This window comes from Rutidosis leptorrhynchoides, chromosome 5 (genome assembly GCF_046630445.1).
Source record: "Rutidosis leptorrhynchoides isolate AG116_Rl617_1_P2 chromosome 5, CSIRO_AGI_Rlap_v1, whole genome shotgun sequence".
NCBI lineage: Eukaryota > Viridiplantae > Streptophyta > Magnoliopsida > Asterales > Asteraceae > Rutidosis > Rutidosis leptorrhynchoides.
The window spans coordinates 307,638,403-307,710,491 of record NC_092337.1 but is presented as its reverse complement, the minus strand read 5'-3'; the positions used below and the strand labels follow the sequence as shown (position 1 = coordinate 307,710,491).

The following is a 72,089-nucleotide window of genomic DNA, read 5'->3' as shown; positions in this document are numbered from 1 at the left end:
AAAATCACTAATTCTTGTGTTCTTGAGATTTTTAAGTTATAAGGTTGTTAATTAGTGTCTATGGCTCGAGTCTAGTTTGTTTATGTGATTTATATGCTCGATCTCGTTGTTTTAGTGTAACTAGCATGAACTTGAATTTTGGTGTGTTGATCTTGAAATTTGAGTGTTCATATGTTGTTTGATGCTAAGAGATCATGTTTTAATGGTGTTTCTAGTGTTACTAGCTTCATTATGATGTATAGTTTGATTAATGAAACCTCCTAAACTTGATTATGAAATTGGTGAATTTAGATTAAGGTTTCATGAACTTAAAATGGACTTTTAATGATTTGAATGACATGGAATGTTAGTTGTAAGTGTTAGGTTGTGTTGTATGCTTAATTACCTTCAAAACGGCATATCATATGTATAAATTGGATTCCCGAAACTTAAATTAAAATTGATAAACTTGAAACTTGAAAATAAACCTCTATTGATCGCTTGACGGGATTTCGGTTATAGTATATGATGTTTTTGCTTGATGAAAAGTGCTTAGTTGCGTTCCTTGTCGAAAGAGCTTTCCGATGATATAAAATACATGTTCTAATTGTTCGCGGTTTGTAAAATGTGTTGGTTTGTGTTTTGGTTCGTGCAATTGAGAAATTCAGCAAACAGGGCCTGTAAGGCATTTGGGACGCCGTCCAGATACTTGGGACGCCGTCCCATCATTTGAACCTAGACGCCGTCTAGGATGGCAGGACGCCGTCCCACCCTTCATTGTGGGACGCCGTCTAGCTCTTTGGGACGCCGTCCCGTTGTGCTAAAACTGACTGTTCGCCTTGGTCATTTGACATGAAAATGTTTGCTATGCTACGGACCTCCGATTAACATGAAACTTGGCCAACATGCTCATATATGATTATATAACTTAGAAAAATTGTCGGATATCCAACCCGACCCCGTTGACTTTTCTGTTGACTTTGACCCGACCAAGTTGACTTTTAATCAAACTTAACCAAATACTTGTGCAATCGTTCTAACATGTTTTTATACTTGTACCTTGCATGAAACATGACAACTTGACTCACATGCTACATTATTGAGTCGTAACGAGCCATAGGACTAATTGAACATCTTTGACCTATCGTGTTTACCGTTATTGATACGACCTATTGTTTAGGTCAAGACTAGCATTGTTCTTTGCACACATTTACTTGTCGAAGTACTTTACCACTCGTACACTCAAGGTGAGATCATAGTCCCACTTTTACTCTTTTTGAACTTACATTTGGGATGAGAAAACATAAACATTTCTTTTACTAAGTGAACACAAGTACAGGAAAACAAACATTCTACATACGAGTTTAGAACAAAATCCTCAATTCGATTATCATTAGTTACACTTGCCGGGTGTAAGCGAGAACTTATGTTGTATGGATCCATATGGGTTTGACAAACCCTCATTCAAACGGTTCGCTACCGTTTACGAATGAAATATATTTTCGAGAAACAGTGTATGTTCTAGCACTAAGTGATGGGGTTCAATGGAAGGAAACGTTAAGCATTGATAATTGGGTGCTCGTGAAACAAACTTTTGGAATGTATTACTATTATTTGATTGATGCAAATCTTGTGGTTCACTTGTACTTACTTACTTAAACCTATGATTTCACCAACGTTTTCGTTGACAGATTTCTATGTTTTTCTCAGGTCCTTGAACGATACATGATACATGCTTCCGCTCATTATTTGATACTTGCATTGGATGTCGAGTATATGTGCATTTCATGGAGCGTCTTTTGACTTTACTTTAAACCGTGTCGCCTAGTTTTCATTCGTATTATAACGTTGTAACTTAACTATTGGTTGAACAATTCTTGTAAACTTTGGGAACAATCTTTATTTTGAAATGAAGGCGACATATTTTGGTCAAACTTTGTCTTAAAGACTTATGACCACGTAACGGGACCTAAGTAGACGGCGCCGTCAAACATGGTTTGGTCGGGTCGCTACAGATGGTATCAGAGCGTTGGTTGTAGGGATTTAGAGTTCATTGGTGTCGACCCCGAGTCATAGGGTACATTGGTGAGTCTAGACTACAGCCGGCATATAGACTTGAAGTAGGAATTACTTGACTACTTGTGCATTTATACTCGAACGCTTCTACTCATATCTACTCTTAGTTCATCTTAATCTCACGTTGTTTAATTTGATTGACACGCCACCTTGACTATATGAAATGATGTCGAATGCACATATGAATCAGGGTAATATAATTTCCGGGATTATATTACGGTGACTCATATGAACGTTCCGACATGATGACATAAAGAATTTAAGGCGAGTCGAGGAAAAACTTCTCTTTATCTTTATTCTATATCACGGTTAGTATTATTGAGAATACTAATCAATGATATTCTTGTGTCTTGAAGGAACAATGGCTCCTCGTCGTGTACGCCGCAATGAAACTCCCGAACAAGCTCTCGAACGGATGATAGCAACCGCCGTAGATGCGGCCATGGCCGGTCACTCATCCAACAACAATAATAATAACAACCACAACAACAACAACAACAATAACAACAACAATGGAGCCGGAAACTCAAACGAGGGATGCTCCTATAAAGCTTTCATGGGGTGCAAACCTCACACTTTTGATGGAACCGGGGGACCGGTCGTGCTCACCCGATGGTTTGAGCAAACGGAAGCCGTCTTTAGCATAAGCGGTTGTCGGGACCAAGACAGGGTCAAATACTCCACTCACACTTTCTCCGGAATTGCTCTAACATGGTGGAACACCTATGTTCAATCGGTGGGTACCGATGAAGCTCATGCCCTCTCTTGGGCCGATCTAAAGGAAAAGATGATTGTAGAATATTTTCCGCGCGAAGAAACTCGAAAGCTTGAGGAAGAACTAAGAGCTTTGAAAGCGGTCGGAAACGATCTTAAAGCTTATAATCAACGTTTCGCCGAACTATCCTTGATGTGTCCTAACCTTGTTAACCCCGAATCTCAAAGGATTGAGCTCTACATGCTCGGTCTTCCAAAAAGCATCAAACAAGGGGTGATGTCATCCAAACCCACTACTCATCAAGCCGCTATGAACATGGCTCGCCAACTAATTGAAACGGTTGACGAAATCGTAGTTCCGGCACCTAAAGCCGAGGATAAATCGGGCGGCAACAAAAGAAAGTGGGAACCCTCCCAACCAAGCAACAACAACTTTGCCAAGAAATCCTTCACTTTCGACGGCAAGAAGGGTTATGCCGGGAACCTACCTCTTTGCAACAAATGCAACAAACATCACTTTGGTGAATGTGGCAAGTTAATTTGCCACCGGTGCCAAGGAGTTGGTCATAAGGCCAACGATTGTAAAAGTGCCACTCCCGTTGCTCGAAAGTGGCCCAATGTACCAAAGACGGGCACTTGTTACGAATGTGGTCAAACGGGTCATTATAGAAATGCATGCCCGAAAAGGAAAGATAATACCAATACGCGCGGCCGAGCTTTCAACATCAACACCGAGGAAGCCCGGGATGACACTGAACTAGTCACGGGTACGTTTCTTCTCAACAATTCTTATGTCTCTTGCTTATTCGATTCGGGTGCCGATAAATGCTTTGTATCCAAGACTTTGACTCATTCTTTTAGCACTCCACCTCTTTCATTAGATACCACTTATACCATTGAAGTGGCTAACGGGAAACTATTAAGTGCCGACACATATTACCGGGGGTGTACGTTAAACATTTTGGGTAAGGAATTTGAAATTGACTTGATACCCATGGAACTAGGAAGCTTTGATGTAATAATCGGTATGAATTGGTTAGTCAAAACGAAATCTCACATTCTTTGTGATCTTAACGCAATCCGAATTCCTATCGAGAATGGTGAACCTTTGATCGTCTATGGCGATAAGAGTTGCACCGGACTCAACCTCGTTGCGTGTGTTAAAGTTAGAAAACTACTCCGTAAGGGTTGTTTTGCGATCCTTGCTCACGTTAAGAAAGTCGAGCCCGATGAGAAGCATATCGATGATGTGCCAATTGTTAGTGACTTTTCCGATGTATTTCCCGACGAATTGCCGGGTCTTCCGCCTCATCGACCGGTTGAATTCCAAATCGATCTTATTCCGGGAGCCGCACCCGTAGCACGTGCACCATATAGACTCGCTCCATCCGAAATGCAAGAATTGCAGAGTCAAATCCAAGAACTACTTGATCGTGGTTTTATCCAACCTAGCCATTCACCTTGGGGCGCTCCGATTTTGTTTGTTAAAAAGAAAGACGGATCCCTACGAATGTGCATTGATTATCGCGAACTAAATAAATTGACGGTTAAGAACCGATATCCTCTTCCTCGCATCGATGACCTCTTTGATCAACTACAAGGGTCTTGTGTATATTCGAAAATCGATCTCCGCTCGGGTTATCATCAATTAAGGGTGAAGGGGGAAGATGTCTCCAAAACCGCTTTCCGAACTCGTTATGGTAGTTATGAATTCCTTGTCATGCCATTTGGTCTCACTAACGCACCGGCGGTGTTCATGGATCTTATGAACCGCGTGTGCAAACCGTATCTTGACAAGTTCGTTATCGTGTTCATCGATGATATTTTAGTCTATTCAAAAAGCGAAGAAGAACACGAGGAACACCTCCGACTTGTGCTTGAACTTTTAAGACGAGAACAACTATATGCCAAATTCTCCAAGTGTGAATTTTGGTTAAAGGAAGTTCAATTTCTTGGTCATGTTGTAAGTGATCAAGGCATTAAAGTCGATCCCACAAAAATCGAAGCCATTAGTAAATGGGAGACTCCTACTACTCCTACTCACATTCGTCAATTTTTGGGTCTCGCCGGGTACTATCGTAGATTCATCGAAAATTTCTCTTTGGTTGCACGTCCTCTAACCGCATTGACTCACAAGGGAAAGAAATTCATTTGGGCGACCGAACATGAATCCGCATTCCAAATCTTGAAAACGAAGCTAACCACCGCTCCTATCTTGTCACTTCCCGAAGGCAATGATGACTTTGTTGTATATTGCGATGCCTCAAAACATGGTTTTGGGTGTGTATTAATGCAACGAACGAAAGTCATTGCTTATGCTTCTCGACAACTCAAAATTCATGAACGAAACTATACGACACATGATCTCGAACTCGGAGCCGTTGTCTTTGCACTTAAAATGTGGAGACACTATCTTTATGGAACCAAGAGTACTATCTTTACCGACCACAAAAGTCTCCAACACATTTTCGATCAAAAGCAACTAAACATGAGACAACGAAGGTGGATTGAAACCTTAAACGATTACGATTGCGAGCTTCGTTACCATCCCGGGAAGGCAAATGTAGTAGCCGATGCCTTAAGTCGAAAAGAAAGAGTGGTGCCTCTCCGTGTCCGAGCTTTAAACATCACCATTCACACCAACCTTAATAGCCAAATTCGGGTAGCCCAAGATGAGGCTCTTAAGGATGAAAACATCTCTCTCGAGCACTTGAACGTCCTCACCTCTCGATTCGAAGTTAAAGAAACCGGACTCCGATATTTCGCCGGAAGAATTTGGGTGCCTAGTTATGGGGACCTACGAAGCCTTATTTTAGATGAAGCCCATAAGTCACGATACTCGATTCACCCCGGTGCCAATAAGATGTACCACGACCTTAAACAGCTATATTGGTGGCCGAATATCAAAAGGGAAGTAGCTACTTATGTTTCCAAGTGTTTGACATGTTCCAAAGTCAAAGCCGAACACCAAAGACCGTCCGGACTACTTCAACAACCCGAGATCCCGCAATGGAAGTGGGAAAGGATAACGATGGATTTTATCACCAAGCTACCAAAAACGACGGGCGGTTATGATACCATTTGGGTTATCGTTGACCGTCTCACCAAATCCGCACACTTCCTTGCCATGAAAGAAACGGACAAAATGGAGAAACTTGCACAACTTTACATTAAGGAGATCGTAGCCCGACACGGTGTACCTTTATCGATTATCTCCGACCGAGATGGCCGTTTCGTTTCTAGATTTTGGCATACATTGCAAGAAGCGTTGGGAACGCGTTTAGATATGAGCACCGCATATCATCCTCAAACCGATGGACAAAGCGAACGTACAATTCAAACCTTAGAGGACATGTTACGAGCTTGCGTGGTTGATTTCGGAAAAGCTTGGGACAAGCACTTACCTCTCGCCGAGTTCTCTTACAACAATAGTTATCACGCGAGTATTAAAGCCGCACCTTTTGAAGCGCTATATGGCCGCAAATGTCGTTCACCTCTTTGTTGGGCCGAGGTAGGCGACGTGCAAATCACCGGACCCGAACTCATTCACGAAACCACCGAGAAAATCGTTCAAATCCGAGATAGGCTTAGGACGGCCCGAAGTCGTCAAAAGAGCTATACCGACAAACGACGCAACGATCTTGAATTTCAAGTCGGTGACCGAGTAATGTTAAAAGTCGCACCTTGGAAGGGTGTAATCCGTTTTGGGAAACGCGGGAAGTTAAATCCGCGGTATATTGGTCCTTTCGAAATCTTGGAGCGTATTGGAACCGTTGCTTATCGTTTAGATCTTCCGCCTCAATTGAACTCCGTTCATCCTACCTTCCATGTATCTAACTTGAAAAAGTGTCTTGCCGAACCCGATATCGTCATCCCTCTCGAAGAACTTACTATTGATGACAAACTTCATTTTGTGGAGGAACCGGTTGAAATTGTGGACACCTCCGTCAAGACTTTGAAACAAAGCCGGATCCCGATTGTTAAGGTCCGATGGAACGCCAAAAGGGGACCCGAGTTTACTTGGGAAAGACAAGATCAAATGCAAAGGAAGTATCCTCATCTATTCGTGAATTCGGAAACGCAAGATCCCGAGGAAGAAACAACGACTACTGCGCCTACTTAAATTTCGGGACGAAATTTCTTTTAAGGTGTAGGTAATGTAACATCCCGCCTTTTTCCATTCACTTTTCCGTTTAACTATTTAAGTTCCGTTATATGTTTATAACACATCTCGTTAATACGCGTTTGAATTATCTTGTTAGGTAATTCCCGCACCCGATTTAAGTTGAGGGACCAATCTTGCCAAATGTTGAAACTTGTGACTAGGTCAAAGAGTCAAACTCTCATTCTATCCATTCATTCATCTCTTCCAATTTCTTAATACTTCAACTTTTCCTCTCAACTTCAAGAACAAAGATTCATCATCCAAAACCGAGCTAGTGATCTTCTTGCCAAACAAATTGCATATTTGAACTCCTCGTGATCTCCTCTTCGTTTCCATACCGATTTCATCAATTTTGGGTAACTTTCTAAAATCACTAATTCTTGTGTTCTTGAGATTTTTAAGTTATAAGGTTGTTAATTAGTGTCTATGGCTCGAGTCTAGTTTGTTTATGTGATTTATATGCTCGATCTCGTTGTTTTAGTGTAACTAGCATGAACTTGAATTTTGGTGTGTTGATCTTGAAATTTGAGTGTTCATATGTTGTTTGATGCTAAGAGATCATGTTTTAATGGTGTTTCTAGTGTTACTAGCTTCATTATGATGTATAGTTTGATTAATGAAACCTCCTAAACTTGATTATGAAATTGGTGAATTTAGATTAAGGTTTCATGAACTTAAAATGGACTTTTAATGATTTGAATGACATGGAATGTTAGTTGTAAGTGTTAGGTTGTGTTGTATGCTTAATTACCTTCAAAACGGCATATCATATGTATAAATTGGATTCCCGAAACTTAAATTAAAATTGATAAACTTGAAACTTGAAAATAAACCTCTATTGATCGCTTGACGGGATTTCGGTTATAGTATATGATGTTTTTGCTTGATGAAAAGTGCTTAGTTGCGTTCCTTGTCGAAAGAGCTTTCCGATGATATAAAATACATGTTCTAATTGTTCGCGGTTTGTAAAATGTGTTGGTTTGTGTTTTGGTTCGTGCAATTGAGAAATTCAGCAAACAGGGCCTGTAAGGCATTTGGGACGCCGTCCAGATACTTGGGACGCCGTCCCATCATTTGAACCTAGACGCCGTCTAGGATGGCAGGACGCCGTCCCACCCTTCATTGTGGGACGCCGTCTAGCTCTTTGGGACGCCGTCCCGTTGTGCTAAAACTGACTGTTCGCCTTGGTCATTTGACATGAAAATGTTTGCTATGCTACGGACCTCCGATTAACATGAAACTTGGCCAACATGCTCATATATGATTATATAACTTAGAAAAATTGTCGGATATCCAACCCGACCCCGTTGACTTTTCTGTTGACTTTGACCCGACCAAGTTGACTTTTAATCAAACTTAACCAAATACTTGTGCAATCGTTCTAACATGTTTTTATACTTGTACCTTGCATGAAACATGACAACTTGACTCACATGCTACATTATTGAGTCGTAACGAGCCATAGGACTAATTGAACATCTTTGACCTATCGTGTTTACCGTTATTGATACGACCTATTGTTTAGGTCAAGACTAGCATTGTTCTTTGCACACATTTACTTGTCGAAGTACTTTACCACTCGTACACTCAAGGTGAGATCATAGTCCCACTTTTACTCTTTTTGAACTTACATTTGGGATGAGAAAACATAAACATTTCTTTTACTAAGTGAACACAAGTACAGGAAAACAAACATTCTACATACGAGTTTAGAACAAAATCCTCAATTCGATTATCATTAGTTACACTTGCCGGGTGTAAGCGAGAACTTATGTTGTATGGATCCATATGGGTTTGACAAACCCTCATTCAAACGGTTCGCTACCGTTTACGAATGAAATATATTTTCGAGAAACAGTGTATGTTCTAGCACTAAGTGATGGGGTTCAATGGAAGGAAACGTTAAGCATTGATAATTGGGTGCTCGTGAAACAAACTTTTGGAATGTATTACTATTATTTGATTGATGCAAATCTTGTGGTTCACTTGTACTTACTTACTTAAACCTATGATTTCACCAACGTTTTCGTTGACAGATTTCTATGTTTTTCTCAGGTCCTTGAACGATACATGATACATGCTTCCGCTCATTATTTGATACTTGCATTGGATGTCGAGTATATGTGCATTTCATGGAGCGTCTTTTGACTTTACTTTAAACCGTGTCGCCTAGTTTTCATTCGTATTATAACGTTGTAACTTAACTATTGGTTGAACAATTCTTGTAAACTTTGGGAACAATCTTTATTTTGAAATGAAGGCGACATATTTTGGTCAAACTTTGTCTTAAAGACTTATGACCACGTAACGGGACCTAAGTAGACGGCGCCGTCAAACATGGTTTGGTCGGGTCGCTACAGCAATATACATCAAAGTCATCATTGCCTTCGGGAAGAGACAAAATAGGAGCGGTGGTTAGCTTTGTCTTCAAGATTTGAAATGCGGAGTCTTGTTCGGTTGCCCAAGCGAATTTTCTTCCCTTATGAGTTAACGCGGTTAGAGGACGAGCAACCAAAGAGAAATCTTTGATGAACCTACGATAGTATCCGGCGAGACCCAAGAATTGACGAATGTGAGTAGGAGTAGTAGGAGTCTCCCATTTACTAATGGCTTCAATTTTTGATGGATCGACTTTAATACCTTGATCACTTACAACATGACCAAGAAATTGAACTTCGTTCAACCAAAATTCACACTTGGAGAATTTGGCATAGAGTCGTTCTTGTCTTAAAAGTTCAAGCACAAGTCAGAGATGTTGTTCGTGTTCTTCTTCACTTTTAGAATAGACCAAAATATCATCGATGAACACGATAACGAATTTGTCGAGGTATGGTTTGCATACGCGGTTCATGAGATCCATGAACACCGCCGGTGCGTTAGTGAGACTAAATGGCATTACAAGAAATTCATAACTACCATAACGAGTCCGGAAAGCGGTTTTGGAGACATCTTCCCCCTTAACCCTTAGTTGATGATAACCCGAGCGGAGATCGATTTTACAATATACACAAGACCCTTGTAGTTGATCAAAGAGGTCATCGATGCGAGGAAGAGGATATCGGTTCTTAACCGTCAATTTGTTTAGTTCATGATAATCAATGCACATTCGTAGGGATCCATCTTTCTTCTTAACGAACAAAATCGGAGCGCCCCATGGTGAATGGCTAGGTTGGATAAAACCACGGTCAAGTAGTTCTTGGATTTGACTTTGCAATTCTTGCATCTCGGATGGAGCAAGTCTATACGGTGCACGTGCTATGAATGCGGCTCCCGGAATAAGATTGATTTGAAATTCAACCGGTTAATGTGGTGGAAGACCCGGCAATTCATCCGGAAATACATCGAAAAAGTCACTAACAATTGGCACATCATCGATATGCTTCTCATCGTACTCGACTTTCCTAACGTGGGCAAGGATTGCGAAACAACCTTTACGAAGTAGTTTTCTAACTTTAAGGCACGAAACAAGGTTGTGTCCGGCGCAACTCTTATCACCATAGACAATCAAGGGTTCACCATTCTCGATAGGAATTCGGATTGCGTTAAGATCACAAAGGATGTGAGATTTTGTTTTTGCTAACCAATTCATACCAATTATTACATCGAAGCTCCCTAGTTCCATGGGAATCAAGTCTATTTCAAATTCCTTACCCAATAAGTTTAACGTACACCCCCGATAATATTTGTTGGCACTAAATAGTTTCCCGTTGGCCACTTCAATGGTATAAGTGGTATCTAGTGGAAGTGGTGTAGTGCTAAAAGAATGAGTCAAAGTCTTGAATACAAAACTCTTATCGGCACCCGAATCGAATAAGCAAGAAACATAAGAATTGTTGAGAAGAAACGTACCCGTGACTAGTTCATTGTCATCTCGGGCTTCCTCGGTGTTAATGTTGAAAGCTCGGCCGCGCGTGTTGGGGTTATCTTTCTTTTTTGGGCATGCATTTCTATAATGACCCATTTGCCTACATTCGTAACAAATGACCGTCTTTGGTGCATTGGGCCCCTTTCGAGCGACGGGGGCGGAACTTTTACATTCGTTGGCCTTATGACCAACTCCTTGGCACCGATGGCCAATTAGCTTGCACATTCACCAAAGTGATGCTTGTTGCATTTGTTGTAAAGATGTAGGTTTCCGACATAACCCTTATTGCCATTGGAGGTGAAAGGCTTCTTGGTAAAGTTGTTGTTACTTGATTGGGGGGCTTCCAATTTTCTTTTGTTGTTACCCGACTTATCCTCGGCTTTAGTGCAGGCACTACAATTTCGTCCACCATTTCTATCAATTTACGGGCCATGTTCAAAGCTACTTGATGATTAGTGGGTTTGGATGACATTACTCCGTGTTTGATGCTCTTTGGAAGACCATCCATGTAAAGTTCAACCCTTAGAGATTCGGGGTTCACAAGGTTTGGGCACATCAAGGCTAGTTCGAAAAATCGTTGATTATAGGCCTTGAGATCGTTTCCGACCGCTTTCAAAGTTCTTAGCTCTTGTTCGAGCCTTCGGGTTTCTTCACGAGGGAAATATTCGACGATCATCTTTTCCCTTAAGTTGGCCCAAGAGAGGGCGTGAGCTTCATCGGTACCCACCGATTGTACATAGGTTTTCCACCATGTGAGGGGGACACCGGCGAAAGTGTGAGTGGAGTATTTGACCTTATCTTGGTCCCGACAACCGCTTATGCTAAAAACGGCTTCCGTTTGTTCGAACCATCGAGTGAGAGTAACCGGTCCCCCGGTCCCATCAAAAGTATAAGGTTTGCACCCCATGAAGTTCTTGTAGGAGCACCCTTCGCTTGAGTTACCGGCTCCTTGATTGTTGTTGTTGTGGTTGTTGTTATTGTTGTTGTTGGAGGAGTGACCAGCCATGGCCGCATCCACGGCGGTGGCTATCATTCGTTGTAGAGCTTGTTCGGGTGTTTCGTGGCCTGGTACACGGCGAGGAGGCATTGTTCCTTCAAAACACAAGAATACCATTGATTAGTATTTTCAATAATACTAATCATGATATGGAATAAGGATAGAGAGAAAATTTTCCTTGACTCGCCTTAAATTCTTTATGTCATAATGTCGTAACGTTCATATGAGTCACCGTAATATAATCCCGAAAATTATAGTACCCTAATTCATATGTGCATTCGACATTATTTTACTAAGTCAAGGTGGCGTGTCAATCAAATTAAACAGCGTGAGATTAAGATGAAATAAGAGTAGATATGAGTAGAAACGTTCGAGTATAAATGCACAAGTAGTCAAGTAATTCCTACTTCAAGTCTATATGCCAGTTGTAGTCTAGACCCACTAATGTACCCTATGACTCGGGGTTGACACCAATGAACTCTAAAACCCTACAACCAACGCTCTGATACCATCTGTAGCGACCCGACAAAATCGTCATTTACGGCGCCATCTACTTAGGTCCCGTTACGTGGTCATAAGTCTTTAAAACAATGTTTGACCAAAATATGTCGCATTCATTTCAATTATAAAGATGTTTTAAGGTTTATAAAGTAGGTTCGACGACCAAACATGTTACAACGTTTTAAATACAATTGAAACCTATGCGACACAAATCAAGTTAGGTCAAGGACGCTCCACGTATGCATGTATACTCGACATCCAAGCAAGTATCAAAAGTAATGAGCGGAAGCATGTATCACAAAAAGTTAAAGGACCTGAGAAAAACATAGAAATCTGTCAACGAAAACATTGGTGAAATCATAGGTTTAAGTAAGTAAGTACAAATGAACCACAAGATTTATATTATTGAAATAATAGTAAACCATTCTAAAATTTGTTATCACGAGCACCCAATTATCAAGGCTTAACTTTCCATCCATAGAACCCCATCACAATAGTGTTAGAACATACACTGTTTCTCGAAAATATATTTCATCCGAATAACGGTAGCGAACCATCCGAATGAGGGTTTGTCAAACCCATATAGCCATACAACATAAGTTCTCGCTTACACCCGGCAAGTGTAACTAATGATAATCGAATTGAGGATTTTTGTTCTAACTCATATGTAGAATGTTTGTTTTCGTACTTGTGTTCACTTTGTAAAATGAAACGTTTATGTTTTCTCATCCCAAATATAAGTTTAAAAGAGTAAAAGTGGGACTATGATCTCACCTTGAGTGCACGTATGAATAAGCACTTCATAAAGTAACGTGTGCAAGAAAGAATGCTAGTCTCGACCTAAACAAGTAGGTTGTATCAATAATGGGAACCACGATTGGTCAAAGATGTTCAATTAGTCCTATGGCTCGTTATGACTCGATTGTATAGCATGTGAATCAAGTTGTCAAGTTTCATGCATGATATAAGTATGAAAGCATGTCAGAACGTTTGCACAAACATTTGGTTAATTTTGATTAAAAGTCAACTTTGGTCGGGTCAAAGTCAACGAAAAAGTCAACACGTTCGTGTTGGGTCCCGACCTATTTTTTGAGGTTTTTAATCATATATAAACATGTTAGAACAGGTTACATGGTGATCAGAGGTGCGTAGCATAGTTAGAATTTTCATGAAATTGTAAAATTTGAACAGCCATCTGTCCACGCTATAAGCCGCGTCGCGGCAATATCACCCGCGCCGCGGGTTAAAGCAGGTTTTGAGGGTCGATACTTTTGATGGTCCTGGACCATCTGAGTCTTTGTTAAGCCGTGCCGCGGCCTGAAGGCCCGCGCCGCGGTTGGTATCTAATGAAAATTCCTGGGCAGTTTTGAGTGTCAAAACGAGCAAATCTTCAAACAAACGCAACTTATGAACCGTAAACACTTAAATTGCGTGCCATACATCGTTGGAAAGGTAATTTAACGAACACAACTAAACACATATCATCAATCAAAAACACCATTTAAAATAATCAAAACCAAGTTGAAAGCTCATTAAATGTCCACCATTAATACCTTCAAGTTCATAAATGCATTTTTATGATTCGTGAATTAAATGCATACATATCAAACGCCATTTCGTAGGTAATTAAGCATACAATCCAATTAACCACTTACCAACAACAATTTATGGCATTAAATACATCAAATTTTCACATTTAGGTCTATCAAACCCTAACCAACATCACCAAAATCAATAATCAAGTTTATGAAGTTTTCTAAAGCAACCTTACTAGTAACACAATTAAAACATGAACTTATAACATTTAACAACATTCAAGCAACCAAATCACCAAATCAAACACACCAAAATTCAAGTTCATGCTAGTTGCTTCCAATAACAAGATCGAGCATACAAATCACATAATCATACTAGACCTGAGCCATAGACACTAATTAACACTTTTTATAAGTCAAATACATCAAGAACACAAAATCTAGTGTTTTTAGAAAGTTACCCAAATGAGATGTAATCGGTATGGATTTGAAGAGGAAGATGCAAGGATCCCGAATATGTAATTTGTTTGGATTGATGCTTGCTCGATTTGAAATAGATGATGATTCTTTGTTTTGGGTTTTGAGAGAAAAATGTGAAAGTATTAAAGAAAATGGAAATGAAATGGATAATGAAAGGAGGTGGGTGTTGACTAGTCCATCTAGTCACATCTTTGATCAACTGGCGAAACTAGTCCCTCGAGTTCGGTTGCAGGTGCGTGAATTACATAAACGAGATAATTTAGAAATGCGTATTAACGGAAGGTGTTATAATTATATAACGGACTTTAGAATAATTAAACGGAAAAAGGCGGGATGTTACAGTCGGTTATGATGAGACGTGTTCCATTACACATGCCTGCACTTGGGGATAGGTTTCATAATAGCATAATTGGCTGTCCTACTTTTAGCTTTAGCTTGTGAGGAGGGACTCCTGGGAAATTTAATTTATTTAAGAATTCTATTGGGTATGCGTGGTGTTGCTCGATGTTGTCTGTTGAACCCTTGCAAATCTCGTCAAAGCTTTTAAACGTCATTGTTGCACCATTGAGTTTCTTGAACATGTGTTTGTTAATTTGGTCAGCATCATCATTCCGGGGTGTCAAGATCGCATGTTTGAAATGTCCCGTTCATATTGATTATAAACGTTCCATATTAATTGATTTCGTTGCGTGGTTTTGACCTCTATATGAGATGTTTTTAAAAGACTGCATTAGTTTTTAAAACAAACCATAACCTTTATTTTATCGACAAGGTTAAAAGGACACCACTTAGATTATCAGAAATGATAATCTAAAAATATCACACTTACACACTACCAATACAAATTGGTTTACAATATTAATATGTTACAACAAAGTAAATCTCGAATGCAGTTTTAAACAATATTATACAAGCATGCTGACACCAAGTCTTGTCCATATATTAGCATGCAACAGCGGAAGCTCTTAATAATCACCTGAGAATAAACATGCTTTAAACGTCAACAAAAATGTTGGTGAGTTATAGGTTTAACCTATATATTATCAAATTAATATAATAGACCACAAGATTTCATTTATTCAATAATCCTACACTCGCAAGTGTATAAAAATCATTCTATGATGAACACCTGGTAACCGACATTAACATAATGCATATAGAATATTCCCCGCATACTCGCAGGTATGTCATAAATTGGCAATCGCAATCACCATATAAATCGAAGTATTAAAGCATTCCAAATTCCAGAATGGGGTTTGTTAGGCCCATAGATCTATCTTTAGGATTCGCGTCAATTATGGGTCATTTCCCTAATTCTTAGGCTACCAGACTTGAAGGGGCAATATTCGGTTTAATAATCCAACCATAGAATGTAGTTTCGCGTACTTGTGTCTATTTTGTAAAACATTTAGAAAGCTGCATGTATTCTCATCCCAAATATATTAGATTTTAAAAGTGGGACTATAACTCACTTTCACATATTTTTACTTCGTCGGGAAGTAAGACTTGGCCACTGGTCGATTCACGAACCTATAACAAATATGTACATATATATATCAAAGTATGTTCAAAATATAATTACAATATTTTTAATACGTTTTAATGTTTTAAGTTTATTAAGTCAGCTGTCCTCGTTAGTAACCTATAACTAGTTGTCCACAGTTAGATGTACAGAAATAAATCGATACATATATATATATTATCTTGAATCAATCCACGACCCAGTGTATACACGTCTCAGGCTAGATCACAACTCAAAGTATATATATTTTTGGAATCAACCTCAACCCTGTATAGCTAACTCCAACATTACTGCATATAGAGTGTCTATGGTTGTTGCAAATAATATATATACATGGGTCGATATGATATGTCAAAACATTTGCATACGTGTCTATGGTATCCCAAGATTACATAATATATTAGAATACATGTATAATACAATATGAGTTAGCTAAGATGTGATTAATATAGATTTGTTACCAATTTTCACGTAGTTACAACAAGTAAAAATATCCAATCTTGTTTTACCCATAACTTCTTCGTTTTAAATCCGTTTTGAGTGATTCAAGTTGCTATGGTTTCATATTGAACTTAAGTTTATGAATCTAAATAGAAAAAGTATAAGTTTTGTAACGACCCAAACCAATAACCAACCAAATACGCGAAACAATTTTTTTTTTATAACAGTGGAGTGCGCGGCGCCACGCGCACAGGTCAGTTTTCAGTTCTGTCCGGTTTTGCAATTTTTCAAATAAAGATCGTGATAATGCTAAAAACGAACATATATTTCATAGCATTATTCCTCAAGAAAGACAAGCTTTTAGTTGCAATTGTTCTATTTACAAGAGATATTCGTTTAAATAATAAAAGGCGAAGACAAAAGACAGATTCGACGAATTGAAGACGCAAACGACCAAAAAGCTCAAAAGAACAAAAGACAATCAAAAAGGTTCCAATTATTGATAAGAAACGTCTCGAAATTACAGAAGTACAAGATTCAAAACGCAAAGTACAAGATATTAAATTGTACGCGAGGACGTTCGAAAATCCGGAACCGGGACTAGAGTCAACTCTTAACGCTCGACGCAACGGACTAAAAATTACAAGTTAACTATGTATATAAATATAATATAATATATAATTAATTATATTAATTATATATATATTATATATATATATTAAAAACCGTCGGCAGCAGGAAACTCCAAGGGTGTGAGCTGTAAATATCTCTCCGCGACTCGCGGAGTTTTAAGGCCATTTTGCCGCGAGTCGCGGAGCCCCAAATTTCAACCCTGGCTATAAAGCAACCCGAATTCTGATCAAAAAAACACATCTTTTTCTCTTCCTCTTCATACGTAAATATATTTATATTTATAATTTATATTTTAATTTTAATTATAATTCTAATAATAAGGGTATGTTAGCGAATGTTGTAAGGGTGTAAGTCGAAATTCTGTCCGTGTAACGCTACGCTATTTTTAATCATTGTAAGTTATGTTCAACCTTTTTACATTAATGTCTCGTAGCTAAGTTATTATTATGCTTATTTAAAACGAAGTAATCATGATGTTGGGCTAATTACTAAAATTGGGTAATTGGGCTTTGTACCATAATTGGGGTTTGGATAAAAGAACGACACTTGTGGAAACTAGACTATGGGCTATTAATGGGCTTTATATTTGTTTAACTAAATGAAAGTTTGTTAATGTTAATATAAAGATTTACAATTGGGCGTCCCTATAAATTACCATATAAACTCGATCGGACACGATGGGCGGGGTATTTATTTGTACGAATAATCGTTCATTTAACCGGACACGGGAATGGATTAATAGCCACTAGAATAATTAAAACAGGGGTGAAATTACATTCAAGGGTAATTGGTGTAATTGTTAACAAAGTAGTAAAACCTTGGTTTACACGCAGTCGATAACCTGGTGTATTCATTAAACAAAGTATTAAAACCTTGTTACAATTCGAATCCCCAATTAGTTGGAATATTTATCTTCGGGTATAATAATAATTTGACAAGGACACTTGCACTTTATATTTATGACTGATGGACTGTTATGGACAAAAACCAGACGGACATATTGAATAATCCAGGACAAAGGACAATTAACCCATGGGCATAAAACTAAAATCAACACGTCAAACATCATGATTACGGAAGTTTAAATAAGCATAATTCTTTTATTTCATATTTAATTTCCTTTATTTTATATTTAATTGCACTTCTAATTATCATTTTTATTGTTATTGTATTTAATTGCACTTTTAATTATCGTACTTTTTAATTATCGCAATTTTATTTTATCGCAATTTTATTATTCGCAATTTCATTATCGTTATTTACTTTATGCTTTAATTTAAGTCTTGTATTTATTTTATATTTTACATTAGGTTTTAACTGCGACTAAAGTTTTAAAATCGACAAACCGGTCATTAAACGGTAAAAACCCCCCTTTATAATAATAATATTACTTATATATATATTTGTATTTTTATAAAAGTAAACTAATATAGCGTTGAGCTTTGTTTAAAGATTTCCCTGTGGAACGAACCGGACTTACTAAAAACTACACTACTGTACGATTAGGTACACTGCCTATAAGTGTTGTAGCAAGGTTTAAGTATATCCATTCTATAAATAAATAAATATCATGTGTAAAATTGTATCGTATTTAATAGTGTTTTCCTAGTAAAATAATAACTATTTTATATACACCTCGTTCGACATCAAGTATTTTTGGCGCCGCTGCCGGGGAATCACTCTTAAACGCCGGAAGCGCAACGCTAATATAATAAAAAAAAAAAAAAAAAATTTTAGTTACTTTTATTAAAAATTCGCTTTTGTAAAAATACGTTTTAAATATTTAAAAATATAAAAAGAAAAACAAAAAATATAAGTATTTTTAGGATTTTGTTAAATATTTAAGTTTTATAAGTTTCTTTATTTTTATTTTAGTTTATAAAAATATAAGTTTTAATTTTAATATCTTTTATTTAATTAAAAAAAAAAAACAGAAAACATAAAATAAAAAAAAAAAAAAAAAAATAAAGAAAAACGCGTAAAAAGTGAAACCTGTCAACTGAATTCCTGAACCCCGCGACTCGCGGGGATTTCTTCTTTATTTGCCGCGACTCGCGGAGATCTTCTGACACACGGACAAAAACCCTAAAACCGCATTAATTACGGGTTATTATTTATTATTATTATTTAAACCTTATTATTATTATTATTATTATTATTATTATTAGTTTTAAGTTTTATTTTTATTTAATTTATGTATTTAGTTTAAATAAGTTTAATTAAATTATAAAATTAGTAGTTTTATAAAATAATTAATATAAAAATAATATTTTTATAAAAATTGTACTTTTTATAACTTTTTATATATTTTGTTATTTTGTACCTTTTTAATCGTTGTAGCGTAATATTTGTATTTTTAGATCATAATTAATTTTAAAATTAGTTTTTGCTATATTTATTTTTACTCCTAGATTTTTAGGCTTTGCCGTAGAATTCCTTAAGTGCTTTTTCTTTAGACTAAGATTTAGGTGCTTTAGAATTTTGCGACGCCCTTTTTAGGTTTTAGTTTCTTTTTTAAGTTATTTCCATTTGGGATTTAGTTTTTCCTGTAAGCTTTAATATTTTTAGACTTTTACTATGTATCAATTATCATTCCAATTAGTAATTTCAATTTGCGATTATAATTTTAAGTTAGTTGTAGTAATAAGGTTAAATTAGTTAAGTATTTTTAAGTTTTTATAAGTTTCTTTTATTTTTCCGCCACCTTTTGTTTTTCAACCATATTTTTTTTTTTTCTTTTTCGACCTTTTGCGACGAACTCTTTTTCTCTCTTATTTCTCGCTATTCTAGTTTTTAGGACTTAAAATTTTTCTACTTCTTATCTAAATTTCTTAAAATTACGAAAATTTATTTTAAGTAGTTAAATTGATAGACATCAAAATTTTCTGGTTCGTAGTAATAGTTGGATTTGTACGTGGACCGGGTTATTGGAGCCAAACAGTCCTCAATTATATTGAGACCAAACGAATCCTGCCCCTCTGCTGCATCTTTTGGCTATTCGAAACGTGGGCAAAATCAGAAAAGTCTATTGATTGGATAACTTATTATAATTTTTCTTTCTTTTTTAAAAACTAATAGGATATTCTGTGAATGCACCGAGCAAGACGTTCATCACCTTTTGTACGTTCACCACCTGTAACTAGATCAAGACATCGTTTAACAAATATAACCGCCGTTGATTTTTCTTTAGAATCGTCATCCAGTCGACCAAGTACTTCAACTCAAATTTCCGATAATCCATTTTTTGAACCCAACCTCACAATTGAGAATCCAGAAAATATTCAGGAACGGTTCGTAGATCCTGAACCATTAAACTTTCCTCCGGAACCACCAATCATTCAAACAGAGATTGTTGAGGAACGAACTATTAAATCAGAATCATCTAGTGATACCGAGTCAACAAATTCAATTATGGAGAATCTGGAACCTTTAAGTATGGAAGACCGAATGAGAGCTAAACGCACTGGCCAAGGTCACGCAATTACTCATCCAGACATTAATGCGCCAGATTATGAAATCAAAGGACAAATTCTACACATGGTAACTAATCAATGCCAATTTAGTGGTGCGCCGAAGGAAGATCCAAATGAACATCTACGTACCTTTAATAGGATCTGCACACTATTTAAAATCCGAGAAGTGGAGGATGAACAGATATATCTCATGTTATTTCCCTGGACTTTAAAGGGAGAAGCCAAAGATTGGTTGGAATCGTTACCTGAAGGAGCGATTGATACATGGGACGTTTTAATTGACAAATTTCTTAAACAATTCTTTCCTGCATCTAAAGCCGTAAGACTTCAAGCAGAAATTGTTACGTTCACACAGAAGCCAAATGAAACTCTATATGAGGCGTGGACAAGATATGGAAAGTTGTTAAGAGGATGTCCGCAACATGGTTTAGACACCTGTCAAATAGTACAAATATTCTACCAAGGATGCGACATCACTACAAGAAAAGACATAGATATAGCAGCTGGTGGTTCGATTATGAAGAAAACCGAAACTGATGCTTACAAAATTATTGATAATACTGCTTCCCACTCACATGAGTGGCATCAAGAAAAAGATATCATTAGATCATCTAAAGCAGCTAGAGCCGATTCTAGCCATGACTTAGATTCCATTTCGGCAAAGATAGATGCTTTCGAGAGACGAATGGAAAAGATGACTAAGGATATTCACTCAATACGAATTAGTTGTGAGCAGTGTGGAGGACCACATTTGACAAAAGATTGTCTCAGTATTGAATTAACAATGGAACAAAGAGAGAATATTTCATACATAAACCAAAGGCCTGGAAATAATTATCAGAATAATTATCAACCGCCAAGACCGATTTACAATCAAAACCAGAATTATAACCGAAATATTCCATACAATAACCAACAAGGTCCTAGCAATCAACAAGTATCCAATAATACTTACAATCAGCAAAGACCGAATTTTCAAAACAAACCACCACAACAAACCGATGATAAAAAGCCGAATTTAGAAGATATGATGACGAAGCTAGTTGAAACTCAAACGCAGTTTTTCACATCTCAAAAACAAACCAATGAACAAAATGCTCAAGCATTTAGAAATCAACAAGCTTCTATTCAAAATCTAGAACAAGAAGTAAGTAACCTAGCAAGGTTAATAGGTGAAAGAAAACCGGGAAGTTTACCTAGTGATACAAATGCTAACCCCCGGAATGAAACAGCTAAAGCTATTACCACAAGAAGTGGTACAACACTTAACCCACCTGAAATACCTGTAACTTCTGATGAAACTATTCCTACTCCACAAGAACCACAACCTGATCAAGATAAGGAAAAAGAACCGGTAGTTGAAAAGGTTAATGAAGATAACACAGTTAAGGCTAAACCTTATGTTAAACCATACCAACCACCACTTCCTTACCCGAGTAAAATGAAGAAAGAAAAACTTGAAGCCGAGCAATCCAAATTCTTGGATATGTTTAAACAGATAAATGTAAATCTTCCTTTCATTGATGTGATTTCAGGAATGCCAAGATATGCTAAATTCTTGAAAGATCTAATCACGAATAGAAAGAAAATGGAAGAACTCTCGGCTGTCACTATGAATGCTAATTGTTCAGCAGTGCTGTTGAATAAGATACCAGAAAAACTATCTGATCCAGGAAGTTTCACAATTCCATGTTTTCTGGGTAGTCTTAGTTCAATAGAAGCATTGGCAGACTTAGGTGCTAGTATAAATCTAATGCCGTATTCACTATACGCTAAACTAGACCTTGGAGAATTGAAACCAACAAGAATAAGCATACAACTAGCCGATAGATCAATAAAATATCCTAGAGGGATAATGGAGAACATGCTAGTTAAAGTTGGTACTTTAGTATTTCCAGTAGATTTTGTTGTTCTGGACATGGAAGAAGATCCTCAAGTTCCTCTCATATTAGGAAGACCATTCTTAAACACGGCTAAAGCAATGATAGACGTGTTCGGTAAGAAACTGACCATAAGTATAGAGGATGAGAGTGTTACCTTTTCAGTTGATAGAGCAATGCAACAACCACAATCTGCAGATGATACATGTTATTATATTCAAACTATAGATGCACATGCAGAATTATTAGAAGAATTTCCAGAATTACAAGGAACAGGAGAATGTTCTTTAGGAGAAAGTAATGAACCAATTGATGAAGCTGAAATGTTAGCTACACTTATAGCTAATGGATATGAACCAACAACAGAAGAAATTCAAATGCTAAAAGAAGAAGACAGATATCGATATAAATCATCGATAGAAGAACCTCCGAAATTAGAGTTAAAGCCACTTCCAAACCATTTGGAATACGCTTATTTACATGGTGAATCTGAATTACCTGTAATAATATCGTCTTCTCTTACTAAAAATGAGAAATCACAACTCATTTCTGTGTTGAAAGCTCATAAACCAGCCATTGCATGGAAGATTCATGATATTAAAGGAATAAGTCCTTCGTATTGCACACATAAAATCCTTATGGAAGAAGGTCATAAAACGTATGTGCAACGCCAACGAAGACTAAATCCTAATATGCAAGATGTAGTTAAGAAAGAGATTATTAAACTGCTAGATGCAGGTTTGATATATCCAATTTCTGATAGTCCATGGGTAAGCCCAGTTCAATGCGTGCCTAAGAAGGGTGGTATGACTGTCATTACAAATGAGAAAAATGAGCTTATTCCTACTAGGACTGTAACAGGATGGCGTGTATGTATTGATTATAGAAAATTAAATGACGCCACCAGAAAAGATCACTTTCCCTTACCTTTCATAGATCAAATGTTGGAAAGATTAGCCGGAAATAGTTACTATTGTTTCCTAGATGGATTTTCCGGATATTTTCAAATTCCAATAGCACCCGAAGATCAAGAGAAAACCACATTCACGTGCCCTTATGGTACTTTTGCTTACAAACGCATGCCATTTGGACTTTGTAACGCCCCTGCAACCTTTCAAAGGTGTATGATGGCGATTTTTCACGACATGATAGAAGAATGCATGGAAGTATTCATGGATGACTTTTCAGTCTTCGGTGATACATTTAAATCATGTCTAGTTAATCTGGAACGAATGCTAATTAGATGCGAAAAATCAAATCTAGTACTTAATTGGGAGAAATGCCATTTCATGGTTAAAGAAGGCATCGTTCTTGGACATAAAATTTCAAAAGAAGGAATTGAAGTAGATAGAGCTAAAGTAGATGTAATTGCTAAACTTCCACATCCCACCAATGTTAGAGGAGTTAGGAGTTTTCTAGGGCATGCCGGTTTTTACCGACGTTTCATAAGAGATTTTTCTAAAATTGCCACTCCTATGAATAAACTCCTAGAAAAGGATGCGCCATTCATCTTTTCAGATGAATGTATCAAATCTTTTAATATTCTTAAAGAAAAACTCACTAATGCACCAATCATGATAACACCAAATTGGAATCTACCATTTGAACTAATGTGCGATGCAAGTGATTTTGCAATGGGAGCCGTTTTAGGACAAAGGATTGAAAAACGATTTCAACCTATATATTATGCTAGTAAGACGTTACAAGGAGCACAAACGAACTATACAACTACTGAAAAAGAACTCCTTGCTATTGTCTTTGCTTTTGACAAATTTCGATCATATCTAGTTCTAGCAAAAACGGTGGTCTATACCGACCATTCTGCTCTTAGATACCTATTTTCAAAACAAGATGCTAAACCAAGATTAATCCGTTGGATCTTACTCTTACAAGAGTTTGATATTGAAATCCGAGATAAAAGAGGAGCAGAAAATCTCGCCGCTGATCACCTTTCTCGTCTTGAAAATCCCGAATTAGAAGTTCTGAATGAATCGGCCATACAAGACAACTTTCCTGATGAATATCTATTGAAGATAGATTATAAAGAAATCCCATGGTTTGCAGACTATGCAAACTACTTAGTTTGTGGATTCCTTGAAAAAGGATTATCGTACCAAAGACGAAAGAAATTCTTCAGTGATATAAAACACTATTTCTGGGAAGATCCACATCTGTTTAAAAGTTGTCCCGATGGAATAATACGCCGATGTGTATTTGGAGATGAAGCTAGTAAAATTTTAAACCATTGTCACACAGGACCAACAGGAGGGCATTATGGGCCTCAACTAACAGCAAGAAAAGTTTATGAAGCTGGATTCTATTGGCCTACAATTTACAAAGACTCACACCTTCTTTGCAAATCCTGTGATGCATGTCAAAGGGCCGGAAAAATAAGTCAACGTGATGAAATGCCACAAAATGTCATCCAAGTATGTGAAGTATTTGACATTTGGGGTATTGACTTTATGGGTCCATTTCCAAAATCTCATAATAATCTATATATACTCGTAGCCATTGATTATGTATCTAAATGGGCGGAAGCACAAGCTCTCCCAACTAACGATGCACGAGTTGTAGTCAACTTTTTAAAACGTCTTTTTGCAAGGTTTGGAACACCGAAAGCTTTAATAAGTGATCGGGGTACTCATTTCTGTAATAATCAACTTGAGAAAGTTCTTAAAAGATATGGAGTAACTCATAAAATCTCCACCGCATATCATCCACAAACAAGTGGACAAGTTGAAAATACCAACCGAGCCTTAAAACGTATTCTAGAGAAAACCGTAGGATCAAATCCGAAGGAATGGTCCATTAAATTGGAGGATGCACTCTGGGCTTTTAGAACAGCCTACAAAACTCCAATTGGAACCACACCTTTTAGACTTGTTTATGGAAAAGCATGTCATCTTCCAGTAGAAATTGAACACAAAGCATTTTGGGCTTTGAAGACATGTAATCTTGATTTACATGAAGCCGGACGTCTACGATTAAGTCAACTAAACGAATTAGAAGAATTAAGACATGAAGCATACGAAAATTCGTTAATCTATAAAGAAAGAACGAAGAAATGGCATGATAAAAGAATCAGAAGTTCAAAAGAATTCAAAGAAGGAGACAGAGTTCTTCTTTTCAATTCACGATTCAAGCTATTTCCTGGAAAATTGAAATCAAGATGGTCTGGACCATTTATAGTCAAAAGAGTTTTCCCATACGGAACGATAGAATTGATAAATTCAAATGGGATTGAATTTAAAGTTAATGGTCACAGAGTTAAACATTACATACAGGGTCCGATGGAAGTCGACAACGAAGTTAATCACAATTTCGACACCACAGCTAACTAAGTGTGGGGAGAATCAAATCTTTAAAGGATAATATGTATTTCTGTTAGAGTTAGATTGTCTGTTTTCGTGTAGTTCTCGAAAATGGAACACGTATGGTCTTTCCCTAGCAGACCCTAAAGAACTAGTCTTCTCCCCCCATTCTGAATTTTTATTTTTTTAGGTTTTTACGAAATGAAGACTGCCTGTGAATTAAACCATGGTCTAATGCTACACGCTTTGATCACTAAAAGAAATAATGACATACTACCGAGTGAATTAGTATCAGTAATCAGAGAAAGAATGGACGGAGTTAGAAAAGGATCCAGATGCGAAGATAATAAGTTACAATTTGGTAAAGGAAAATCAAAATCCGCAGCGAAAAGAAGAGCACGACACCTAGAAAAATGTCACAAATGCGGAAAATGGTCACATGGAGGTAAATGTTCAAATAATCAAACCTATTCAAATACCGAATTTGTTACTTTATGCAGAGACGGACCGTTCATATGTTTAGAAGAAAAGACAATGAATGCTCGAGGTTACGCCTATGCAGCCATGGAAAATCAATTAAACCGACTATCTTATGAATATAATAGATCATATAACTAAGAAATCTATTTCACAGGTATGTCTGTACAGTTTTTATTTTTATTTTTATTTTTAACCTTTTGATAATAAACGCTAATTTGTTCGCTAAAAAGTATTAAATTGGTATTAAATAAAATTAGGTTTGGCGACCGAAATTATTGATATCCTTCAAAAATTTATTACATCACTGCGAAATTTAACGTTTATTCTTAAGGTATAAATATCTTTAATCAATCAACCCAAAATATTTCAAAAATTCGTCATGAGTTAAATTAGGTCTTGGAACCGAAATTACTTTACCGAAAAGAGGGGCGCATATTTTTGATAATATTTGATTGATTAAAGTGGGATAAAAAGACAAAAAGATTTTTAATTTTATTATGTTTTTAATCTTAATATTTAAATCTTAAATTAATATTGTAAACTTTGTAAAAACAATATTTTTAAAATTGTAAATATTTGAAAAATTAATATAAGTTTGGTGTGAATTTTTAATTTTTAAAATATTAATTTTTAATTTTATGCATTAAAAATTTTGAGTTTAGTGTGAATTTTTAATATTAATTTTGAATTTTATATTTAAGTTGTGTGAATTTAAAAACAAAAATTTACTTTATCTCATTAAGTTAAAAATATGATTTTTAAAATTCGTCGTAAGTTGAAGACTAGGTCTTTGAACCGAAATTGCTTTACCCGAGGGAGGGACGAGAACTTTTATTATCATTATTTTTAATCTTATTGATTTAAAGTATACCAAAAACATTGAAAAAACCCAAAAATCTTAGCTTTTAAAACAATCGCTACAAAAAGACAAATTTTAAAATTTTGTCGAGGGACGGACTAGGACATCGATCCGAAACGACCTCGTCCTAAATAACAAGGGAAACAAAATTTTAAAATTAATTTCTTAATTGTGTTATAAGTTAAAGATTATAAAAAAAAAAAAAAAAAAAAAAAAAAAAAAAAGGGGTAAACTCCGCGACTCGCGGAGTTTGCAGGGCAAAACCTCCGCGACTCGCGGAGGGACAAAATTACAGAAAAAAAAATATAACAAGCTGCACGATCAGTTTACCTCCCCCACACAAAAACACTGCGAACAAACTGCGAAAAAGAACCCGAAAATACACCCAAAAACACCCCAAAAATCTCAATTTTTAACCGTTAATCACCAAATTTTTTGCTAAAATCATGTTGAGAAGGATGATATCTAAGAACTACTCAAGAAAAACGGTAAATTTCTACACCTAAACACCATTTAATTCGAATTTTAGTGTTCTTGAGCTATTTTTCCCCAATTTGATTTTGATGCTTTTTAGTGTAATTAGACTTAAATTGTTTATGTATTATGCTTGTATAACCTAGATTGATGTTGTTTAACATGATTAGAAGCCTTAAACTTCAAATTTTGAATAATCTAGGGTTTGTGTTCTTGAGCAATTTGGGGCTTTTTGATATAAACAGGTTATGGCCGATTTTTGTCATGAATTGTTGCTAAATTGAGTAGTGTAACATGTCTAGGTAGTTAAATGATCCAAACTTTGAGCCTAAACATGATTTTGAGAATTAAAGTGGACTTTTTCAAGTCCAAAATTCATGAACTTGATTTTTGAAAGATAATGCCATTTGAGACTTGTTTATTTGCTAGTAATGATTATTTTGACATGTTATTTGAGTTGAATGCTTATGAACTTGGCGAAAATTTTCGTATATGCTTATTTGAAAAAGTGTAGATTTGATAAAAATGTGAAAATAAGCTTAAGTTTGATATAAATTGATAATGTCATTGTAATTATTTTGATTGATGATTTTGCTGACACTAATGCATATTTGGATGCACAAAATTTGTGTTTGATGTGTTTTGCAGAATGAAAGGGGTGAATCTTCATCCCAAGCCCGCCATGCTCCTGCTGAGAACTTGGAACAACAGGAGATAGATAACTACTACAAGCAGGATGTACCTCATCCAGTCATGACCTTTTCAGATATGCACTTGGAACAGTTGCACCCGAACCTGAGATTTGACAGACTTTGGATAGATTATCCAAAATATCAACGGGGTTTGCATACTCTTCATTCCAAGGTTGTTGAGGTACCGAGGGTCATAGAATGGGGACCCTTGGAAGCTGTAGAATTGGCCGGGCCAATTAGGGAATTACTGGTACAGAGGTATGGTAATTCTTCTTTTAATGACTGGATATGTTTATTCACCATACGCAGACCTGTATATAAAGTATGGTGTGAAGAGTTGTTATGTAGTATAGAGTTGAATGATCGGGTAGCTAGTTTAACCGATCGTTCTTTTATTAGATTTTTGTTAGGCGGTTCGATGCGCCACATGTCTTTACTGGACATGGCTCAGGCTTTACGTATATATACGCCTGAGGAGTTAGCGTCTGCCGATTGTAGAGGATTGATACTAAACGGTAGAAAGATAGATGAGAATTTTGATACACACGGTGTGTGGAGTCAAATGACAAGCCATCACCGTTTCAAAGGGGGAAACTACTCTTATTTGGATATAGATAGAGCCAAATTAAGAGTAATACATAGGTTTTTAGCTAATTCGATTACACAAAGGAGTAAAAACAAAGAAAAGGTAAATGAACAAGATTTGTTTTACCATATGTGTATTCGAGACCCACACAGCGCTGTAAGTATACCATATTGTGTGGGTTATTATTTATCAGCTATGGTTCGAGGGATGCGTCCACATAGCATAATAGGAGGTGGTATTTTTATTACTTTGATTGGTGAATATCTCGGTGTGGATATAAGTCGGGGGGGATTATTAGTAGAAGAGCCGGAACCCCGCGACACTATAGGTTTAAATGTATACCATGGTGCAAAAGTTTTGAAGCGGCGAAATAACGCCGCAGTACGATACAATGGTAGACATCCACAGGTAGAGAGAAACCAGGAACAAGGTAATGTAGGAGGGGGGAATGAGATGCAAGAAATGCATAGGTTTATAGCTTCTCAGGAATACGAAAATGCTAGACAGAGAGCATTTGAAGATTGGCAAGTTCATCAGAACCAGATCATAGCGCATTGCCAACATATAGGTAGAAACTATATTCCTACACCGAAACCCGTCTTCCCTCCTTGGTCGATAGAGATGCAGCTACCATATCCTACGTATGATCCTGCCGAAGCATTCTATAGCACGTATGGGTATGCCTGGAACCCCTATTGGTACCAATATCATCCTTAGTTTACTTATTATTTTTTTTTTTTTATTATTTTGTAATTTGTAATTATTGATACATTTAATATTTTTGTTAATATTGTAATCATTTTTATAATTATCTAACTTTTATTCATAGATTTTAATAATTTTTGAATGTGGGGTAATAAACCAAACTTCAAAAATATGTATATATGTTTGCAGTTTATCTTATGTACACAACAGGGTAAAACAACGCATTTTCAAAGACTGGCATTAAGTTCAGCAAAAGCAACTAATTTTGACGACAAGATGCAAAATATATGTGAAATAACAACAAGACGGAATGAACAAATGATGTGCACCATTTATCATTCAGCAAACAAACGCCAATATATTTGGAAACTTTGGTAAAAATTTAATCATTTTCACACAAATCACCCTCAATAATTTAAATTGTTACTGATTTCTTGCAAATGAGGGCATTGCAAGATCTTAAGTGTGGGAAGGGATTAAATTCTTAAATTCTTTCGGATTTTAAAAATTTTTACTTTATACACTTGGTTACCATTAAAAATACTAGTAAAGCAGTAGTTGTATTAGAATCTAGTGCTCTCTGATAAAAAAAGAACAGCCCTAGTCTTATATACTGACTACCCAATTCTAGTAAAATTTTTCAAAATTTTCAATTAAATGAATTAAAATCATGTTTATACATATTTATGAACGATAAAACTAGGTTTTAACACCGAAATTATTGTTACCTCGGAAAGGACATAAATTGAGAAACAAACTAAAATGTTAAAATTCATTTAAAATGGAATAGAGGACGATAAAAAGAAAAATAAAAAGCCAAGTGTGGGAAAATTTACCAAGTTATTTTAAACATATGTCACATATATCTGTAACAAATAACTAAAAATACTTTTGCTTTGGACTAAACTAAACTGTTTTACCCGATGAAAGAAAAGAAGAGATGGATCTACACGATGAATCAATTCCATCATTAAAAGGAAGTAAAGTCTTCCGAAAAAGAAACGCGCTTCTTGATTTAGGTCATGAAGTTGTCGTCCAGACCAGCTGTAGGTTGACGAAAAATCTAGAAAAGTCATCTCTAAAATCGGCTGGAAATCCACGGACCTCAGCATTAAACAGGGTCGCCAAGTGGTCAGATTTATCCTAACCATGAGAAGGATTTATCTCGTACAATGGGGAGGCACCGTGCAAATTAGCTGGATAAGACTAATGAATCAGATCTCCAGAAAGGATAATCTCCTTAAAGATTAAAAATCAGCTTTTAAGCCTGATATTACTCAATCCTTGAGATTGACCTTAAAGATTGAGAATTCAAACTCATGGAATTCAATGATATCTAAACTCGAGCTTGAACGAGAAAATATTTTGATCAAAATTATAAACCGATTTGTTTTCTGAAAACCCTATTTTCAATGCGTTCATTACCATTGAACGTAAAATCCTAGGAATTCACCTGGAATTCATTAGGTCACCTGAACTAAATCGGGTGTCAACCGTAAGAACGGTGGTTGCATAGCATGGTCAAAGACAGGACCTTGTGCCAGACCGAAAAATTATAAGGGTGAGCTTTACTATTGCTCCTACCAAGGATAGTAATTGCGTCCGACACGTTATAGACCATAATCAAAAGCATGTCACGGGACATTGCCTTAACAGTTGCTTGTTCAACGCTTTCCTTTACAACCGGACGGTAGTTTGCCGAAAGGTAATATACGGGACAAGTAAACTGGACGTGTTGCTTTCCAAATACAAGGTTAGCAAGTGGGTGACACAAAACCGCAAGTTTTGAGCTAAAATTTTCAAATCTGAAACCCACCAAACCCACAAATATTTTGCAAACACCGGTAAAGGGTTATTCCGGAAAACTTATCTAGGGTAAAAAAACTAGATTTAATTTTCAAAAGATCAAATGTTTTCATAAAGATCCAATTTCCTTAATGGATCTAAATTTTTATAGTCATGTGGGACTGTAAACCATATCGTTACTACCATTGTTTATACCGCCATATAGAAATCACTGATGTACAAAGTGTGAAGAATAAAGAAGTGATTCTAGTATTTCAAGACGATATTGCTTGAGGACAAGCAACGCTCAAGTGTGGGAATATTTGATAATGCTAAAAACGAACATATATTTCATAGCATTATTCCTCAAGAAAGACAAGCTTTTAGTTGCAATTGTTCTATTTACAAGAGATATTCGTTTAAATAATAAAAGGCGAAGACAAAAGACAGATTCGACGAATTGAAGACGCAAACGACCAAAAAGCTCAAAAGAACAAAAGGCAATCAAAAAGGTTCCAATTATTGATAAGAAACGTCTCGAAATTACAGAAGTACAAGATTCAAAACGCAAAGTACAAGATATTAAATTGTACGCGAGGACGTTCGAAAATCCGGAACCGGGACTAGAGTCAACTCTTAACGCTCGACGCAACGGACTAAAAATTACAAGTTAACTATGTATATAAATATAATATAATATATAATTAATTATATTAATTATATATATATTATATATATATATTAAAAACCGTCGGCAGCAGGAAACTCCAAGGGTGTGAGCTGTAAATATCTCTCCGCGACTCGCGGAGTTTTAAGGCCATTTTGCCGCGAGTCGCGGAGCCCCAAATTTCAACCCTGGCTATAAAGCAACCCGAATTCTGATCAAAAAAACACATCTTTTTCTCTTCCTATTCATACGTAAATATATTTATATTTATAATTTATATTTTAATTTTAATTATAATTCTAATAATAAGGGTATGTTAGCGAATGTTGTAAGGGTGTAAGTCGAAATTCTGTCCGTGTAACGCTACGCTATTTTTAATCATTGTAAGTTATGTTCAACCTTTTTACATTAATGTCTCGTAGCTAAGTTATTATTATGCTTATTTAAAACGAAGTAATCATGATGTTGGGCTAATTACTAAAATTGGGTAATTGGGCTTTGTACCATAATTGGGGTTTGGATAAAAGAACGACACTTGTGGAAACTAGACTATGGGCTATTAATGGGCTTTATATTTGTTTAACTAAATGAAAGTTTGTTAATGTTAATATAAAGATTTACAATTGGGCGTCCCTATAAATTACCATATAAACTCGATCGGACACGATGGGCGGGGTATTTATTTGTACGAATAATCGTTCATTTAACCGGACACGGGAATGGATTAATAGCCACTAGAATAATTAAAACAGGGGTGAAATTACATTCAAGGGTAATTGGTGTAATTGTTAACAAAGTAGTAAAACCTTGGTTTACACGCAGTCGATAACCTGGTGTATTCATTAAACAAAGTATTAAAACCTTGTTACAATTCGAATCCCCAATTAGTTGGAATATTTATCTTCGGGTATAATAATAATTTGACAAGGACACTTGCACTTTATATTTATGACTGATGGACTGTTATGGACAAAAACCAGACGGACATATTGAATAATCCAGGACAAAGGACAATTAACCCATGGGCATAAAACTAAAATCAACACGTCAAACATCATGATTACGGAAGTTTAAATAAGCATAATTCTTTTATTTCATATTTAATTTCCTTTATTTTATATTTAATTGCACTTCTAATTATCATTTTTATTGTTATTGTATTTAATTGCACTTTTAATTATCGTACTTTTTAATTATCGCAATTTTATTTTATCGCAATTTTATTATTCGCAATTTCATTATCGTTATTTACTTTATGCTTTAATTTAAGTCTTGTATTTATTTTATATTTTACATTAGGTTTTAACTGCGACTAAAGTTTTAAAATCGACAAACCGGTCATTAAACGGTAAAAACCCCCCTTTATAATAATAATATTACTTATATATATATTTGTATTTTTATAAAAGTAAACTAATATAGCGTTGAGCTTTGTTTAAAGATTTCCCTGTGGAACGAACCGGACTTACTAAAAACTACACTACTGTACGATTAGGTACACTGCCTATAAGTGTTGTAGCAAGGTTTAAGTATATCCATTCTATAAATAAATAAATATCTTGTGTAAAATTGTATCGTATTTAATAGTGTTTTCCTAGTAAAATAATAACTATTTTATATACACCTCGTTCGACATCAGATCGCCCACTTCCCGACATATTTAGACGAAACGCTTTTCACAACATGTCATAATAGTTAAAACTCACACGATTCAATAATAAAATGAGTTTTACAAAACGGGGCCCACATCGGCCGTTTTACGAGTTTCATACAAAACACGAGTTTCGACCACATTAGTTTAAATTCCAAACGACACTAAGAGCATGGTGTTTGGGGTTAAACTACCCAAATCACGGTCAAACTCCAAAAGCTATCACATCCAAAAGCGTCCACTATCAAACAAGCAGGAATCTCTAATCCAACCGTACGCCCTTACCCTTGTCAACGCCCGAGCCTATATAAAGGTAAACAACGAGAGGGTAAGCAAAGCTTAGTGAATGCAATAATTATACATATACATATATAACTTACTTACATGCAAACACTTACAACAAATCCGCATACATACTAGCAACATAATTAGCATACCTTTATAATGTATAACGCTAAATCCCCGATAACATAAGCTAGTATAACAAGATCATATAACGCCACAATACAATATGTTACAACACAATACGTAAGCATTGATGTTCACAACATCCAATAGTATTCGAATCCCAAGGCTAGCACAACGAATGGTATCGTCAACATCGAACTTAATTCCCATTCGTCCCAATAAATGTGGTATCGTCAACATCGAACTTAAACCCACATATGAGGTATCGTCAACATCGAACTTAAACCCTCATCGAATTTCACTACAATAGCGGTATGGCTTCATCGACATCGAACTTTAAATCCATACATGAGGTATCGTCAACATCGAACTTAAACCCTTATCAAAATGAACCAACAATACACTCTAGGATATGGTATCGTCAACATCGAACTTTAACCCATACCCCACAAGTAAATAAATCATATACATACATATATAATTATCCCACTCACCTCAACGATTTGGTGATGATTTTATACTTTCGAATGCTTCAAAGCTGAGTACCTAATACAATAAGTACTCAATTAACAAACAAACTTGTTGGGCTAAACACCAGCAATTCACTCAAGTGCATTTAATGAATTAAATGCATTAAATGCCCCATTTTCACCAAAACCGCCCCTTAAGGGTCAAGACCATCGTCAATCACTTAAAACCTAGTGATTAAGGTCTATCAACACCAACTATAACACAATTAGGGTAATTCATACCCATAATCCCAAACTAGGTCAATCATTAACCCCTTTGACTCATTTAAAGTCAACACACCCATTCGGGTCATCCACTAACCCAACTAACACCCATTTACCAATTAGCTAGGTGTGCTAGTAATTAACTAACCAATTAGGACTCATAATCATCAATTAACACTTTGAAACCCTAGGTTAGTTACCATTGAGTCTTCATGACACAATCTTACCTAAGAACACCCAAAATCAACAAATATGGATTTTATGTTCTTCATTTACCCAAACCTAACCCTACACAAAATCAAAGTAAGGAAAATAAGATTAGAGCTTATCACTACAACCACAACGTAGCTAGTGAGTAGATGAAAGACTTTAATACCCGCACTTTGGCCTGAGAACAACTTCTTCCTCTTGGATTTAAGCTCTCTCACACAAGAAATCACACTCTCTCTCTATAATTAAAGTGAAGAAGATAAGGTTGTTGAAAATGGAGTGAATGATACCCCAAGATCTGACCTACTGGCCTCCAACTTGTCCACAAGTGAAATTACCAAAATGCCCATCAAAATATCTGAATAAAACAAACAGAACCCGGCTACAGTGAGGAGTGCGCCAGGCGCACCCCTAAGTGTGCGCTGAGCGCACCCTACCCAGTTCGCCCTCTGACCTCTATTTTAATATACAAGGTCACTCACACTTCATGTACCCTATTTACTCTGCTGTACAATGAAGATTAGAATCTTACAACTCTCCCCCACTTGAATCGGAGCGCGTCCTCGCGATCCAAGCCGCATGACAAGAGGGAAGATAAACCAACACAAACTCTTCGGGCTCCCAAGTAAATTCGGAACCTTTACTACGACGCCATTGAACTTTAAAAGTTCTCACTTCTTTATTTCTCAACCTTTTAACCTTCTCATCGAGTATGGCAATCGGCTCCTCAATATACTCTAACTTATTGTTTAGCTCAATCTCGTCTAACGGTACCCAAGATGAATCATCCGTAAGACACTTGCGGAGATGGGAAACATGAAATGTATTATGGATCCCCGCAAGCTCTTCGGGTAATTCCAAACGATACGCGACTTCACCAACATGAGCTAAAACGTTAAATGGCCCAATAAACCGAGGAGCTAACTTTCCCCATTTTCGAAACCGAATAACACCTTTCCATGGCGAAACCTTAAGCATCACCATGTCACCTTCTTGAAATTCGATCATTCGTCTACGCTTGTCGGCATACGACTTTTGTCTATCTTGAGCCTTTTTCAAATGATCCCGAATCATATCAATCTTGCTATTCATTTCCAAGACCAAATCGGTACTCCCGATTTCTTTTTGACCAATCTCATCCCAACAAATCGGAGTTCGACATCTTCGCCCATAAAGCATCTCATAAGGTGGCATCCCGATACTAGTATGATAACTATTATTGTACGAGAATTCCACCAAAGGCAAGTGCTCATCCCAACTACCACCGAAATCAATAATACACGCCCGTAACATATCCTCCAATGTTTGATTCGTACGTTCGATTTGACCGTCCGTTTGAGGATGATACGCCGTGCTCAATTTTAATTGTGTACCCATATCTTCATGAAACTTTTCCCAAAACCGAGATGTGAAACGGGTATCTCGATCCGAAATAATAGATATAGGAACCCCATGTCGAGCGACTACCTCCTTGATAAAAAATTTAGCCAAGGTCTCCGACGATATCGCTTCCCGAATGGGAAGAAACAAAGCACTTTTAGTCAATCGGTGAACTATCACCCAAATTGAATCAAATTGGGTTCTCGCCATCTTTGGTAACTTTGTGATAAAAACCATGGTAATGTGCTCCCATTTCCACTTCAGGATTTCTAACGGTTGTAATTTACCATACGGCTTTTGGTGTTCGACTTTAACTTGCAAACACATGACACATTGCTCAACATACTTAACAACATCACGTTTCATGCCCGGCCACCAATAATCCTTTCTCAAATCAAGATACATTTTCGTCGCGCCCGGATGAATGGAATACTTTGACTTATGTGCTTCATCAAGTAGCACTCGTCGATAATCCCCCATCTTAGGTACCCACACTCTTCCTTGAAAGACAACAAACCAAGAGAACCCATAGTAATGAATTCCGATTGCCCCACAATTCGTTCCGCATGCTTGTTGTGAACATAAGCCTCTATTTGAATCACACCAAGTTTTTCAAGAAAATCGTTAGTAATGATCATACGTAACAATCCCAATAGTAACGCCGGGTGGTGACTCTTTCTACTTAACGCATCCGCGACCACATTCGCCTTGCCCGGATGATAAAGTATTTCACAATCATAATCCTTTACCACATCCATCCACCTACGTTGACGATAATTCAAATCTCTTTGATCAAAAAGATGTTCCAAACTCTTGTGATCCGAATAAATCGTACACTTGACACCATACAAGTACTGGCGCTAAATTTTCAACGCATGCACAACCGCCGCCAACTCAAGATCATGAGTCGGATATCTCGTTTCGTGTTCCTTTAATTGTCGAGAGGCATAAGCGATGACTTTACCCCTTTGCATTAGAACACACCCGAGCCCATTTAAAGAAGCATCACAGTAAACCATCAAGTCTTCCACACCTTCCGGCAACACTAACACCGGAGCTTGACATAACTTCTCTTTTAACAATTGAAAAGCAATTTCTTGCTCGTTCTCCCAATTAAATCTTGCGTTCTTTCTTGTCAATTTCGTCAATGGAGAAGCGATCTTAAAAAAGTCTTGGATAAACCGACGATAATAACCGGCCAATCCGAGAAAACTTCGGATTTCCGTAGGCGTAGTCGGTCGTCCCCAACTCTTGACCGTCTCAATCTTCCCCGGGTCTACTTGAATACCATTTTCGTTCACGATATGGCCAAGGAATTGAACTTCCCTTAGCCAAAATTCACATTTGGAGAATTTAGCATACAACTTCTCCTTCCGTAACGTCTTTAACACACCCCTCAAATAATGTTCATGTTCCTTCATACTCTTCGAATAGACAAGTATGTCGTCAATGAACATAATTACCGACTTGTCTAACATAGGTTGGCACACTCGGTTCATAAGATCCATGAATGCCGCCGGTGCATTCGTAAGACCAAAAGGAATTACCACAAACTCAAAATGCCCATAACGCGTTCGAAAAGCCATTTTCTCGATATCTTCCTCACGGACCCGCATTTGGTGATAGCCGGACGGTAGGTCGATTTTGGAGAAATACGTTGCACCTTGGAGTTGGTCAAACAAATCGTCAATCCTAGGCAAAGGATAACGATTCTTGATCGTCACCTTGTTCAACTCCCGATAATCGATGTACATCCGCATGCTACCATCCTTCTTCTTTACGAATAAAACCGGAGCGCCCCATGGCGAAGCACTCGGTCGAATAAAACCCTTCTCAAGCAACTCTTGGGTTTGATTTAACAACTCTTGCATTTCCGTCGGCGCTAAACGATAAGGAGTTTTAGCAATGGGAGTAGCTCCCGGAACCAACTCAATGCGAAATTCAACTTGTCTTTCCACCGGAACACCCGGTAGCTCATCCGGAAAAACGTCTTCAAACTCATTTACCACCGGAATTTCACGAATGGGTGGTGGCTCATCATGAGTATCAACAACATGGGCAAGAAAAGCCATGCCACCACTAACAAGGAAACGACGTGCCCGTGCAAAAGTGCATATCGGCACAAGTCTTCTCCGTTTATCACCGTGAATAATTAACTCTCCCCCACTTGGGGTCTTCACACGAATAAATTTTTCATGGCATGCAATATCGGCTCTATTATGATCGAGCCAATCCATACCAACAGTGATATCAAAATCACCCAAAGTCATCGGGATGAGATCAATTTTAAAGTTTTCGGCACCAAACACAACATCACAATTTTTACACACATCAACCACTAGCACCGTTTTGCCATCCACTATTTCAACTTCTACCGGACGACTTAACTTAACTAGCAGTTTATTTAACTTAGGCACGAATCTTGGAGAAACAAACGATAAATTGGCACCACTATCAAATAGGATTCGTGCCGGATTAGAGTTAATCATGAAAGTACCTGAAATGACTTCGTTGGATTGCTTGGCCTCCTCATTCGTCATCAAATAGTTGCGACCCCTAGCCGTGCCCGCCGCTTTCTCTAACCGTTTAACATGATCGGTGTTCAAGTCGGGGCACTCCGACTTTCGGTGTCCTTCTTTCTTGCAATTAAAACAAGTGAGCTTTTTTGTTGAAGGAGGCTATGTACAATCCCGAGCCAAATCACCTCGTACCCCACAATTGTAACAAGTAGGGATAAAGTTCCCGAAACCTCCCTTCTTCACACTATTTACACTTTCGAAACCCTTCTTGTTCTTGTTCTTCTTGTTGGAAAAGTTAGAATGACTAGAACCTTCAAAATTTCTTTTAGAAAAAGTGAAATCGCTTTTTCTTGGAACCTCCGGCTCAAAACCCCAAGCCAATTCAAATAACTCTTCAAAAGACTTAGCCGCTCCTCGACTAATCTTACCCTTATACTCATCATTTATGGTACGGTAGAAATCTTTCATTAGCTTGTGATCGTCACCAACATATTCCGGACAAAAACGAGTCTTTGCCAAGAAGGTAGACTTGAGAGTAACCAAGTCCATTGAACCTTGTTGCAAATTATGCAACTCGTCCCGGATTCTATCAAGATCGAAAGAAGTTCAGTATTCTTGGAAAAATTCCTTCTTAAACTCCTCCCATGTCAAGCTCATGCATTGCTCTTCACCATATAATTTGATTTTATCGTCCCACCACAACTTGCCTTCTTCGTGCAACATGCTAGACCCATACCTCGTCTTCTTCTCGGGAGGACATTTCGTGGTACGGAAAGCTTCCTCGATATCAGAAATCCAACAAGTGCTTTTCAATGGATCCCTCACCCTATTAAACATCGGAGGTTGAGTATCCTTGAAATTTTTGTAGTGGAAGTCCCGCCTTCCACCCCCGCCATTACCTTCACCCCCTTCGCCTCGAGGATAAATGTTTCTAGCTTCCAAAGCCTCCTCTATTGCGGCTTTCATTATTTCGTTTATCATTTCGGTCACTTGTCCATCAACCGACTCTTGGAAAACCTTTCGAACATCGTCAAGAAAATACTTTTTTATCCTTTTAAAGATGGCCTCAACCTTGGTCGTGAGTTCAACGTCCTCACTTGTACTTCCGTCATTGGTGTCGTGTCCATTTCTCATCTTCATTCTATAAAACGAAGTAAATTAAGCAACGAAACGAAAGGACTTAACACATACGTATATACATATACACCACACTACCCCATCTTGCTCAACAATCATCGTACATCACTTGTTTAACACGATTTGAACCTGTAACAATGGTAGCTAATCATTGTTACGCGATCACGTCGCATTAATTCGCTAGTACAATGTCTATCTCGCTTGATGATTGCTAAAACAACACAAAACAATTAGTGCAAGGTTAATTCACATAAACCTAAGCACTATTCAACTCCCGGTCCGACCCGTCTCCTACAAGTCCCGCATAAAGCGCATACACAAATAAGTCTAAGTCTAGGCACCTATCTCAAGTCGCCTAAATCCCTTAGACCATGCTCTGATACCACTTGTAACGATCCAAACCAATAACCAACCAAATACACGAAACAAAATACTTTTTTTTATAACAGTGGAGTGCGCCACGCGCACCACCTCAGGGTGCGCGGCGCGCACAGGTCAGTTTTCAGTTCTGTCCGGTTTTGCAATTTTTCAAATAAAGATCGCCCACTTCCCGACATATTTAGACGAAATGCTTTTCACAACATGTCATAATAGTTAAAATTCACACGATTCAATAATAAAATGAGTTTTACACAACGGGGTCCACATCGGCCGTTTTACGAGTTTCATACAAAACACGAGTTTCGACCACATTAGTTTAAATTCTAAACGACACTAAGAGCATGGTGTTTGGGGTTAAACTACCCAAATCGCGGTCAAACTACAAAAGCTATCACATCCAAAAGCGTCCCCTATCAAACAAGCGGGAATCTCTAATCCAACCTTTATAATGTATAACGCTAAATCCTCGATAACATAAGCTAGTATAACAATATCATATAACGCCACAATACAATATGTTACAACACAATACATAAACATTAATGTTCACAACATCCAATAGTATTCGAATCCCAAGGCTAGCACAACGAATGTTATCGTCAACGTCGAGCTTAATTCCCATTCGTCCCAATAAATGTGGTATCGTCAACATCGAACTTAAACCCACATATGAGGTATCATCAACATCGAACTTAAACCCTCATCGAATTTCACTACAATAGCGGTATGGCTTCATCAACATCGAACTTTAAATCCATACATGAGGTATCGTCAACATCGAACTTAAACCCTCATCAAAACGAACCAACAATACACTCTAGGATATGGTATCGTCAACATCGAACTTTAACCCATACCCCACAAGTAAATAAATCATATACATATATATATAATTATTCCACTCACCTCAACGATTTGGTGATGATTTTATACTTTCGAATGCTTCAAAGCCGAGTACCTAATACAATAAGTACTCAATCAACAAACAAACTTGTTGGGCTAAACACCAACAATTCACTCAAGTGCATTTAATGACTTAAATGCATTAAATGCCCCATTTTCACCAAAACCGCCCCTTAAGGGTCAAGACCATCGTCAATCACTTAAAAGCTAGTGATTAAGGTCTATCAACACTAACTATAACACAATTAGGGTAATTCATACCCATAATCCCAAACTAGGTCAATCATTAACCCATTTGACTCATTTAAAGTCAACACACCCATTTCGGGTCATCCACTAACCCACTAACACCCATTTACCAATTAGCTAGGTGTGCTAGTAATTAACTAACCAATTAGGACTCATAATCATCAATTAACACTTTGAAACCCTAGGTTAGTTACCATTGAGTCTTCATGACTCAATCTTACCCAAGAACACCCAAAATCAACAAATATGGATTTTATGTTCTTCATTTACCCAAACCCTAACCTTACACAAAATCAAAGTAAGGAAAATAAGATTAGAGCTTACCACTACAACCACAACGTAGCTAGTGAGTAGATGAACGACTTTAATACCCGCACTTTGGCCCGAGAACAACTTCTTCCTCTTGGATTTAAGCTTTCTCACACAAGAAATCACATACTCTCTCTCTCTATAATTAAAGTGAAGAAGATAAGGTTGTTGAAAATGAAGTGAATGATACCCCAAGATCTGACCTACTGGCCTCCAACTCGTCCACAAGTGAAATTACCAAAATGTCCATTAAAATATCTGAATAAAACAAACAGAACCCGGCTACAGTGAGGAGTGCGCCAGGCGCACCCCTAAGTGTGCGCTGAGCGCACCCTGCCCAGTTCGCCCTCTGACCTCTGTTTTAATATACAAGGTCACCCACACTTCATGTACCCTATTTACTCTGCTGTACAATGAGGATTAGAGTCTTACAAGTTTATAGTCATAAATAAAGGTTACAAGTCATTTTTGTAAAGGTAGTCATTTCAGTCGAAAGAACGACGTCTAGATGACCATTTTGGAAAACATACTTCCACTTTGAGTTTAACCATGATTTTTGGATATAGTTTCATGTTCATAAGAAAAATCATTTTCCCAGAAGAACAACTTTTAAATCAAAGTTTATCATAGTTTTTAATTAACTAACCCAAAACAGCCCGCGGTGTTACTACGACGGCATATATCCGGTTTTACAGTGTTTTTCGTGTTTTCAGGTTTTAAATAATTAAGTTAGCATATCATATAGATATAGAACATGTGTTTAGTTGATTTTAAAAGACAAGTTAGAATTATTAACTTTTGTTTGTGAACAAGTGTAGAATTAACTAAACTATGTTCTAGTGATTACAAGTTTAAACCTTCGAATAAGGTAGTTTTATATATATGAATCGAATGATGTTATTTACATCATTACTACCTCAAGTTTTGTGGTTAAACCTACTGGAAATGTGAAAAAATAACTTGAGCTTCAAAGGATCTTTGATGGCTTGGAAGTTCTTGAAATAGAATCATGACACAAAAACAAGTTCAAGTAAGATTATTACTCGAATTAAGATAGTTATAGTTATAGAAATTGAATCAAAGCCTGAATATGAATATTACCTTGATTTAGAAAGATAAACTACTGTAAATAACAAAGGTTTCTTGATCTTAGATGATTGCTTGGAATGGATTAGGAAACTTGGAAGTAAACTTGTAAATTTGGAAGTGTTCTTGAGTAATTATTTTGTGATGATTATAGGTAATAACCAAAGCTTGTATTTGATGATTTTTGCTGGAAAAATAGTAACTTAGATGTTCATGGAAGAGTGTGTGTGTTTTGAGAGAGAATTGTGAAGAAAATTGGAAGTGAAATGGAGTAGGTGGTGAGTGGTGAAGGTGAGTGGGGTTAAAAGGAGTTATTGTTTTTGTTTCCTTGCTCATAAGTCATGCTAGTTGTCTAATTGTTGGTTCCACATGTTTGTTGACTATCTAGAGATGCTTAGAGCTAAATTATTATGTGTATATACCAATAGTATATACGTTTAGGAGCTGGGTATTGTACGAGTACGAATACGGTTGCATACGAGTAGAATTGTTGATGAAAATGAATGAGAATGCAATTGTAAGAATTTTTATTAAGTAGAAGTACTTTGATATGTGTCTTGAAGTCTTTCAAAAGTGTACTAATACATCTAAATACACTACATGTATATACATTTTAACTGAGTCGTTAAGTCATCGTTAGTCGTTACATGTAAGTGTTGTTTTGAAACCTTTAAGTTAACGATCTCATTTAATGTTGTTAACCCATTGTTTATTATATCTAATGAGATGTTAAATTATTTCATTATCATGATATTATGATGTATGAATATATATTAATATGATATATATACATTAAAATGTAGTTACAACGATAATCGTTACATATATGCCTCGTTTCAAAATTCTTAAGTTAGTAGTCTTGTTTTACATATGTAGTTCATTGTTAACATACTTAATGATATATATAATTATCATTTTATCATGTTAAATATAGTGTAACAATATCTTAATATGATACATATGTATTTAGTAAGACGTTGTAATAACGATAATCGTTATATATATCGTTTCGAGTTTCTTAACTTAGTAGTCTCATTTTTATGTATATAACTCATTGTTAATATACTTATGGAGATACTTACTTATCATAATCTCATGTTAACTATATGTATATCCATATATATATCGTCATGTCATTTTTACAAGTTTTAACGTTCGTGAATCGCCGGTCAACTTGGCTGGTCAATTGTCTACATGAAACTCATTTCAAATAATCAAGTCTTAACAAGTTTGATTGCTTAACATGTTGGAAACACTTAATCATGTAAATATCAATTTCATTTAATATATATAAACATGGAAAAGTTCGGGTCACTACAATGTTCACGCAAATATTCTTCATCTTCCTGTCTTAGAGTGTAATCTGGAAATATTGTGTCAACAATTGTTTCAATGGGTGGTTTTTTGAATCTGACAATGTATTCATTGGGAATCGTTATCCATGTTGGTTCGTCCTCTCCATCTTTACGCCTTGCTTGAACTTTACCTTCTCCTACATCCAGCACCCATTTATTGAAGGCGTGTTTCCGGGTATCATGCTCACCAGCAGAATTGTATTCGTTGACGCGCATGATGCGGGAAAGTGTATGTAGTTGACAGTGTTGCCATAGATCCGATCTATTGATGCATGCATGAATAATGTCTTGTCGCTTGCCTTTTGGTATCACGGGCATGATTTTCCGGAAGTCTCCCTCTAATAAGATAGGCATACCCTCAAATAGTTTTGACCTGTTTGCATCGTCCTTAGCGTCCAAAATGTCGCGCAAGGTTTTGTCTAATGCCTCGAAAGCAAACCTTTGAGTCATCGGGGCTTCGTCCTAGATGATTAATCTGACTTCCTGAATAAGGGCTGCCAGGTGCGTTTTTGTTTTATACCACACGTACTGTTTTCCATCAATTCTAGAGGGATCACGAAGCGACTATGGGCTGTTCGGCCGCCTGTTAACAGAAGGGAAGTGATACCTGCATTTTTAGCGCTGTAAGTGCTTCAATTTGTAAATAGATTGAAAGAACTGATCTGGGTGCATTGTGGAGCATGATATAACGGAATCTAAGTACAAATTAACAAACCGAAAAAGAGAAAGACAAATATACCCGATGATACGACCGCAAGGACAATCATTCTTTCAGCCCGTAATTTTGCAAGGAGAGCGGTATATAGGAATGTTTTGCTAGTGCCACCTGGACCATATAAGAAGAAAAACCCTCCTTTCTTTTGTGTCACCGCTGCTATGACCTGTCGATAGCAGTTTACAAAAGGTCAATTCTTACTTTTAAAAAAAGAAAAGGTCATCGTTGTTGAGGAATGGCTCCCGACTCCCACCAGGAACATAAAAGGGAATAATGCCCCTTGTTCCTGCATTGTGGGGACCTTAACCTGTAGGTAAAATTATTTTAAAAAACTGTATTTAAAAATTTTAAGCAAAGGATGAGAACCTGTTGGTAGGAACTTGTAAAAAATTACATTTAATAATGTTAAACAAAGGATGACAGATACCTGGTGATAAATAGCAAGCTGTTCCGGGTTGAGAGAACTGAAGAGGGTTTCATGTAAAATATGCATGTCCTTTATGTTGTAATTTAATTCTTCTCAAGTCAGCCGATTATCCATTTGCGTAAGCATAGATGGGCCGGGTTGTTGGAGGTCAGGGTAATCTTCTAATGATTTTCCATTTTTATTTAATATGCCCTGTATTTCGACCAAGCAATAATTCTTAATCTGTGCGTCGGTGAGGATTAGATCAGGGAAGTTGAATATTTTTCTTTTCTTATGAAGAATGTCATTCGATAAAGTCTGCCAATTTGACTCCCATAGTTGTAACGGCTTAATCACGTTGTAAAACATTAGCATGGTGACGAATAATTCGCGAAGTTGGATGCCTGAAGCCCATAATGTTGCTTCTGAGATAGCATGTGACCATTCTCTGTCATCATTTACCAAACCATACGCAAAGTAAGCGTCCTTAAATGTTGGATGTAAGAAACCATCTACTGTACGTATTTCATCAAATGAACGGGGACCTTTTACTATGTTAAGCAGCATACGTAGATAATAACGTTCACCGAAGGCAGGGTTTGAGTACACTATACGGCCAATGCTGGTTCTAAGCTTTCTCGGGGTCCACATTTTGGCATCCTGATTCCATACGTAATGTTTAGGGAGTTTCGCATACGTAAGTGTTCGGGCAAACTCATCCTGTTTGTTAAGCTCAAACCACTGCGTGAACATTGTTTCTATAATACTCTCCCTTTTTAATAGGGCAGGGAGTTTTTGTGAATCACGTAGCGTAATCGATTGTTGATTCGGCAGGTGAAACGACAATTTTATGATCGATGGTTTTGAGTAGTGGATGTCGTACGAAAACAACCTCCAAACGGCCTCACATGGCGATAAATAATGACAATCCAAATAATTCTTTATCTTGTCAACCTCCAATATGTCTTCTCCTCGAGAATCGCTGCCGCTGGGTATTATGTTTTCTTGTATGACAATTGTTTCACGGTCCGGGCCCTTGTTCAAGTATTTGAATAAATATTTGATTGCCCGAGATCTATTACACCACTCCACATTTATATGTGCATTGTATTTTAAAAGTAGGTATCTGTTGTACGGGACCACAAAACTGTTATCTAGTGTGGTGTTGTTTTTTTAAATTTGATCCCGTTGTTTCGGCACCTGTAGTTAGCATACCCATCTTCGTCAATTGTGGTTTGTGCATAGTATGGTTTAGGGAAATGTTTAGAATAATTTTTGTCAATAATGCAAGGTGCATCCATGTATGTTCCACTGCAAGGACCATGTAACATGTATTCGGTTACAACCCTAAACCCCTCGGGATCGTTTATCTGTGATGGTATTTTTGCTGATATAAGGTCATCGATGTCAAATGGTACCCTGCATTTTTGAGAAGATGTTAACCATATTAACATATGTACATGAGGCAATACGCGTTTCTGAAATTCGATGATGTATATACCTGTTAAAATGGAGCCAAAAAATTAGGTTGCATATTAGGGAAACTGCCAAAAAGCCCTAAATATCAACTAAACAGTGTTTTATTAGTAGGGTCCATCAAATGCTGAATATGATCATGTATTAATTATATAAATTATATGACCCTTTGAATTTAAAATATGGTAATGCAGATGGATACCTTTAGGCCAAGGATACCGTATGTGCACTTTGTAAGCCGACTGTAACTACTTCGTTGTGTCTAAATATTCAACCCATATACATCCACCTAAGTATTAGCTGAAGCGTGGTAAAGTGCGACTTTCACATTTTACTTCCAATTTTTAATCATATGGAAATGCTTAAACATTAATGCAAATGCACAAAACAGTATCATAAAAGGCGGCCTAATAAAACGCAAACGTTCGTGTGCAGACATAATGGTATCCAGGGAAAAATATCTAATTAGCAAAGCCTACATTTTACGAAGATTGAATAAAAATAAATTTTGTTAAATTTACCTGCTTGGCATGTTCCGAATATTTGGTTCTTCATTATATCAGTCGTCAGGCCATCTAGTTTTTGCTTGAAAACCCTAGCTACAATTTCAGGGAGGTCTATTGAGCGCTGACCCTCAATATAGCAGAGCATAGTGTCAATTTCAGGCCATCTAGGGTTGGATGTGAAAGTGATGAATAAATCTGGATTGTCGTATTCCCGGCACAAAGCCATCGCGTCTTGATAGTTTTGCACCATATAACGGAGGCTACCTGTGTGGGATAACGTTAAAATTATGCACTTTCCAATAGAAGCAGCCGATGTATCACACCTGGTGACTGCATCATAGACATTATTGTATAGGTCAATGCGTAGCTCATTTTGGTGGTGCCGCAGCCACTTTAACCATTGTTCTTCTACAGCCGTATAAGCATCCACCAAGTACCGTTGGAATAATCGCCCACCCCTAAGGATAGTTGTGGCCTCACTTTCACGTTGTTGGATTCGATAACAATAGAATTCTCTCATGGTAACGTGTTCGCGGTTTGTTTGTCGCCTTCCACTATTATTGTGGGATGGTATTTCTTCATGATAGCCAGTTTCCCCATATGGAAACAGTAACGGGTACTACAATGCCATGTATAACTGGTACAGTTCCAAAATTCTCTGTGGTGTGCCCTTTTTTTTGGACAACGATATCTCGTGTTAAATTACAGTGACCAAAGTCACTGGTGATGAGTGCAGCCACTTCAGTGACAGTGGGTAAGTTATATTGCCGGGAGGTGGTTACCTTAGTGAGCAGACGGAGGCTGCACTCAGAGCCAGCATTATTAGCTGACCAATCAAGGGCCATACGAAATGCCTGGGCAACGGCGCTTGATTCATCAAGCATGCTAATGAGATTGTTTGTTAATGTCTCATCGAGTGACCCTCTTGAGTCCGCGCCCAGGAATGCAGACAATCGGTTTTTTGCCTCATTTTGGGTGTCGTAGAAATATAGTTGTGCATACCTTGGCTGAGCCCCTTCCTCTGGTAAAAGAGAGCCGATTTTATGGTATGTCTGACCACTAATTCTAAAAGTGTATGGACCTCGACCCTGGTTTATAGAATGATCTATCCTTGCCCTGAAAGATGTAAAAGAAAACATACTGTTATAAATCCGTATATGTTCTCTAAATTTGGCAGTTCCAGGTTCATTGTAGTCAAGTAGCATTTTCAGAAGCGGAAGGAGATCCTTCAATTTTGGGAGCAAAACCTTCCCATTCTGGCAACACATGGAGAATAGGGGGTTGGAAGTGTTTTTGGGGTTGTTGTTCCTCTCTTCATGCCACATCGTTGCGTTGCAGTTGCGACATTTGTGAACTGGAGGACCAAGATTATGATAAGAGACGGTTGAACCTGGTAAAGGAATAAAACATAATTTTAGATGGATAGAGTAAATATATAGTAAAACATGTATGTGTTTTGGAGATATATTTTAAGCTATAGATTGTAGCCAAACGGAAAATGATACATATATGGTATCTGCTTTTCAGTTAAGGTAAGTTAATCTGGCACCTGTATTATGAGGCTTCATTACCACTGCGTATAATATAAAGTGTTTGATAATTTAAACGGGGCCTAGTGGAATGGGTAGGCTAACATAATGACAGAAGCTTCCAATTGTGGCTAATCACTTATAATTAGGTTGTGACTGTACAGGGTTTAGTATTGTAAGCACATAAATATGACTATGGGGGTGAAACCGGTTTTGTGGTGAAAAAATAACGTGCGGAAGTAAATAGAACAGGTAAAGTAACCTGATGAATTTGATGCGATCTTTACAGCGATTTTCCCATGACGTGCCCTCCGTGTAGATGCTAAAGCTGACAAATTCAAATGAAAATGGTTATACATAGTTCATATTTTAAAAAGGCAGGCTTTTAAGTTGTGCAATTTATGGTGAACCTGAAGTCAACTCTGGTCAACAATGTTACTTTGAAACTTGATATGCACAGTTTATATTGCAAGTGATAGTCAATTATGGGCCACAATTTTCTAGATTTCTAACATTACCAAAGCCGGGAGACGAAGGTGCAAATTTACGATCTTAGATCAAAGTACAGTTTTCTTTTATCATAAGGTCTACGATTGTAAGTGAATAACTATGAGATTAAGATTAAGTTGTCTATTTCAATGTAATAGTGCTATGTATAAATAATTACAAAAGGGAAAGTAACCTGATGAGTTTGATGGGATCTTTGTGACACATTGATGGGTGCTTAACATTGTACCGGATTTGATGGAGGGTGTATCATTTAATTTCATAACATAATATGTCTGGACTTTCCATTAGCTGTAGTTGCTGTTGATGTGTAAATTGATATAGGACCATTTAATAGGTCTACAAAGCCAACGTGTTCCAATGTACCTGCTAATTACAAATTTGTAAAGAGAACATGTGAAAAGGTAACTAAATATATGAAGTTAAAAGGGCCAAACAACATACCTTTGGAGATGCTGGCAGATGTTGATGAAATATCAGGTGGGAGCATGTTACAGGTAGGGTATGAATGTTGCAGGAGCATGAACTGTTGGTTATAACATGATGGGAACATGAAGGGATGCCACAATAAATGAAAGGAAAATCAAGGAATTTGTTTAGAAGGTCAAAAGTTGTGTGTATATATATATATATATATATATATATATATATATATATATATATATATATATATATATATGTCTGTATGTGTGTATGTATGCAGTGTATGACACCATCAGTAAATAAACACAAATATATATATATATATATATATATATATATAGATGTGCGTGTGTGTGTATGTATGCAGTGTATGACACCATCAGTAAATAAACACAAAACTATTATATTTTATTAACAAATGACCCATTCATGACCCACTTGGCTGAAAGAGCTTTTAAAAAAAACCCAAGAAAGTTGGATGGCCAGAACCTATGCACATGTGTAAAATGACAAATTGGGTTTAAAGTATATTTATACATATATGTGTCTGGTATGAGTGGATAGTCTGTACATGTATATTATATAGCTGTGTATCTGTGTACATATAAATATTCCTAGGGAAGTATGTATATACATGTATGGCTGCTTGCATTTGCAGTTGCAGAACAGTAGCCAGCCATTTAAAGAGGGTCTAGCGATAAGTATGAGACGGCTAAAGTATAAGTAACAAATGCAATAAGTCGCAGCGATACACGGCAAGAAGAGGTGGAAGAAACTGCTGATCCCATAAAAAAATTGAAAAAACTAACCTAAACATAAACCACCATTTTACAACCACTCTAGATATGTATGTGTATGTACAATTGCATAATAATATCCATCCATTCACACAGATATGTTGCATGGGAAAAGAAGGGACTTGTAATAGCTCTAATATAAATGAACATCATGGCAACGCAAGAGTAATTCGCAAAACCTGGCGTAATTTTATTAAAGGTGCAGCACAGGCACATGGAAAACAGAATGCAAACAAACCATGTTTGGAAAACTAATACGACAAAAGCAACAACTGAACAGGGTGAGTAATTTATTCATGAACAAAGCAAAACCTAATTTTCAGGCGACACACTCTCATTCAGATTCTTGTTCTCTTCTCCAATAGCACTTTCATCATCTGAGTCGCTTGTGACCACAAACCTAAACAGCAGGATAAATGGTGTATGTAAGAATTGACCCAGCTGTGAAACGGAATATGTATATATATATATATATACATATATGTGTATATATATATATACATATATGTATATATGTATATATACATAAATAAATACATACATATATAAGTTCATACATACATACATACATACATACATACATACATACATACATACATACATACTCTCATACACATACACACATACACACACACACACACACACACACATATATATATATATATATATATATACATACATGCGTGTGTGGTTGGGACATAGGGAGGCAGAAATAGATAATAAAGTTCCTAGTTTACTTTTGTCGACGGGGACGCTCTAAATGTTTGGCGGGTGTTGGGACCTCAATGGTTCGCTTCTGCCCTTTGGGAGTCGATGACGCGGGAGCAAGTGGGCCGGTTGATGGAGAGGACTTAGTAGGCATAGTTGGTTCTGAAGTAGGTGGCAAGGGGTGGTCCGTTGGAATAGGGTCTGGCGCATATACTTTTATACAGTTGAAAATCTCTTATGTGCCTTGATCATAGTAGGATGTTGCTTTCAACAGAACCACTCTTGTAGTGCCTAGCAAGTTAGCGAGTGCATTAGGCAGCACGGTGTTGCAGGTTTCCTGCACACAGTGAGACACGTAAGTCGGATTGTAACATACGACCAAAATTTCAAAAAAAGACGCCCGTACCGCATCGACCTTAGCTAACAAAGCCTTTGAAGTGGTTTGAGTTACAACCTCAGCAGTTTCATCAAAGAGTACCATGACCGTTATTGCTGTCTCATCTCTGACATCGCATATAACGCGGAACCTATGAAAATGGAGAGCGTGGAAAAATTAGTGGCAATAGAGTTTACTGTACAAAATAAAAACTACTTTTTCATAGGCATATATATGAGAGGGTTATGGGCCAAATACCTGGTGATTGGTTCGGGGATGTTATCATTACAGGATTCGCACCAATGTTGGCCAAACCTCCTACCAAGTCCCTTCCTTGCTTTGCAGACGCTGCAAGTGTTGTAGTACCAATAGTTTTTCATGCGGATGTTTTGAATCTCCACTGTGCACTTAAATACATCGACCGTCTAAATGGGGAAGCAAAATAATCGGACGCGAGTTAGTGAGGTACGCTACAATGGAGTATAAGATGGCCACTAATGGCAGGTAACACTTACAATGTTTTTTTTCCCTTTACGTGCCATATCCAGGAGTTCGTGAAGAGTGCCATCCTTTGGTGGGGGGAGTTGCCAACCCGGAGCAGAAGGCTCGACAGCTATGGGCAATTGAACCCCACGGCAAAAACAGGCCAGATGCATATGACAACCCATATTTGAATATGGAAAATATATGTAATACACCCAAGAACAACATGAAATATTGAAATAGTAATGTGTAGAAAACCTCATTCTTTCCTTGAAGTCGATAAGGGTAGGTATTTCAGCATTGTCGATAATCAGCGTCGCTGACGTGCTCGAGAGCGAGAGGACACCTGCCAATCAGGGTGTTTAAAATTAGTAAGATATAAGGCAGATAGCTAGTAGCCATAATTGGTGACCGGGACGCATACCGTTGAACTCCTTTTTCATCGACACGGAACTCAAGATGATGTAGTAATAGGCGGGGGCTGCATGTTGTCTTTTAAGGAAATAGTCACCCAAGTCACCCCATAGTGTCGTCCGAATCGTTTTACCCCTGGAGACCTAGAGAAGGTTATCACACGAATCAATTCCAAAAACACACGTATACATAAAAGATAAAGGCAAGTAGACAGTTGGATGAGATATTTCGCGCTCATTTCCCAGGTCAAACTCAAGGATCGCTCTGGCAGATACCCTTGGGGGGGGGGGGTTCTAGTGGCGTTCACAGCATACCCGACAACGTCTAACCAAATAATGATACATTAGTTATTAAGGTGAAAGTAATTAGGGGATGCAAATAAATAACAGAAACAATTGCAGGAAATCAGACCGAAAACAAATTTTCCCAAAGTAGGTTGCAAATCTTCGATTTGAATACAGTTGAAGGGATGTCGGATGAACGTGCTTGCATCCGCATTTGGCTGTTTCCTCAACAATGTGGACCCATTGAGCTCAATCATCGGGGTATTGTCCTTGAAAATATGATAGTCATCTCTATTCGTTATCACATCAAAGTTGTTTAGCAAGTAAACAAAGCCGTCCTTAAGCCGTGGGATGAAGTGGTGTGCCACATTACTTTTAGCAGTTAATTGTATCATATTCCCCTTAGTTATATGTTTAACCAACATCATACACATAAGAAAGAATAAGGCAATTAATACAATCGAAAAATCAGCCAAATCAAAACAATTCAAGCAATATTTGGCTAGTTATCCTAATTTTCAATTAAAGAAAAATGAGTTTATAATTCTATACCTGCTCATCTGAAGCTATGAACTCGGTCCCCAAATACTTGCCATAAATTGTATGTGTATCCCAACTTCTGCATATCATAACCTGGACCTGGGATTGCTTCCCTAATTCAAGTTCATTCAGAAACACATATGTTTTTGTTTCAACAGCAGATGTGGATGGTGCCTTGTTCTGAGCCATTGTAATAAAATCTGATTTTTTGGTTGATAGACATAACAATAACACAAGACAATTGAATTTATAACCATCAACGCATGCACCCTATACGGAATCCGAACCATTCCTCCAATTGGGTGATTGAATTGAAATGTAAGTTACAAAATCGAAAACTTTCCTTGCAGTCTGGAATGTGAAGGTAAAGGAAATCAATTGAATTTCATGAATAACAATTTTACATGCAGTATACAGTGAACAATTAAAGATCTAGTAATTGGGTAAATTGAAAAGTTTTAGCAACCGCCAGTTACCTACATCGACAAACAGAGGGGGAAGGGAAGAGAGTGAGAGTAACGTGCGGGATGAGACGATATGAATTAGGGTTGTGGTGGGTTGCGAGAACAGGAAAGGGAAGGGACATCGACGATTGAATTAAGGAGGGTAGGCAGTTAGAATAAAAAACATATATACGGATCATATACGGATAAAGTAACTGGACCCCACTCCATATGCATGTACGTTAGTGTTAATGAATCTCGTGGGGGTGGTTTTTTTTGTGTTTTTTTATTATTAAATATAAAAGAATTAATTAATTAAAAAAAAGATTTTTTTACTTTTGAATGTGAATTTACAATTTATATTTGCCTCATTTATGAAGATGAGAGTCGGTTTTTAAATTATATAGATTATATAATAATAATGATAATGATAATAATTTATACTCTATACTTATTATACGTTATATTAAAAGAAACAAGAAATGAGGTCACATAAATTTCTATCATTATACATACATCTGATACACAAAATCTATAAATAGTAACTAGGGGCATTTTCGACTTTTTACATTCTTTTTCTTTTCTTAAATTTCATTTCAGCACCAAAGCTCCCCAGAGTTTTAAAAAAAAATTCAAATCGACCGCCCAAACAGGAGGGTAAAGTGTCAAATAATCATTTTCATAAAAAATCTTAAATAAACTCCATCCAAATATTCAACGGGTCATATCTCCTCGCTAGCAACGAGTTAAATTTTTCCGACACCATCGTTAAACTCGAAAAAAATTTAGGAACTCAATGTCACCAACTATACGCAAAATGGACGCTTTTTAAAAAACGCTAAATATTTGGGGTACTCTTTATACACGTTGATTTTGCGTTAAATTTTTAAAAGTCGACAATTCCATAGCGAAACGCGGAGATGCATATATATTGTTAATTTAAAATAACATTTAAATCTTTCACGGGTTATACCTTTTAGTTAGACTTGAGTTGCGCTTCAACGACATCATCGTTAGCCACGAAATAATTTTATAAACTAAACGCAATAAAATACATTGAAAACCGAACCTCCGGCGCGAAGCGAGGGCTCGAAAACTAGTTATACCTATATACTAAAACACGCGGCAAATTTCGTCGTTTCAGTTCTATCGGATTGTCGTTTTGAGTTTGCATTCACACTACAAACGGTCCCTCAACTTCGGCTCAATTTACACAACGGCCCCTCAACTTTACATTTTTTCAGGGGTAAAAAACGTAAATATATAATTTTATTAAAATAAAAGAAACTAATTTCACTCGAATTTTTAACGGGCCCTATCTTCTCGCTCGGTGCGAGTTAAATTTTTCCGAGACCACCGTTCAACTCGAAAAAATCTAATGAACACAACGGGACTAACTATGTGTGAAACGTACATCGTTAAAAAAACACTAGATAACGGGCCCTATATTCTCATTCAGTGCGAGTTAAATTTTTTCGATACCACCATTTAACTCGAAATAATTTTACGAACACAACACGACTAACTATACGCGAAACGGACGGCGTTAAAAAAATACTAAATATTTCTGGCTATATCATCCACCAAACAACCCAACTTACTAGATATATTAGATACCAAACAACGTATATACAAATTCGACCGCGCGTCGAATACAACCGCAGCAACGCGCGGTCGAATTTTTTTCTAGTTTAATTCTAGGGGAGTGATATGTACACAACCAATTTTTGTTGTGTACACAAATATTATGATTTACAGTATTGTACTGGACAACACTGTAAAACATGATGGTTGTGTACATAACAAAAATAGGTTGTGTGCATATCATCACCCTTAATTCTAACCATTCAATTATAAGCACTCACTAAATCTAGACCCTTTAAATGTTCATATCATGATTATTACCTCATAATCTTCAAATTTAGCAATTATGAGACTAGAATCCCTTACGGTGGAAAAAAAATGGGATAAAAATAGGAAAATAGTCAAAAGGAAGGAATAGATTATGATGAAACTTTTTCTTCTGTGGTTAAACATGTTACTGTTAGATGTTTAATTACTATTGCTGTGCAGAATAATTGGCCTCTTTTTCAACTTGATATTAATAATGCTTTTTTTTATGGTGATTTAAAAGAAGAAGTGTATATGACACTTCCTCAAGGTTACTATTCTGATTCTGATAAAGGGAATAAAGTGTGCAAGTTAACTAAATCTCTTTATGGTCTTAAACAAGCACCAAGACAATGGAATGAAAAATTAAATTCTGCTTTGTTTGAAAATGGCTTTACTCAAAGCAAAAGTTATTATTCTTTATATGTGAAAAACTGTGGTGATGTGTTTATTGCTTTGCTTGTTTAGGTGGATGATATTTTTATTACAGGTAATAATGTGTCTGAAATAGAAAAATTTAAACTTTTCTAAATTCTAAATTCATGATAAAAGATTTAGGAAAATTGAAATACTTTCTTGGCATTGAAATTTTAAACACTAATCAAGGTGTTTATTTATCTTAAAGAAAGTACTGTTTAGAACTTTTAAATGATTATGGTTATTTAGGTGTTAAACCTATTGGTTCTCCAATTGAGCAAAATTTGTGTGTTGCTTGTGTACCAAGTGAAAAGGATCATTTCATTTCTAACTTAACTGAATATCAAAAATTAGTTGGAAGATTGAATTATTTATCTTTAACCAGACCTGATATTTCTTTTGCTGTTCATGTACTTAGTCAATATATGCATGCTCCATTGCAATCTCATTTAAACCTTGCTTTTAGAGTCTTAAGATATCTTAAGAGCTCTCCTGGGAAAGGTTTACATTTGATGAAAGGCAATGATTTTTTTCTGTATGCATTTTCTGATTCTGACTGGGGAAAGTGTAAATTGAATAGAAAACCTGTTACTGGTTATCTTGTTTATTTTTATGGATCCTTAGTTTCTTGGAAATGTAAAAAACAAGTTGCAATCTCCAGGTCCTCTGCTGAACCAGAATATTGGGCCATGGCAAAAACTGCTTGTGAAATTATTTGGTTAAAGAATTTACTTCAAGATCTTAACATTAAGATCAATTTACCTGTTGATCTTTACTGTGATAATAATTCTGCTATGCAGATTGCTTCAAACCCTGTTTTTCATGAAAGAACAAAACATTTTGATATTGATGTTCATTTTATTAGAGATAAAGTTTGCACTGATGTTATAAGACCTGAAAGGGTTGATTCTCAAAATCAATTGGCTGATATTTTAACTAAAGGTCTTAGCATAAGACAACATCATTTTCTAGTTGAAAGATAGGGTTTAATTGAATTATTTAAAAATAAGCTTGAGGGGGAATGTTAAATTTATACAAGCTTATTTTTAAATTCATGTTGTTCTTTTCTTATTCTTTTGATTCTAGAAAATGTAGGTTAAAAGGTTAACTGAAAAGGATTTGCATTACAAGCTTTTTAAAAGTCAAGGGGCCTTTTCTGGATAAAGTTATTTTGTAGCTGCTAAGTGGGCTTGTTAGCAGATCGGGCTAGATGATTGCTTTGGGCTCAAGTCTTATTTTGTGCTTATATACCATCAGATCAAGAGAAGAAGGAGGATAACACACACACATTCTATTTTGTTCTGTTAGCTATCGATTTCTCTCAACCAGAAACCCTAATTCTAATATTGTTCAGTTTTCTCTTCATCTTATTATACAATCACTCTCTGTGATTGTAGTTTTCTGTAATTTGTGAGTTGAATCAGATTGAAACTGATTCTTCATATTGATGTAATCGACTTTGGATTTATGAATATTGGTTGAGATCGTGTTTGTTTTCCTAGATCTGTTTAATTTTACATGGTATCAGAGCATAGGATTGCTTGATTCGTGTTCGTTTGCTACGTTTCCTAGGGTTTGTTCATCTTTTCTGTTGAACAAAGTTTCTGGAAGGTTTTTTTGATGATTTGTTCTCTCTCATCATCTTATTGGGTTCGATTTTAAATCTGTGGCATCGGTTATTGTTTTTGTTCGTGAAATATTGAAGAAACCCTAATTTTCTCAATTAGGGTTAGGGTTTTTAAGTCTTCCGCTATTTATCTTCTTATTTCTTCTACTGTGGTTATCTACAAAGGGGAGTCTCGAATTTATTCGTGTTTTTTTATACCCATTATTGACTGAATCACCGTGCCCAACTCTTGATCTGAGTTCATAGAAACTCATGAATACCTGATCAAGCACGGTTTAAGATTCTTGACCTCTATTATTGCTGTGTGTTTTCTTGCTAATTCTGTAGACTGCTTGGTTAGTAACCAATTTTTTGCTGGAGTATTGTAAGTTGTTTCTTTCCTTACAGGTGTCTGGCCAGCGATTGATGCTGTGAATGTGTTTTTTGTGCTTTTTTAATTCTGTGTTCTTATTGGTGTTTATTTGTTTAGTTTCTTAATCTTGTTCTTTTTGGTGTTTACTTCTATTTGTTTTCTGTTCAATTTTCTGTTAAGATGGCTGATGGTGCTATTACTATGATTAATAAACTTGATTTTGGGGACCCATTGTATTTACATGCAAGTGATACAACTACTGGAACACCTTTTATTTCTATAAAACTTAAGGGTACTGAAAATTATAATATTTGGAGCAGGTCTATGTTATTGGCTTTGGGCACTAAAAATAAACTTGGTTTTATTAATGGATCTTTACATAGACAAGCAACAGATGTTACTCTTCAAAATCAATGGGATAGGTGTAACAATGTTGTACTTTCATGGATACTTGGGTCAATATCTGATGAACTTTATTCTGGTCAAAATTTTTCTACTAATGCTACTCATGTTTGGAATGAGCTTAAAGAGACATATGATAAGATAGATGGTTCTGTTATTTACAATTTGCATCATAAGATGAATTCTATTAAACAAAATGAGAGTAGTTTGTCTGATTATTATCATAATTTGAATAGTTTGTGGAAACAATATGATTACATGATTGCTGGTCCTGCTTGTACTTGTGGTGTTGCTTGTACTTGTCCTGCTGGTGTGTTTGCTAAAAAACAAAGTAAAGTTCAAAAGTTAATGCAATTCTTAATGGGCTTAAATGATTGTTATGTTTCTGTTAGAAGTAATATTTTGTTAAGAGATCCCTTACCTGATATGAAAAGTGCTTATGCTATCTTGTCTAGGGAAGAATCACATAGTAATGTTAATTCCAAAGAAAATGTGGTCACTAAAACTCAAACATCTGCTTTTATTGCGCAAACTTTTAATAAAGATGTTAATTCAAACAATAATAACAACTCTAGATTTAACAATAGTAGAGGACCTAATCAGAATTTAAATTTAAAAAGTGCAATAAATTAGATCATACTATTGATAGATGCTTTGAGATTGTAGGATATCCACCTGGGTTTAAGAAAAACTTTAATAATAACAATAATTACAAACCAAATCAGGGGTATCAAAACAATTTTAAAAGTGTTTCTAATAACAGTACTGCTTCTAAAGAAGCTAGTACTAGTTCTCCTTCTCTGTCTTTTTCAAATGAACATATGATGAAGCTTGTAACAACCCGACTTTTTCCATTTACTATCGTTAGTTGTCCGTTAAGTATTTAACGATGGTTACTTAGACTTGTGTGTTTAATTAAATTAAATACATACTTAATAGAGAAATGTTTGAATTAATATGTTATATTAATTTACGATTTATTTCGGATAGCAAAAGAACTAGAAAACATTACGATTAGGTTTATCGTCTAGAAGACTTTTCAGTTTACGGAACTCAGAAAAAACGACACAATAATTATTTTCGAAAATTATTGACTTTAAGAAAATTATTTTTAATTTATTATTTATTTAATGAATTAAACTAGGTGATTGCGTTTCAACGACTAGTTAACGTTCCGGAGACCCGGTACGGTTAACGGCAACGAAACGGACCAGGCGCGTACAAGTAAATTAGCAAAACGAGCCAGGACACCCCTATAGGGCCCCATTCGGCTGAACCCCCCATGAACCCCCCTAATTGGACTATTACTTGGGCTACAAGGTGACTAGTTACTTAATTAAGGCCCTAAGTCTAACTATAAATAGAAGCTTAATCCCTTGAACCCTCCCCTTTGTTTGTTTTGGCTGAAATTTTGCTCCCTCTCCCCCCTTGGAAGTCGTCGGCCATCACCACCCCACAACCATCATCACAAGTTGATTTTTGAAGAAACCTCGTGCACGAACGTTGTTCCTTGTGTCATTCCCTACGCGTTAGTGTGCTCAATTTAATTGTTTGAGGTATAACTAGTAACCCTAATTTCATTAATATAGTTTTTGATCAATTACATGGTGTATTAGAGTCTAGTGCTCAATTAATGGTGTCTAGTATTGCTAATTGTTGATTGATTGCGTAATTAATGTTGTTTGTTCAAAAAATGAATTTGTTTATTGATGATCTGATTAAATTGATATGAGATCTGACTTTGTAATTGTTTAATTAGAAAGATATCGAAAACTTATTAATTTTAGACTCCGATTTTGCGTGATTTCGTTATCGTATGCTCAAGATATGCGTAATTGAAGTTTACGTTAGGGTTTGCATGAAATCTGAATTTTCTGAGTTGCATGCTACGTGTTTTAGCTTATTAAAGTTGTGCTACTGTATTCCTTGTGGAAATTTATGCAATTTAGACTAAAGATTTGCGTTAAAAGGTTATGTAATGCTTCCGATATGATTAAACGAAGTTTTGGTTCGTAAAGAATGCTGAATCTATTTTTAAGTTTACATAAAAATTGCTAGAATGAACTAGGAATTGTTTTAGACTTTGAGCTTCTGGAATATGTTACTTTAGATGTTCCTTGACATGTTTCATTTGTATGCGAACTTACGAGAACGTGAGTTGCCATGAGTTATATGCTAATCTTTGTGATGTGTCCGGTTGATATTCAAAAGCTGATGAGTCTATAATGTTTTGCAAATCTGTTCGAATTGGCTAAAGCAATATTTCTGATTATTTTATCACTAAAATTTTGTGATGTCTTGAGGATGACACCAATTGTCCGTTCATTAAAATCTATTTTCTATATTTTATGAAAAATGTTTAAAAACTGACGCGCGAGCAGAATTTTCTGTAATGAACCTGAAGTTGAGCCTTTCTGATATTAGACTTTTATTTATCATATGAGGCCATGGCCAGACTTTTTAGAATTTATTTTAAGTCTAGTTATGATCTGGAGTTTATCATAATTTTATGAATTATGTGCTATGCGCTATGAGTGTATTTCTTTACGACGTATGATTTTCGAAGGTTTACTTTAAGATGTGGAAAATGCGATTTACTAAATTACGAGCGATAACATGTTATATGACTTAAGTATGATTCGTTGACTATGTTTGCATGACTTACTGAGATGTTTGAATTTAGTTGACCTATTTGACCGAGTTGACTTTTGGTTTGACTTTGGTTGACTTGCTTGGATTAGTTGACTTTTGCATGTTTGTTGAGTCAGTCTGAACACTAGGACTTTACGTACACTATGGGTTGACTAAGTTTTACCTATTAGTGTATACTTAAGATGATTTATTTAGGTTGCGTTGTTCAGTCGAGAGTGTTCGACTACAGTACAGTTTGCTAAGATCTTTACGAGTGCTTTTGCTAAGGTGAGTCTACAGTCCCTACTACGTTTTTACAGGGATGAGATGCATGATTTTTACAAATGTTTTACGTGTTTGGCACAAGTAACTTACTAAGATTATACATATGAGTTCAAATCAAAAATCCCTTAGCTTGATTATATTAGTTACTTTGTAAGCTCGACTTATAGGGACGGTACCGTAAGGTTTGACAAACCTCACCGCAACGTTAAACAGGTGCTTATGTAGTTGTTACACGTACACTTGATCGGTGTATCGCTAGTATAGGGTAAACGAAAGACGTGGGCTCGGCCTACGCAAAGGTTAAAGTTTTGTAATCAAGTGCTCATGATAATGTATACTTTTCCTATGATGTTTTCCAAGAAAATCTTGTGGCCTAACTTAATAAATGATTTACTTAACCTGTAGTTTCACTCAACATTTTTCGTTGACGTTTTGCATGTTTCATCTCAGGTACATAGAGCTAGTGCTTCCGCTTTATTTGAAGTTATGTGTTGTTTGCTGCTAGAACTGGATGGCGTCCAGCATGATTTCTATTTTTATTTCAAGAATACATATTCGCATTTAAACAGTTTTCTCTAATGTTTTGGGTTCATATACTTTAGTCATTGATGTCAAATGTTTCCAGTTACATTTTCTTAAGTAAATGACTTGTTTTCATGATTAATGTGAATACTTTCTGTAAACGTCTCATATAGAGGGCGTGACCGCTAAACTGTGGGACCAGGAGTTAATATTCCGTTAGTGGATTCTGATAGGGTATTACAAAGCTTCTCAGTCTTATAAATGATTCACCTGATACTGTTAATACTCAGTCTAATATGGCAGGTACTTTTTTCAATTGTAGTGTGAAATTTAATTTAAACTTTAATAAATTCTTTAGTGCTTCCAATCTTGAGTCAAAACATGTTTTTAAAGGATGGGTAATTGATTCAGGTGCAAATCAACACATGACTTTTTCTGAAAAAGGTTTATTTAACCTAGTAAATATTTCTGATCTCAAATTAACGGTCATCCAAATGGAACTCAAGCTTTAATCAAAAGTATTGGAAATCTAAAAATTAATAATCATTTAACATTGTTTGGTGTTCTTGTTGTACCTGAATATTGTGTCAGTCTTATGTCTGTTTTTAAATTGTCTAAAGATAATAAAGTTAGTATCAGATTTGATGATAAAAAATGCTATATTCAGGATTTGATGGACTTGAAAATAAAAGGGACTGGTAGACAAGATGGTGGATTATATTTGTTTGATAGTTCTGATGATTCTTCTTTTACTGCTAATAATTGTGTGAGTAATTATCATGCTTCTTGTAAACTTTGACATACTAGACTTGGTCATCCTTTTGACCAAGTTCTCAGTGTTCTTAAAACTAAACTTTCTTTAAAAGGTGATCTAAATACTGAACCTTGTGAAATTTGTCATAAGGCTAAACAAACTAGGTTACCTTTTCCTCTAAGCGAACAAAAAACTACAAGTCTTGGTGAATTAATTCATCTTGATTTGTGGGGTCCTTTTAAAATTCAGAGTAGAGAAGGTTTTAAATATTTCTTAACCATTGTTGATGATTACTCTAGGGCTGTTTGGATCTATATGCTTAAAAGTAAAGAAGATGTTTTTGATAATGTGTTCAGTTTTGTTCAACTGCTTGAAAATCAATTTACTAAAAGGATTAAAATCATTAGATCTGATAATGGAACTGAATTTCTTAACAATAAAATGGCTGATTTTTTGAAAACTAAAGGCATTATTCATCAAACCACTTGTGCTTACACACCTCTACAAAATGGGGTTGTTGAAAGGAAACATAGGCACTTGCTAAATGTAGCAAGAGCCTTAATGTTTCAGGGGGGATTACCTTTAAATATGTGGTCTGAATGTGTTCTAACTGCTTGTTATTTGATTAATAGGACCCCTACTGCTGTGCTAAATGGAAAATCTCCTTATGAACTTATTTTCAAAACTGAACCTAACCTCTCATATATTAAGTGCTTTGGTTTCTTGTGTTTTTCAACTATTTTGAATCCTTCTGATAAATTTAGTAGCAGGTCTATCAAATGTATTTTGATTGGTTTTTCTGGTATCAAAAAAGGTTATAAACTTTACAAATTGGATGATAAAAGTGTTTTTTCTCTAGAGATGTAAAATTTTATGAAACTGTTTTTCCTTTAAGAATGAAACCCGTTGATGAAAAACAAAATGATAATGATTTGTACAAAATGAATTTCTTTGACCAAATGTTTTTAAGCACCAATGACACTTCAAGTCCCTATAATGAAGAGAGGTCTAATAGTGATGGTGATGGCAGTAGTGATCATGATCATGATCCTACGGCAACTCATGTAGATGGTAGTAGTGATAATGCTAATGAGCATAGTCTTACTGCAACTCATGAAAGTGAACAAAATTCTCATTCTGAGGGCAATTCTTTAAACATACAAAATCCAAGTTCATCTGATAATTTAAGGAGATCTACCAGAAGCACTGTTTTTCCTAAAAAGTTTGATGATTTTATTGTTGATGATAAAGTTAAGTATAACATAAACAGAGTTGTGAATTATTCTAATTTGAATTCTGACAATTTGTGCTTTATTTCTAATCTGAACAAAAGTTATGAACCTAAAAGTTATGAACAAGCTGTTAAAGATCCAAATTGGGTTGAAGCTATGAATATTGAAATTGAAGCTCTTAATAGAAATAACACTTGGATTATTACTGACCTTCCACCTAATAGAACTCCTGTTGGTAGTAAGTGGATTTATAGGATCAAGTATAAATCTAGTGGTGAAATTGAAAGATATAAAGCTAGACTAGTTGCTAAAGGTTATAGTCAAAAGGAAGGATCAGATTACGATGAAACCTTTTCTCCTGTGGTCAAACATGTTACTGTTAGATGTTTAATTACTATTGCTGTGCAGAATAATTGGCCTCTTTTTCAACTTGATATTAATAATGCTTTTCTTTATGGTGATTTAAAAGAAGAAGTGTATATGACACTTCCTCAAGGTTACTATTCTGATTCTGATAAAGGGAATAAAGTGTGCAAGTTAACTAAATCTCTTTGTGGTCTTAAATAAGCACCAAGACAATGGAATGAAAAATTAAATTCTTCTTTGTTTGAAAATGGCTTTACTCAAAGCAAAAGTGATTATTCTTTATATGTGAAAAACTGTGGTGATATATTTATTGCTTTGCTTGTTTATGTGGATGATATTGTTATTATAGGTAATAATGTGTCTGAAATAGAAAAATTTAAAACTTTTCTAAAGTCTAAATTCATGATAAAAGATCTAGAAAAATTGAAATACTTTCTTGGCATTGAAATTTTAAACACTAATCAAGGTGTTTGTTTGTCTCAAAGAAAGTACTGTTTAGAACTTTTAAATGATTATGGTTATTTAGGTGTTAAACCTATTGGTTCTCCAATTGAGAAAAATTTGTGTGTTGCTTGTGAACCAAGTGAAAAGGATCATTTCATTTCCAACTTAACTGAATATCAAAAGTTAGTTGGAAGATTGATTTATTTGACTTTAACCAGACCTGATATTTCTTTTGATGTTCATGTACTTAGTCAATATATGCATGCTCCATTGCAATCTCATCTAAACCTTGCTTTTAGAGTCTTAAGATATCTTAAGAGCTCTCCTGGGAAAGGTTTACATTTGATGAAAGGCAATGATTTTTCTCTGTATGCATTTTCTGATTCTGACTGGGGAAAGTGTAAATTGAATAGAAAATCTATTACTGGTTATCTTGTTTATTTTTATGGATCCTTAGTTTCTTGGAAAAGTAAAAAACAAGTTGCAATCTCCAGGTCCTCTGCTGAAGCAGAATACAAGGCCATGGCAACAACTGCTTATGAAATTATTTGGTTAAAGAATTTACTTCATGATCTTAACATTAAGATCAATTTACCTGTTGATCTTTACTGTGATAATAATTCTGCTATGCAGATTGCTTCAAACCCAGTTTTTCATGAAAGAACAAAACATTTTGATATTGTTGTTCATTTTATTAGAGATAAAGTTTGTACTGGTGTTATAAGACCTGAAATGGTTGATTCTCAAAATCAATTGGCTGATATTTTAACTAAAGATGTTAGCATAAGACAACATCATTTTCTAGTTGAAAGATAGAGTCTATCGATTTATTTAAAAATAAGCTTGAGGGGGAATGTTAAATTTATACAAGCTTATTTTTAAATTCATGTTGTTCTTTTCTTATTCTCTGGATTCTAGAAAATGCAGGTTAAAAGGTTAACTGAAAAGGATTTGCATTACAAGCGTTTTCAACATCAAGGGGCCTTTTCTGGATAAAGTTATTTTGTAGCTGCTAAGTGGGCTTGTTAGCAGATCTGGCAAGATGATTGCTTTGGGCTCAAGTCTTATTTTGTACTTATATACCATCAGATCAAGAGAAGAAGGAGGATAACACACACACACATTCTATTTTGTTCAGTTGGCTATCAATTTCTCTCAACCAGAAACCCTAATTCTAATATTGTTCAGTTTTCTCTTCATCTTATTATACAATCACTCTCTATGATTGTAGTTTTCTATAATTTGTGAGTTTTGTGAGTTGAATCAGATTGAAACTAATTCTTCATATTGATGTAATCGACTTTGGATTTATGAATATTGGTTGAGATCGTGTTTGTTTTCATAGATCTATTTAATTTTACAACAATCACTTGAAATCAAAGCCCTAATCGTCTAGATCACTAAATGTGTTGAAGTACACGTTATCTACCATCAATTATCTCACAATAACTAACTGATAACATATATAATTGAATTAAAGTATAAAGCATGCATAACAATGGGTCTTTGACCAAACTTAAATAAACTAAATCAATCAAACATTAAATCCATGAGATAAAGAGCAATCCAACAATCAAAAGCTATTACATCTGAGCAAACACTAAGGGTTTTAGCCAAACATGATCATAAAATCAAACAAACAATGGAAACATTAAGAATTCATAGTTTTATCACTAAAAGAGATGTAATCTTGAGTACCAATGATGTTGTAATGATCCAATCTTCAATCCTAGAAGAAAGCCCTTTAGATTTGGTGAAGAGTGGCTTTTGAATGACCAAAATCGCCCAACCCTAGCTCCCAAATTGTCAAAAATAAGTTATCCCCGTATGCAGCTCGAATTTTAGGTTTTATAAGTTTTTTCCCGTTTTTAGCAGATCCTGGATAGGGAAGTAGGGATCCCGATTAGGGAAGTAGAGATCCCGAATAGGGAAGTAGGGAACCCTGATGGTTATCCTTCTTTTTCAGCTGTTTTCAATTTTTTGGCTTAGAGATCCCTTATAGGGAACTTTAGAGATCCCCATTAGGGAAGTATTTCTGATCAAAATCTCATAAAATCATGTAGATCCCCAATGGGGATGTGTTGAGTTCCCTGATGGGGATTGCTACTATTTTAGGCGTTTTTTCTTTCGGCTCACCGGATCAGCTCGGATGACAAATACACTTCAAATCTTCAATAAAAATTCATAAATTAGCATGAATCCAAGTTTTCCCTCTATCATACGCAAGCTCAGTTTTCCATCTAAATAAGTACCAAAACTTCACACAACGAACGTGAAACCATGATATTTAGGACCGATATTGCGAGATATATATATATATATATATATATATATATATATATATATATATATATATATATATATATATATATAATGAGCAATATCAAGTTCCCCCACACTTGAACCTTACTTGTCCTCAAGTAAGTCTATCATCAAATAATATGAACCAATTCAAGAATATACATACCCGAAGCTTTCTTCAACAATATGAGAACCAAGATGGCCCAATATTATCGTTCTGATTAAATAAAACCAATATGTGTGATCTCCAACAAGCATTTGCAAGGTTCAAGTCTTCAACAAACTCAATCATCTTAATTATCAAATTCGTAATTACCCACAACTTCACTTCCCCGAATCAAGAACACCACGTGCAGAACCAAGAAAATTTGGCCTTAGGGAAAACAAGACCTTTAAAAACCGTTTTTGCATTTAAGAACGTGAAAAACGAGTTAAGTTTTTATACAAAACAAGTTTTCCAGAAATTTTAGGTTCTAAAGGCTATGTGCTTTCAAAGCCATCCCAGTTTTGGGACAGCCGCACGGGTAATTTTCAACCCAGTATATCATCTAGGATGAACTACCCTCCGGTTCAAAGGCGAGGAAAAGACAAATACCTTGGGTGTAAATTTTTCGGGGGGTCTATTGCACGACACCTGAAAGACTTTACTTTCAAGCAATGGTCTTTTGAAACACGACTCAACTTGGAAGACCTTTACTTCCAAGCTTCAGAAGACTTGACTTCCTAAAAACAACATGGGAGGACTCGACTCTCCCGAAAGTGTTTAAACACTTGTTTGATTAATTTAAGGTCCTTGGACCCCACTTCCCACGCATCTAGCGTTTATGCTAGTTTTAAGAAAATGTAGGAAGCATATACTACATTTTCATATTTTAAAGGGAACCATGGCTTTTGGCCATGGCGTGTGTTGTCTGAGCAACACTAGCACGAACACATTGCTCTTCATCAAGAAGACAACATAGGTTGAAGCTCAAGGCTCCTCTTCCCACATTACGATACACCGGTGTAATACATCGTGAAATGATACATTAACCAATGTCAGTATAAAATGATGTAGATTAGGAAGTCTCCTATACCAAGTAAGACGGGCATTCGGAAGACTCAACTTCCTTTATGGATGGACTTGAATCATCCTACAATTTTAGGTTTTTATACCCTGAAAGACATTGCTCCCTTATTACACACACACTCACACAAAAGAAAATACAAAACACCAACACCAACACCATTGAGGTACCTGCACAATTTAACTTACAAAGGTGATAACATTTGCTTCATAAAACAACTACAGTTGGCTTTTAAATGAGCCAAAAATTTTAAAAACTCCCAATTTTTTTTAACAATTTAATCAAAAATAAGACTCAAGCCAAGTGTATTACATCCGCGAGAATTTATATATCTCTCCCCCCACACTTAAGATCATGTAATGCCCTCATTTACATGAAATTAGATAAAATAAATATAAATTTGAGAGGACAATAGAGTGAATGGGAAAAACATAACCGGATGTAAAGCAATATAATCGTGAAACAGAGTGACAGACGGCTCTGCACTGACGATCATTCCTTGATTGTCATCACATGAAGGTACCTGTAATGATTATAAAAGAACAAAACACAAAAAGAAAAATATTTTTGGATTTTTCGATTTTTTAGGATTTTTAGTTTTAAAACACACGCATTAAACAAATTATACAAGGATATACACTGTGCAAGTTTATTAACGAGTCTTGCACTAGACTCCACCTTCCTCTTAAGTGATGCCCGGATGATATGCGGTTCCATACTTCAACCCACTGGAACCTTTAATCGAATTTATATAACCAATCACATTTAATAACCAAACATCTGCCATCTTTGACTCCTTGGTCAACTCACTAAGCTTTTCCTTTTCCTTTCTAAAAAGATTTGACATCAATCTGTTCCTAACATGCTCATCTTTCTCAGACATTGAATTCCTAACCCGATTATACAACTTCCTCATTGATTTATCAATAACACTATCCTCGAGCAGTTTATCAACAAGCTTCTCCTCTACCTTTCCCCCACACTTATTAGGTTTACTAGCTTCAGTTTCAACACTAGTAATTACAATCACAAATTCTACATGTGCTAGTGGTGGTTTAACACTAAAATTAGTCTGAAAGCTTAAGGTTTTACCTCTATCCCTCAAAATCAATTTACAAGTTCTCCAGTCAGTTAATACACCAACAGTTGCTAAAAATGGTCTACCTAAAATAATGGGTACAACCTTATCCTCCGGCATATCAACAACTACAAAGTCAGCTGGGAACTCTAATTCACCTATTTTAATCACCAAATTTTCAGCAATCCCTATGGGTTTACTAACTGACTGGTTAATCAATCTAACTCCAGTTTTAGTCGACTTAAGCTCATTCAAACCCAAACGTGAATAAACAGATAATGGTATAAGATTGATACTCGCACCTGAATCAGTTAAACACTTAAAACTTTCAGAGTCATCAATCCTACATGGTACTATGAATGGCCCGGGATCACCTAACTTTGGTGGCATATCACTCTTCTTCAAAATAGCAGCGCATTTCGCTTCAAGAAACGCGGAGGATGCCTGCTCGTGCTCACCCTTCTTTGCCATTAAATCCTATCAAAAATTTCCCATAATTCAGCATACCTGCAAGAACAACAACCAAAGGTACATGCACACAAATATTATCATTAGTATGACTAGACTTACAAACAATGTCCTTCGGTTGCTCGGATTGAAGAGTTCTCGAATATGGAATAGGCGGCTTGTACACTTTCAACTTAGGTGACGGTTTCACCTCTTCTTCCACTTTAATCTCATCAACACTAAACTCAGGAGACTCGGTAGTCTCCACACTCTTAACTTCCGACTCTTGATTACCCAAACTAGAAGAACTCCCCATCATCAAACTCATCAAGTAATTACCATACGCGGGAGTTATATCACTAACTCTAATCCAACCATCTGTACCATTATGAGTATAATTCGGTATAACCTCATCAGAGTCTTAACCCTCAAAACAAGAAACAGCATTCACCTGCGAATAAAGAGAAACTTGAGGCTCTTTGTTCTTCACATCACTTCGGTTCTTATTAGTCAAGATTGTTGGAGGCGGCCTATTGTTGTTCAGATTAGTTTGCTTATTCGAAGGGAGAGCACCCGGTGGTCTCTTCGTTAGCAATTGAGCTATACGCCCTGCATCCCATTCCAAATTCTGAATCGAGGCCTGCTGACTTCTCACTTACTGTTTTGTTGATTCACTATCTTGCCTCAACGCCGTGATGCTTTCATCTGTCTTTATAATAAAACCCCGTAATAACTCCTCTAGTAAAGGACCCTTATCCACATACGTTTGATTCTAATTCCAATTAACGAACCCCGGTGGTCCGTTCCTTGGATAACCCGAACTACCTCCTTGGTACTGATTATTGTATTGATTACCAAGTAGTTCACCTGCTCTTCCATAGATGCCTGATTACAATCCTTTGTGAGATGTGGTCCCTGACATAACTCACAACCAACCTTCATAGCATGCATCTCTTTAGTCATCGATTCCAATTTTCTTTTAACAGTTGCAAGCTGTGCTATAACCGGTGCGAGTTCATCACTAGTTTCGGTACTAGCGACATGAGATGATCGAGAAATATCCATCTCTTGATGCCAATCATATGAATGTGTAGTTGTTTCGGAGATGATGTTGTAAGCTTCATCAAGAGTCTTCTTCATTAACGAGCCACCTGCAACAATATCGATTTCTTTCCTTGTCGGCACATTAACACCCTTGTAGAAAATCTGGACCTTATTAAAATTGTTCAACCTATGTTGAGGACAATTTCGAAGCATTTTACCGAACCGTGTCCAAGCATCATAAAGTGCTTCAGTTGACTTCTTAACAAAGTGATTGGTGTCACTTTGCAATTTAGCAGCCTTAGAAGCAGAAAAGAAACACTGTAAGAATTTGTCTTCCATAACCGTCCAACTGTCAATTTCACCTTCAGGTAATGATTCTAACCAGTCCTTAGCATCGTCTTTCAAAGACCAAGGAAAGACCCTCAAATATATAACCGTGTCTGCAACTTGGGCAATTTTGAACAAATTACAGATGCTTTTGAAGTTTTGAAGATGCTTAAATGCATCCTCTTTCGGTGTACCCCTGAACTGGCACTGATGAGTAATCATATTTAAAATCTGCCTCTTAACTTCAAAATCTTTATCAACTACCGGTTGGGTAATGGCATGTCCATTACCAGCCCTCATGGCTTTCATCATCATTTCCATGGATTGACCCCTTGCTGGTTCACCCATTTTAACCTCTTCCTTAATATACTCAAAGTCTGGAATATAAAAAGGTATCTCTAAGAAACCTTCGGCGATTTCTTACTCAACTTTAGCTTTGCTGCGTGTATGATAAACTCTAGACGGTTCCAGAGTTATAAGTACCTAACCTGCGTTCACACCACAACAAACCAACACGTAAAACTGAAAATAACAGAAAAGTAACTTTCGTGAAAACAAGTTTCCACGAAAGGATCAAATAACTAAAAGCTTTTAAAATCCTAAGACACACCGCTCCCCGGCATCGGCGCCAAAAATTTGATATGCGTTAGACATACCTAATCTTATTGTAATATAGTTATGAATTCTTTCACAGGGAGCAGCGTTTAAGATTTTAAGACTGATAATTATTCTGAAGATTTATGTTGTAAAATGAGGTTTGAATAAACTAATAACGCGAAAATAAATAAAACGAATAACCAGATGGAAAACATAGTTGCAAGGTTGGAACCCGGGTCTTCCTGGAAGTATGCTGCGACGTAGACCACGACGCTACTCTGGCAAGTGTATTTCTTTTATTAAAGTAATAACATTTATCCTTATAAAAACTTTGAGTTTAGTAACACAAAATGACAAAGCTGTAATAGTGCTGAACTACAATTTTGCCCCTCAATTTCGGTTTAATTACGAATATAGGATAATTGAACAGTAGCAATTGTCATTTTTCCAATTGAATATATATATATATATATATATATATATATATATATATATATATATATATATATATATATATATATATATATATATATATATATATATATATATATAAT

General features: G+C 36.2%; 2 protein-coding genes across 2 annotated transcripts; both read right to left on the bottom strand.

Annotated features, from left to right (window-relative positions):
• Nucleotides 1–45,380: 45,380 nt before the first annotated feature.
• On the bottom strand, nt 45,381–47,768 carry LOC139849481 (uncharacterized). Its single transcript, XM_071839137.1, has 4 exons — nt 47,264–47,768; nt 46,768–46,810; nt 46,482–46,685; nt 45,381–46,341 (listed from the first exon to the last, which is right to left on the bottom strand). The coding sequence occupies exons 1-4, from the start codon at nt 47,766–47,768 to the stop codon at nt 45,381–45,383; spliced, it is 1,713 nt and encodes a 570-aa protein (XP_071695238.1).
• Nucleotides 47,769–51,447: 3,679 nt separating this feature from the next.
• LOC139849480 (uncharacterized) lies at nt 51,448–53,498 on the bottom strand. The gene is made up of 6 exons (XM_071839136.1): nt 53,322–53,498; nt 52,897–53,170; nt 52,104–52,417; nt 51,847–51,995; nt 51,619–51,739; nt 51,448–51,549 (listed from the first exon to the last, which is right to left on the bottom strand). The coding sequence occupies exons 1-6, from the start codon at nt 53,496–53,498 to the stop codon at nt 51,448–51,450; spliced, it is 1,137 nt and encodes a 378-aa protein (XP_071695237.1).
• Nucleotides 53,499–72,089: the final 18,591 nt, after the last annotated feature.

Coding starts and splice junctions, on each gene's coding strand:
- LOC139849480 (XM_071839136.1), bottom strand. CDS start 53,498: ATGGCTCAGAACAAGGCACCATCCACATCTGCTGTTGAAACAAAAACA. Junction 53,171..53,321: donor TCATAGCTTCAGATGAGCAG/GTATAGAATTAT, acceptor CATATAACTAAG/GGGAATATGATACAATTAAC. Junction 51,550..51,618: donor TGTTAGCTAAGGTCGATGCG/GTACGGGCGTCT, acceptor CACTGTGTGCAG/GAAACCTGCAACACCGTGCT.
- LOC139849481 (XM_071839137.1), bottom strand. CDS start 47,768: ATGAGAGAATTCTATTGTTATCGAATCCAACAACGTGAAAGTGAGGCC. Junction 46,686..46,767: donor TTTTGGCTCCATTTTAACAG/GTATATACATCA, acceptor TCAAAAATGCAG/GGTACCATTTGACATCGATG. Junction 46,342..46,481: donor ACCACAATTGACGAAGATGG/GTATGCTAACTA, acceptor GTGGTGTAATAG/ATCTCGGGCAATCAAATATT.